Here is a 72,089-nt window from a genome sequence, read left to right on the forward strand (position 1 = left end):
CATGCATGGCTATTATTGGTGCATGTTGGATTGTTAAATATAATGCATGTGATGCACGAGAAACATGTGATTAGGACATGCTTTATATACTGAGTATGATATCGTTCAGAGCTTGAGCCTTTGTGTTCGTGCATGGTCCTAATTGTACTTGTACTAGTTGAGTAAGCATGTTGAATACCTTGTATATGAATATTGGACATGTGATATATGTTTGGTGGCATGGCTTACTTGTGTATGGCACTGGCTTATTAGTCAGAATCGGCAACGGTGTTAGATCCATCTGTGAAGCTGTGATTTATTAGTCAAGTTCACAATGAATTGAACACTGGTCGTGTTTTACTGACCTAAGAGTCAGAAATGGCATAGCGTTATGAACGCCAAGCCAAATGAAGATTAGATCTAATTGATATCATCGTTGAATGACCCATATGGAGTATTAATGCTGGACCGACCAGAAGGTTGATGAAAATTATAAGTGCTTGGCTAGTCTAAGACTAGTTAATCAGAGCCAGGGCATACGGCCCCGGTGACTGTTTGTCACATGGCTAGGGAACGCTGTTCCACAGTTATGACTCTAGAGTCAGAAGGAAGGTTATGTTGATGACTAATCACCATGCACCTATCCTATTAAAGCTAGTGAGATGCTCACTTATTTGTTAAGCCCTAGTGATCCTATTGTCACATGGCTAAAGGGTGTTGTTCCCATATTAGTGACTTTTGATATCTGTTAAGCCATGGTGATCCTATCATCACATGGCTAAAGGGTGTTGTCCCCATATTTGTGACTTTTGTGATAGTCGCCTATTTGTTTAGACTGTTGGTCCTGAATAATTAATACAATCACTGTTGATATTATATCATGTTATATTGTGTTTTCTTGCTGGGATTCAGCTCGCGGGTGCTATGTGGTGCAGGTAAAGGCAAAAGAAAGCTGAACCATCCTTGAGTTGGAGAGCTTAGGTGATGACGTGTATATATGCAGCTGCTCGTCCGCCACGGCCGAGGTTTAAAGGGGAACTAGGGTTAAACCCTGTTTTGCCGCATAGAACGACCTGTTGTAAATATTTTCTTGTAGTAGACTCTGAAATTATAATTTTTGGATCCCAACATATATGTTATACGTTCTAGTGAAACATTACATCTTAACCAAAAAATTTAATCCCTAAACTGCTAATCATACTTAGTTACACGATTTTGGCCAAATGACTCAATTAGCGAGTTTAGCACTGTTTACAAGGCACACCGTAACGGTCCCTGGAGTTAGGGCATTACAAAAAGATCCTCCTCGCAACCATCGAGCCCCTCAACCAGAAAGTATTATATTATATTATAATATAATGTTTTAGATTGAATAAATGTGACAAAGAGTGTCACATTTTGTAACATATAATAGAGAGTTACAATATTTAGATATATGAGGTATATCCAAATATGTAACATATTTGGTGTTACAAATTTGTAACTTCCAAATATCACCCATTATTGTGTAGATTTGTTGTTACACAATATTGAGATGAATTTCTTAAAGCCATATGAGAAATGGCTGATAGAGATGTGATTTTAACTCTCATATTGTGTATTGAAGTTACAAAATCAAGTGGGAATAAATTTGGAACGTTTTTGGAAAATTGGAAAAATTAGTTGCTGGAAAATGACTAAATAGGCGCCACGGCCCAAATAGCATATTTACATTGAGGGTCGCGGCGCCTGTTTGTCAGGTCGCGGCCCAAGGAGCTGGCAGCATTTTCCAACTTTGGTTTTTATCCAATTTTGAACGTTTCCAACAGCCAAGTAACTCCCAAATTTGTAACGCCCCAACCCCTGGGACCGTTACGGTGTGCCTTGTAAACAGTGCTAAACTCGCTAATCGAGTCATTTGGCCAAAATCATGTAACTAAGTATGATTAGCGGTTTAGGGATTAAAAACTTTGGTTAAGATGTAACGTTTCACTAGAACGTTTAATATATACATTGGGATCCCGAAAATATAATTTCAGAGTCTATTACGGAAAATATTTACAACAGGCCGTTCTAAGCGGCAAAACAGGGTTCAACCCTAATTCCACTTTAAACCTCGGCCGTGGCGGACGAGCAGCTGCATATGTACACGTCATCACCTAAGCTCTCCAACTCAAGGATGGTCCAGCTTCCTCTTGCCTTTACCTGCACCACGTAGCACCCGTGAGCCAAAACCCAGCAAGAAAACACAATAGAGCATGATATAATATCAACAACGATCATAATAACCATTCGGGACTATCAGTCCAAGCCAATAGGTGACAATAGCCAAAAGTCACAATAATGAGCATCGCTCCCTCTAGCCATGTGACGATAGGGTCACCAGGGCTTAACCGATAAGTGATTCTTTCTTAAGTTTAATTAGGACAGGTGCAAGGTGATTAGTCACCAACATAACCTTCCTCACGACTCTAGAGTCGAAACTATGGACAACGTCCCTTAGCCATGTGACAAACGGTCACCTGGGTCATATACCTTGGCTATAGTCATCTGGTCGTAGACCAGGCAAGCGCTTATAGTTCTCATTGACCTTCCGGTCGGTCCAGCATTAATACCCCATATGAGTCATTCAATGCCGACCTCGATTAGATCTAATCTTTATTTGGCCCGGCGTTCACAACGCACTGCCACCTCTGACCCTTGGGTCGGTAAAACACGACCAGTGCTTAGCCCGTGGTGAACTTAACTAATAAGTCACAGCTTCACAGACGGATCTGACACCATTGTCGATTCTGACTAATAAGTCAGCGCCATACACAGGTAAGCCATGCCACCAAACATATATCACATGTCCAATATCCATAAACAAGGTATTCAGCATGCTTACTTAACAGATATTAATACAATTAGGACTATGCATTAACACAGAGGCTCAAGCTCTGAACGATATCACACCCAGTATACAAAGCATGTCCTAATCACATGTTTCTTATGCATCATATGCAATATATTCAACAATCCAACATGCACCAATAACAGCCATGCATGTCACGTTTAATAGTCAACCAACATGCATCAAGAATAGCCGTGCATGTCATACATAATAATCAACCGACATGCATCAATAATAACCACGCATGTCATACTCATTAATCAACCAACATGCATCATAATATCCATGCATGTCACACATACACAGGGTGCAGTTTTCTTACCTCAATGTCGAGCTAGAACGATTAAAAGAACGACCCTTGAGAACGATCAACTTTTAGTCCTTTAGCGGTCACCTAGTCATAACCAAATATAAGGTATCATCAATAAAAATGATAACTGAGGGTTCCCAAACCAAATCCCAGCCCCCGAGACATCAAATACTACCCAGCCGGGTACTAGGTCCAACCCCGAGGCCTAAGGTTTGAATCCCCAAGCTAAAAACATGTTTTTGGTCAAAATGGCCTTAAGGGTCACGGCCCTCCCCTGCTGCGCTGCGGCGCACCCTCAAACAGAGAGGGTTCCCCCTCTGCCAGACGCCAAGGGCCGCGGCGCACCCCTGCTGCGCCGCGGCGCCCAGCCCAGACCAGCAACACGCCCTTAAACGAACCAGTTTTTCCCCTGTGCTCCTTCCTCTCAAACCAGCCCCTCAAACCATCTCTAATCCTCCTCCAAACATACAATTAAACACCCAAATAACACCCATAGCTCACCCTCATCTAATCCCAATCAAACCAACACAAAAACTCCCTTTGATTCTCACTTCCCACATCAAGATTCGTGAGCTAAAAACTTAAACGAAAACAGAGCAACACCTGAAATCAAAGACTAAAACTCACCTTGAAACCAGTTTTGGACCTCCCTTACAAGCTGAATCAAGCCACCAACCCAGCCTTTAAGTTTCCCTTGGTTGAATCCCCACTTAGAACTCAAAACCCCAATGAAAGAACAAGAGGAAGGTGATGCACGGGAAGGAAGGAAGAAAGAGAGGATAGGCTCTGTTTTGTTCTGTATTTTCTACAGCCTTCATGTCATATATATCCTTAGGGTCAAAAGACCATAATGCCCCTAAGCCAAATAAACCCCTTTTAAAGGCTTCCAAGGGTAAAATCGTCATTTCCCGCCTATCTCGTTAATCATAATTAACGCTCTCCAATTCCCGTTATTCTCAACATTCTCAAATGCCAATAAATCACATCCCATTACCCTTTAATTCCCGGTAATACTCTAATCATTAAATTCACCCCGGGACTCAACCCGAGCCCCGAACTTAAACCCGTTATGACTAGACCGAACACTTACATCTCATGATCGTCTCATGTCGATAGCTCGAACCAATCCACCTTATAATGTGGCTATATTAATTAATCACAATCATGCACCCAAAATATACAATTACGCCCACAGTGGCCAAATTACCAAAATACCCTCACAATAATAAATTCTCCCATATGCATGCATTCACCATCATATAATAATATAATTCACGTAAATATGCATATAATCATTAATTACTATAATAAATCAATTATGGCCCTCCTGGCCTCCTAACCAAGGTTCTAAACCTTATTAGGAAATTTGGGGCATTACAATCTCTATTTTAATTCCATAAAACATCCAAATAATCATTGGTAACAGCCATGGGGGTTGGTGGAATTTGAAATTCAAAGGGTGTCTCAAAACTCTATATATAGGAGCCTAATGCTCACTTGTAAGACACAACATTTCTATCCATTAAAGCACTTGGCTATAAACACCTTGAGGCTTGATAATTCCATAAAGCATTTCCTATAATCTGTGAGAGATCCCGTAGTGATTGAGTTAGGGGGAAATAAGCTTTTGGACAAAGGTTTCAAACCTTGTTCAAGTTGGTGATCCCCAACACTCTTCACTTTGGTAGTGTGAGTGAGAGTTGTTTCTATTTAGTTTGTTTGTTCTTTCTTTCTATTCTATTTCTCGTCATCTTCATATTCTTCTCTTTTGTTTATTTGTATTTCTTATTTTGAGTTGTAATCTTTTTTTCTTTATTTCAAACACTTTTACTTTACTTGTAATATTTTGCTTTGAGTTGTGTTTTTCACTATTCTATTCTTGTTCTTTAGTTTATTTGTATTTTCAGTTATAGAGTTGTAATCTTATTCAATCAATCTATATTTATTTGTAATATATTGTCTAGAGTTGTAATATTATTATCAATTTCCATTGAGGCAAAATAATTTTTCCTAACATTCAAAAGCTTACTCTTGTTTGTTTCAATGGAAGGTAAGACCATCAAGATTATGAATCAAGACCTAGTGAGATTGGATAGGTTTGATGGGTCCAATTTCACTAGATGGCAAGACAAGGTGAGGTTTCTTTTAACCACTCTCAAAATCGCCTACATTCTAGAATCCACTCTAGAACCTCTCCCAACACCATCCGACAAAGACACTCCTGAGGTGGTGGAGAAAAGAAGGAAGAGGGAGGAGGACAATCTCCTTTGTAGGGGTCATATCCTCAATGCCCATTCTGATAGGCTCTATGACCTCTACACCGAGACCAAATCGTCAAAGGAGATATGGGATGCACTTGAAACAAAATTCAAGGCGGAAGAGGAAGGTACCAAAATGTTTTTTGTATCGCAATATTTTGATTTCAAATTTTTTGGTAATAAACCCATGCTTCCTCAAATACATGAATTGCAAATTATTGTTAACAAATTGAAAGTGCTAAAGATTGAGCTTCCCAAGGCCTTTCAAGTTAGTGCTATAGTGGCTAAATTACCACCAACTTGGAAGAGCTATAGGAAAATAATCCTTCATAAAAATGAGGATTATTCTTTGGAGGAAATCCAAAAACATATTTGAATTGAAGACGAATCGATATGTAGAGATAAACTTGTGGAGGGGTCTAATGAAGAGACTTCCAAAGCAAATGTGGTGTCACAACCAAAACATCCCAAAAAACAAAGGGAAAAAGGGTAATGAGAAACCTTTGGGGTCCAAAAACCAACCCTAATAAGTTTAAGGGCGAGAAAGGTGCTTGCTTTGTGTGTGGGAAAAAGGGTCATTATACTAGAGAGTGTAGGCATAGAAAAGACCAACAAGGACCTAAGGTGAACGCAACTCAAGATGAAAACATAGTTGCTACCCTTAGTGAGGTGAATGCAGTCCAAGGCAAGGTGAAATGGTGGTGGTATGATACATATGACACCATCCATGTCACCTATGACAAATCATTGTTCAAGACCTTTGAAGAGTCAAAGGGCAACCATGAGATTCAAATGGGCAATGAGGGCAAATCCAAGGTACTTGGCAAAGGTACCATTGAAGTCTTTTTCACCTCCGGCAAGAAAGTTACATTAGTGAATGTACTTTATGTTCTCGAAATGAGTAGAAACTTGGTAAGTGGTGATTTGCTTGGCAAGCTCGGCATTAAAGTCGTTTTTTAATTCGGTAAACTTATACTTACCAAATCATATGTATTTTTGGGAAATGGGTACTATTGTGAGGGTATGGTTAAATTGTGCACCAATGATGTAACTTTTAATGTTATCAATAAAAATGATAATTCTGCCTATATAGTTGAGTATGATTCTTTGTTTTTGTGGCATCTTAAACTATCGCATATAGGTTTTTCAACCATGAAAATAGTAGTAAAATGTGGTATGATTGCATGCAACATTAAAAACTATGGTAAATGTGAAATATGTGTTAAGGCAAAAATGATTAAGAAACCATTTCCTAGTGTAGAAAGATCATCTAATTTACTAGATTTAATCCATAGTGATCTTTGTGAATTAAATGGTATTTTCACAAGAGGTGGGAAAATGTATTTTCTTACTTTTATAGATGATTTTAGTAGATATACATATGTGTTTCTTTTAAAGCGTAAAGATGAAACTTTTGATGCTTTTAAACTATATAAATTAGAAGTTGAAAATCAACTAAATAAAAATATTAAGGTGCTAAGAAGTGATAGAGGAGGAGAGTACTTCTCTACTGAATTCAATACATTTTGTGAAGAAAATGGTATAATTCATGAGTGCACCGCACCTTATACACCACAACACAATGGTGTTGCCGAAAGGAAAAATAGGACTTATCTAGAGATGATAAATTCTATGTTGGTGTTTTCTAAGTGGAATTTCAACTTATGGGGAGAAGCATTATTAACCGCTTGTCACATTCTAAATCGGATTCCAATGAAGAAAAATGAGATATCTCCATATGAGTTATGGAAAGGAAGAAAACCCAACAGAGGGTACTTCAAGGTGTGGGGGTGTCTTGCATATTGCAAGAAAAGCGAACCTAATAGAACAAAGCTAGGTTCAAGAGTTATAAAGTGTGCTTTTGTTGGTTATGCCAACAATAGTCAAGCTTATAGGCTATTAGACATAGAGTCTAATATTGTGATTGAATCTAGAGAAGTTTAATTCTTTGAGAACATGTTATGTGACAACAATTCTCAAGCTTCAACATCTCTAAAGGAGAATTTGTTATATGAGAACAATTCTCAAGCTTCTACATCCAAAATTGATTCTCAAGAGGAGAATTCTCAAAAGAATGTAAAGCAACCATTTGAACTTAGAAGAAGTCAAAGGCTAAAAAATAATGAGAAAAGTCTAGTAGTGGATGAGATAGATTCTCAACAAATTTCATTCTACATGGTAGAAGGAAATAGAGAGGAAGTCATTAGGAAAATTCCTATTGTACTTCTTATTGAGGATGATCCTAAGACTTATAGAGAAGCTATGCAATCGAGAGATAGTGCTATTTGGAAATAAGCCATCAATGATGAGACAGATTCAATTCCTTCCAACAACACTTGGGAATTGGTAGACCTCCCACCGGGGTCTAAGCCAATTGGGTGTAAGTGGGTATTTAGGAGAAAATACCACACTGATGGCACTATCCAAATCTTTAAAGCTAGATTAGTAGCTAAAGGGTTTAGGCAAAAAGAGGGTATCGATTATTTCGATACCTATGCGCCTGTTGCAAGAACAACTTCTATAATAATTTTATTCGCTTTAGCTTCTATACACAACTTGTATGTTCATCAAATGGATGTCAAAATGGCATTCCTTAATGGTGACCTCAATGAGGAGGTCTATATGGAACAACCTGAAGGGTTTGTCCTACTAAAATATGAACATAAAGTGTGTAGATTTGTAAAATCCTTATATGGATTGAAACAAACTCCTAAGCAATGGCATGAGAAATTTGATCAAACCATCATATCTAATGGGTTTAGACATAACAATGGAGACAAGTGTTTCTATTCCAAAACTTGTAAGGGATATGTGATCATTGTTTGCTTATATGTGGATGGCATGCTTATTCTAAGTGATAGCATGAAAGGGATAGATGAAACGGAAATGTTTCAATCATCAACCTTCAAGATGAAAGATCTTGGAGAAGTTGATGTTAGGAAAAAATAGATTTGCCTTAATGGAAATGGTAAGATAATACAACTCTATGCAATAATATTACAAATAAATATTGATTGATTAAATAAGGTTACAACTCTATAACTGAAAGTACAAATAAACAAAAAAGAAGAAGAAGAAGAGAAGAAGAATAGAATAGTGAAAAATACAACTCTACGCAAAAGATTACAAGTAAAGTAAATGTGTTTGAAACAAGAGAGAATATTACAACTCTAAGTGCTCTAATAGATAGAAATGTTGTGTCTTTCAAGTGAGCTATAGGCTCCTATTTATAGAGTTTAGAGACACCCTTTGAATTTCAAATTTCACCAACCTCCATGGCTGTTACAAATGTTTAATTGGATCAATATGGAATTAAAAATGAGATTTGGGAGTTATTTGGGTTTTTTGAGCCGTTCAACAAATATTGAAAAAACTGAAGAAAAAAATTGTCAGTTTTGGCCTGTGGCCGCAGCCAAAGACATTAGTGGCCGCGGCCACTACTCTCTGCCCCACAGGCCGCGGCCACTGACCATTTTAAGCACTTGAAAATGTGTTGTTTTTCCAAACGGTTCCAAACCCTCCCAAATGATTTTGTAACCCCCAAAACACATTATTGGGCTTAAAATCATATCTCTAACAGCCATTTCACATATGGCTTTATGAAATTCATCTCAATTTTGTGTAACACCAAATTTACACAATAAAGGGTAATATTTGGAAGTTACAAATTTGTAACACCAAATATGTTACATTATTTGGATATATCTCATATATCTAAATATTGTAACTCTCTATTATATGTCACAATATGTGACACTCTTTGTCACATTTATTTAATCTAAAGCATTATATTATAATATAATATAATATTACATTATATTATATTATATTATAATATAACATTCCCCAACTAGATTAAATAGTTATCTATTGTAATACTTATTTAATCAATCATTATATTTGAAATATAACATATCCCCCACTTGATTAAATAAGAACTCTCTCTTATAGGAGTCATTGCATTAGTGCATAAAGCAAAGTGTTTTTCAACTTGAACTTTACTATAGTGTAATTATCACAAAATTTGTCAAAAATTTGGTTGCACTAGGCATTGAACTATCTTTTTCATGATAACAAATCGGTGATAACACACACACCTTTTCGATGTTCACTTGAGACCTCTATGTCTCGCTTTGCACCGTTAATGACCATGTGCACTTTCCATTCATGGACGTTCTTGAGAATACTCTTAATTCTCATGAGAGAAGGCACCGCCCTTAGGTCCATATAGGTAGAATTCTTACAGTATTTTGTTACCAAAAATACTTGTCTTCACAAGACTGAATTCTATTAAAAAACCTTTCGGTTTTAACCCTCAACTTGGTAACACACAAGTACTCAATATCTCAGATGGGACTTGTTTTGAGTACAACTAATATTCACTTTATTGACTTGTTACGTACTGAACCTAACACTACTTGAATAACTAGTGTTAAGATAGGTTACCATCAATCGTGAATCTTTTTAGGGAGTTTAAGTCCCATCCCTCGAGATGATGAAGCCACTAAATCCCTCGTTAGTGGCTTAGTGAAAGGATCCGCTTGATTTTCACTTGTTCTCACATAGGATATTGAGATGACTCATCTTTGAATTAATTATCTTACATATCCATGTCTTAGACTAATATGTCTAGACTTCCCATTATACACTCCACTATATGCTCTAGCCAATGTCGCTTGGCTATCACAATGTATCGATATAGTAGATACATTCTCTTTGATTAGGGGAATCTCTATCAACAGATCCCTTAACCATTCGGCCTCTTTGCAAGTAGCAGCTAGAGCTATGAACTCTGCTTCCATAATGGAATGAGATATACAGGTTTGTTTCTTGGAACCCCAAGAAATTGCACCTCCACCAAGTGTAAATATCCAACCAGTTGTGGACAAGTTGTCCCCAAGATTGGATATCCAACTTGCATCTGTATATCCTTCTAAAATTGAAGGAAATTTGGAGTAGTGAAGGCTTAGTCCTTTGGTTTTCTTGAGATAACCTAGGACTCTTCCAATTGCCTTCCAGTGATCCACACTTGGATTACTTGTAAACCTACTAAGTTTACTTACCGCAAATGCTATATCAGGTCTAGTACACTGGGCAGCGTACATTAGACTCCCTATAGCACTAGCGTACTCAAATTGAGCCACTGCTCTTCCTTCATTCTTCTTTAGTTTTACACTATGATCGAATGGAGTATTGGCATCTTTAACCTTAAGATGGCTAAATTTGTTCAATACTTTCTCAACATAGTGGGCTTGCCCTAACGCAAAACCCCCACTATGTTTCATGCTGAATGATAGACATGCTTATGTTACTTACTTGTGTGGAGTTTTCGTGCTGGGCTTCGGCTCACGGGTGCTCTATGGTGCAGGTAAGGGCAAGGGGAAAGTCGACCAGCCATGAGTACGGAGAGCGTGAAGCGACGCGTACATGTTTGGCCTGCCTGGCTGCCACGGCCAGGGGTATTTTTGGGAGATGTTTGTACTAAACCTAATTTTGTCGTTTAGTCGATTTTTAATTATATTTTTGAGTTGTGAATATTTCTAAACAGTATTTTGGGATCCCAAATGTATATCACTTTATAATTTTTAATGAATGATGGTATTTTCACATTGTATGACTTTTAATACAAATTATCTACACTTTTAACCTAAAACCTCGATTAGCGAGTTAATTGCACATTTTAAATTCACTTAGTAATGGCTCTAAGGCAGTAGGGCATTACAAATTGGTATCATAGCGAGCCAGTGTTTATGGTTCCTGGAGATTGACCGAACATGTACGCCCGCTGTCAGTGACTTATATGCTTGAATATGTGTTTAGCTGCACTGTTTGCCTACTTATTCTATATAGAGCATGATGAATGAGTTAACATATGCATGATTCTAGGGCATGGATCGTTGAGTGTTATATGTTATTTGTATGTTATGTGGATTGTTGTTATGGTTGGTTGATGTGAATTGGAAGGTGGTTTTGGATGTTGTTATCATGCCTGATGAGCGGCGTCATTGATTGCAAGCATATTGTTGAGATGCCTCGACAATCATTAAGACTCCACGACAGTAGGGCTGAGGATGACAACCAGGGTCAGGACCCTCTACCTGCCCCGCAGAATTGGCAACAGATGTTTGCTGAAATGGAAGCAAGACTACAACGAACTAAGGAAGAACTTCGATAGTTGAGGTAGCAGGCCCCTCCTCAGGCCACTGGGTTGTCAGTTCAGTAGACTGTGGCGTCAGTGCCGGTTCAACCTGTTATGGAGAACAGGTGGGAACCTTTATATGAGAGGTTCAGGAAGCAGCATCCTCCCACCTTCGAGGGTGGACTAGATCCACTACGAGCATAATAATGGATGAATATGATTTCCTCCATCCTGTATTTTATGAGGGTGGTAGGGAACAAGAGGGTAGCTTGTGCCAGCTACATGTTTAGAGAAGATGCCCGCATCTGGTGGGATGTAGTGACTCAAAGGAGGAATGTGGCAGTTATGACTTGGGAAGAGTTCAGAAACATCTTCAATGAGAAATATTATAGTGTTGCAGTCCGAGTTGCGAAGGTTGACAAGTTCATCAACCTGACTCAGAACCGGTTGACAGTTACTGATTATGCTCTAAGATTTGATCGGTTGGCGAAGTTTGCGCCGGATTTGGTGCCGATTGATGCAGCAAGAAGGGATAGGTTTGTACGAGGGTTGAATGTTATGATCGCCCGTGATGTGAAGATTACTTTGGATCCAGAGACTACTACATATGCCCAGGTAGTGGACAAGGCCCTTACAGCTGAGGGGGCCGAGGATCAGATATGGAGAGAGAGCGTTGTTAGGCGTGATGCTAGGATTACGATGCCTCCTTTTATTGGATCCAATCGGGGTAGTGACCCCAATGAACAGAAGAGAAAGGCCCCAAATTCTTTTGTTCCTCCTAGCTCGAATAGGAGAGCACGGGGTGCTTTTGGCGGCTGTCAGGGCGGAGGTGACAACTGGAGGAGTTTTCCAGTGTGTCCTCGGTGCAGACGACGACATCAGGGAGAGTGCAGAATCAGGGCCTGCTTTGTTTGTGGGAGTGCCGATAATTTGAAGAAGGACTGCCCACAAGCCAAGAAAGAGGAGCCAAAGCAGGGCAACAGTCTTGCTCCTGCCAGAGTGTTCACCTTGACTCAGACTGAGGCGGAGGCTAGCCCCTCGGTTGTGACAGATCAGATTTCTAGCGCCGGTTCTTCTTATAGTGCATTGATTGGCTCGGGAGCTACCCATTCATTTGTGTCTGCTAGAGTGATAGATCAGCTATGTAGACCTAGTGTTTTGTATACTAAGGGTTTTCAGACTTTGTTGCCGACTTGGGAACTGGTAGTCTCTAGGAGATGGATTAGAGCATTGCCAGTAGAGATATATGGTAGGGAGTTGTCTGTAGATCTGATTGAGCTAGTGATGGATGACTTTGATATGATCCTAGGAATGGATTGGTTATTGAAGTATGGGGCAATGATTGACTGTAAGTGCAGAATGGTGACTTTTGAACTAGAAGGGGAGATACCCTTTGTATTTGTGGGGACAGTTAGTGGACCGTGGGTAGCTATGATTCAGCACTGAGGGCTAGAGACCGGATGCAGGAAGGTTGCATAGGATTCTTAGCGAATATTGTGGATACCTCTAGGGTTGTGTCGGTTGGACCAGGAGAGACTAGATTGGTATGTGAGTTTCCAGACTTATTTCCAGCAGGCCTGCCAAGGTTGCCGCTAGGGCTGAGCATTGGTCGGTTTTGGCGGTTTTTTTCTATTCTAAAATCCAGATTTCGGTTTTCGGTTCGGATTGGTGCGATCCAAAAACCGACCGACCTACTTACAACACCAAAAAAAACCGACCGATTTAGACCGCGGTTCGGTCGGTTAAAACCGCCCAAACCGAATTTGATTTTTTTTATTTATTTTTTAAATGATTTTTAAGAAAATTTAAGTTAAAAAAAATATAAATTATTGGAATCCATTTTTTTAGTTTTTTTAATATGAAATTAATTCATTTAATTTGTTAACTTAAAGATTTTAACTTTATGATTTGAAAACCTAAACACATGGTTACAATGTTATATCCACAAATTTAGAACCTAACCATATTCAGTTGGTTTCGGTTTGTACGGTCGGTTTACGACCAACTTATAAACCGACCGATTTAATGTCGATTTTCGCCAAGGCGGTTTCAGCGATTTTCGGTTCCGTCGATTTCAGCTTTTTCGGTGTTCGGGCAGTCGGTTTGAGCGGTTTATTCGGTTTTTTGGACTTTTTGCTCAGCCCTAGTTGCCGCCGCAGCGGGAGATTGAGTTTGTTATAGAGTTGGCGCCAGGGGTGGAGCCAGTATCTAGGACACCTTACAGAATGGCTCCGGCAGAGTTGAAGGAGTTGGAGATTCAGTTGCAGGAGTTACTAGATTTAAGGTTTGTCAGACAGAATTTCTTGCCATGAGGTGCTCCAGTGTTATTTGTCAAGAAGAAGGATGGATCTCTTAGGATGTGTATTGTCCAGGATAGCTACGCCGTTGACTGAATTGACAAGGAAGAAGACTAAGTATGTTTAGACAGACAGATGTGAGAACAGTTTCAAGGAATTAAAGTAGAGACTGATCACCACGCCAGTGTTGAGTCTGCCGACAAACAATGAGAAGTTTGTGGTTTAGTGTGATGCTTCCAGACAGGGTTTAGGGTGTATGCTGATGCAAGCCAGAAAGGTGATAGCCTATGCATTGAGACAGTTAAAGGAGTATGAGCAGAGATATCCCACGAATGATCTGGAATTGGCAGCGGTGGTATTTGCACTTAAGGTTTGGAGACATTATCTGTATGGTGAGAAGTGCGAGATATACACCGACCATAAGAGTTTGAAGTACTTCTTTGCTCAAAAGGATCTGAATATGCGCCAGAGACGGTGGCTGGAATTGGTAAAGGATTATGATTATGATATCCTGTACCATCCTGGGAAGGCTAATGTAGTGGCTGATGCATTGAGTCGGAAGGGCCCAGGACAAATGTTCAGTTCGAGACAGATATCTGATAAGCTAACTGAGGAGATGACTAGAGCGGGTATAGAGTTGGTGGTTGGTCGGTTAACCAACATCACTCTTCAGTCTACACTCCTTGAGAGGATCAAGGAGGCGCAGGGGAAGGATTCTCAGTTGAGAGGGCACAGAGAGAATGTCTTAGATGAAGCGGCTAAGGACTTTCTATCTCAGAGATGGGGTTACTGAAGTACAAGGGTCGGATCTGTGTTCTGATGGATTCTGATATCTAGCGAGAGATCTTGGATGAATCGCATACCACTCCCTACTCATTAGGTACGACGAAGATGTACCAAGTTGGCACTGTGCATAGATTTGGTATGTCGATGACATCTGTATTGAGAGCTAGAGTTTTATTGCAGTGTGGTGGATACCACTTAGATTGTGCCAGTAGGGTCAAGACAGACTGGACTAGTCTGTGAGTTTCTGGATGTGCTTCCAGAGGATCTGTCAGGGTTTCCTTTATGTATAGAGGATAGAATGGTGGTTGGATTGGTGCTAGGAATGGATTCAGGTCTAGGGCACTGTTTTGAATAGCTCAGCAGAGTTGTAAGAATTAAAGGTTCAACTAATGGGTAAGAGGGTATCCTTTAAGGTGGATCTTGGATCTGATTAGGACCAATTAGAGATCAGGGAGAAAGTTATATAGAAGACTGTGTTTATACTAGATAAGAGCATTGGGAGTGCTGAGTTATGATTTGAGAATTTGTTTAATGTTGAATGTTTATGTATAAGATGAATAGAGCATTCAAAGGATTGTTTGAATGGGATTTGTGATCGTCTTGGACGATGGTATCGTGATGTTTTCTCTGCAGAAATTTGCCAAGGTCAAGGAACGCCTCGGTAGGCAAGAGTTTCCTTGGATGGTAAGGATATTACAGGTGCCTTGGAAAAGGTTCTGAGTCTTCTTGCAGATCAGAATTAGTTAGTAGGTGGTTATGACACCTCAGTGATAGGAGAAGTGATTGCTATGCAACATGTTGGTTAAAGGATCTGACCAGAACTAGAGTAGAGTTTCTGGTGGGCCAGATGGCTAGTTGTATGCTTAAGATTACTATCATAGAGAAGAATCAAAAGGAAAACCATTAAGTGAACCACAAATAGGAAAGATTGAGGAGTAAGTTTTAGCTGGATTAGCTAAGGATTATACAGTGTCAGATATGAGTTTATTGTGGTATAAAGATCAGATTTGGAATCTGATGGACACTGGGATTAAATGGGAGATTCTGGATGAATCTCATGTTACTCTCCTATTCTCTTCATTCAGGCATCCTGTCAGTGTATCAGAGTTTGAAAGCTTTTATGGGGTGGCCTGAGATGGAGAGGGGCATAATGGGATGCGTGATAAAGTTCTTAACCTGTTAGCAAGTCAAGACAGAGCATCAGAAATCAATAAGGCCATTGTAGCCTTTGGGTATTTATAATGGAAATAAGAAAGCATCGCGATGGGTTTCGCGGTGGGATTGCTCAGGATAGTGGGTCAGTATGAATTGGCATTGGGTCATTATGGACCAGTTTTCCAAGTGAGTTCATTTCTATCAGTAAGAGTAAGTAACTCAGCTGATCAGTAATCAGATCTCTATGTGAAAGAGATAGTGTGCCTTCATGAAATTCAAGGTCTATCTTATCAGATGAAGGCTCTATTGTTACTTCCAGGTCTTGGAGAAGTTAAGGAAAGCAATGAATATATAGATGGTAAATCAGTGAGAGAAAGAGAGTTATCCAGTATTGGAAAGGTACCTTATGAAGTAAGGTATGACAGAGCATGTTTGTCACCCATTCATTGGAATGAGATAGGTGAGATGTTATACCTGGATCATGTAATGGTTCAGGGGACCATTGAGATTGTTAGAGGTTGGAGCTTGGAGGCTTATTTCTCAGAGTAAATGGAAAAGTGCTACTGAATTGAAAAATGTGAACATAGAGTTCTAAGTAGAAGATTGAATCTTCCTTAAAGTATCACCATGGAAAGGGGTGAGGAGTTAAGGGCAAGCTGAGCCCTAGATTATTTTAACAACTTGAATCCTGAATAGGACTGATCAGATTGACTTTGGATCGACCTTATCTTTGGCACTGTCAGTTGTATTCAGTGTGTTATGTATTTCCATGCAGTGGACATGGGTTAAAAGGAACTCATGAGTTGAGTCATAAGAATCTGAAGGTTGAGGTTAGGTATTCCGGTAAGGAATAGCCAGCTTAGATTGTAGCAGAAGAAATAAGGTTCTGAGGAACAAAGTGTACCTTGGGTTAAGGTATGTTGCAGAAACAGTGAGGTCAAGGGAGCGACCTGGGAAACTGGAATCGATTGTGCAGAATTCTTATTCCGGACTGTTTAGATAAATTTCGATGATGAAATTTCAGTAAGGAGGGGATAGTTGTAATGCCCCAAATTTCCTAATAAGGTTCAAGACCTTAATTAGGAGGCTGAGATGGCCATAATTGATTTATTACGATATTAAATGATTGCATGCATGTTTATGTGTAACGCCCCAAACTCCAGGGACTGTTACGGTGTGCCTTGTAAACAGTGCTAAACTCGCTAATCGAGTCATTTGGCCAAAATCGTGATCTAGGTATGATTAGCGAATTAGGGATTAAAACTTTGGTTAAGATGTAACGTTTCACTAGAACGTTTAATATATATACATTGGGATCCCGAAAATATAATTTCAGAGTTTATTGCAGAAAATGTTTACAACAGACCGTTCTAAGCGGCAAAACAGGGTTCAACCCTAGTTCCACTTTAAACCTCGGCCGTGGCGGACGAGCAGCTGCATATGTACACATCATCACCTAAGCTCTCCAACTCAAGGATGGTCCAGCCTCCTCTTGCCTTTACCTGCACCACGTAGCACCCGTGAGCCGAAGCCCAGCAAGAAAACACAATATAACATGATATAATATCAACTATAACCATAGTAACCATTTGGAACCAATGGTCCATCCAGATAGGTGACAATAGCCAAAAGCCACAATAATGAGCATCGCTCCCTCTAGCCATGTGACGATAGGGTCACCAAGGCTTAACTGATAAATGATTCTTCCTTAAGTTTGATTAGGACAGGTGCAAGGTGATTAGTCACCAACATAACCTTCCTCACGACTCTAGAGTCGAAACTATGGACAACGTCCCTTAGCCATGTGACAAACAGTCACCGGGGTCATATACCTTGGCTACAGTCATCTGGTCGTAGACCAGGCAAGCGCTTATAGTTCTCATTGACCTTCCGGTCGGTCCAGCATTAATACCCCATATGAGTCATTCAATGCCGACCTCGATTAGATCTAATCTTTAGTTGGCCCGGCGTTCACAACGCACTGCCACCCCTGACCCTTGGGTCAGTAAAACACGACCAGTGCTCAGGCCGTGGTGAACTTAACTAATAAGTCACAGCTTCACAGACGGATCTGACACCATTGTCGATTCTAACTAATAAGTCAGCGCCATACACAGGTAAGCCATGCCACCAAACATATATCACATGTCCAATATCCATAACCAAGGTATTCAACATGCTTACTTAACAGGTATTAGAACGAACTAGGACTATGCATAAACACAGAGGCTCAAGCTCTGAACAATATCATACCCAGTATACAAAGCATGTCCTAGCCACATGTTTCTCATGCATCATATGCAATATATCCAGCAATCCAACATGCACCGATAACAGCCATGCATGTCACGTTTAATAGTCAACCAACATGCATCAAGAATAGCCATGCATGTCATACAAATTGATCAACCAACATGCATCATTAATAACCACGCATGTCATACTCAGTAATCAACCAACATGCATCATAATAGCCATGCATGTCACATATACACAGGGTGCAGTTTTCTTACCTCCGGTTCGAGTGAGAATTAGAATTAGAACAAGAACGACCCTTGAGAACGATCGATCCTTAATCCTTTAACGGTCACCTAGTCATAACCAGATACAATCTCCAATTAATGAAAATCACCAAAGATAGGGTCTTAACCTAAACCCCACTCTCGGGACCTCGAAACATGCCCACACAGTGAGTAGATTCGATCCCGGGCCTTAAGGATTGAAACCCCAAGCCAAAAGCCCTTAAAAACACCCAAAACAGGGTTCTGAGGGAACAGGGTAGCGCTGCAGCGCTGCCCTTCTAGCGCCCCAGCGCTCAAGGCAGAACCACAAACCGCCCAGCCTCCCTGCAGGTAGCGCTGTAGCGCCCTACACTGGGCGCTGTAGCGCTACCTTCAGCCAGCCAATTCCCAGTTTTCCCTTCTTTCGATTCTACAATTTCTAACCCAATCCAAAAACTTCCAAACATCAAATTAACTCCCAAATGAACCCAAATACCATCTCCACATGTCCTAGGGACCACAACCCCAAGAACCCTAGCCAAAACTCCAAACAATTCCCAAGTTTCCAACCCAAAAACCAGCTGAAACTTAACTTAGAAAACAGAGCAAAAACAAGAGTTCTAATGGCTAGAAACTCACCTTAATTTCAGTAACACACCCTTTTCAATGGTGGAGCATAACTCTAGCTTGGCTAAGCTTGGTTCCTTGGCTTAATTCCTCAAACTGAGCTTGAAAATCCAAAGAGAAAAGAGGAGGAAAATCTATTGGGAGAAAAGGAAATGAAACTCTGTTTTTTGTTACTCTTCTACAGCCCCAATGGCTGATATATATCTCTTAAGGTAAAAAGACCTAAATACCCTTAGGTCTAAAATAAAACATTAATAGCCACCAAGGGCAAAACTGTCCTTTCGCACCTATTTCATTAATCACAATTAACACCCTCCAATTCCCGCTATTCTCAATAACCTCAAACACCGATAATCCATATCCCATTACCCTTTAATTCCCGGTAATGCTCTAGTCGTCATAATGACCCCGAGACTCACCCCGAGCCCCGAACTTAAACCCGTTATGACTAAACCGAACACTTACATCTCATGATCGTCTCATGTCGATTAGCTCGAACCAATCCACCTTATAATGTGGCTATATTAATTAATCACAATCATGCACCCAAAATATACAATTACACCCACAGTGGCCAAATTACCAAAATACCCTCATAATTAACATATGAGCCTGTATGCATGCATTCACCATCATATAATAATATAATTCACGTAAACATGCATATAATCACTAAATACTATAATAAATCAATTATGGCCCTCCCGGCCTCCTAATCAAGGTCCTAAACCTTATTAGGAAATTTGGGGCATTACATTGACGCACCCCCAAGGTGGCCCAGCCATAATGGCCTGCACTCCACGTGCGTAATGCCAATCTCAGCTCATAAGCCGAGTCCTACAAGTCCTCGACTTATGAGTCGAGCCTCCCATACCCCCGACTTGTAAGTTGAAGCTTAAAGACCCTCGACTTATAAGCCGAGCTTCGGAGATCCTTGACTTATAAGTCGAGCCTCCTCAAATCAGATATGCCCTCGAATAACAAATCAATCTTTAACTAGATACTACAACAAATCCCTGGTTTATAAACCAAGCCCCTTAGTCATAGCAGAAAATCACGTAATCTATTTATCATATATATATATACACAGATACAATGTATTGTAATACATTTAAACAACATACATATGCATAATCGTAATCATGCGCATTCACAGGCCTAACGCCCAAATCAAGACTATACTCAACATTCAGGCCAAGCCCCAATCATATATATCATATTCTGGGTACAGTTTTCTTACCTTCGATCCAAGTGCAAGCTACCAATGAACAACTCTTGAGCACGATCCTTGATCCGAGCCCATAGCATTGACCTAGTCACAACCATAATAAAGAATCACATCAACAATGAATGAATAAAGGCTTCCAGACCGGGTCCTAGCCTCTGGGACATCGAATTCCACTAAACACGGTAGTAGGATCGATCCCGAGCCCTTAAGGTTGAGTTTCCGCACTCAAAACCCTCTCGGGGTCCAAAAACCCCTTAAGCGCCACGACCCCAAGCCCTTGCGTCGTGGCCCGCCCCAATCAGAGGCTCAGCCTCCCCAATTCACTAGACACGCGCCGCGGCCCAGCCTAAGAGGCGCCGAGGCACGCCCTCGCGACAGAGCCCTTCTTGGCTCCTTTGGTTCAAGAGGGTCGCGGCACACCAAGAACAGGGTCGCGGCCCGACCCCTTCGAACCCATAATTTCTGGGTTTTTCCTTTAGCCGAACCCAACTAAATTCAACCCAATCACACTCAAAACTTCAATTCAATCCCCATAACCAATTTAACACTTTTCCAGTAACAAAACCTAGCTAACTACTTGATTAAAACTCATCAAAAATCCAAAAATTCACTCTCCAAACTCTCACACATGCAAATACTAAAGCTTCCAACAAAACCACATAATTATCATGAAGAAATTCGAATTCAAGCCCTTACCTCTGAGATGAAATGACCCTTGAGCTGATCCCCAAGTCTCACAAGATTAACCCTTCAATTTCCTAAGCTTGGTTCCTGTAATTCCTCAAAACTCTCAAGCTACCAAGAAGAGGGGGAGAGAGCTACAGGAGATAAAGTTATTATGTTTTATGATTACTTTGTTTAAGCTTTCCCTCAGCTGAAGGAACATATAGTTTAAGTCTCTAATTAGGCACAAATGACCTAAATGCCTCTATGCCAAATCAATATCCCCAAAGCCCTTCAAGGGAAATTTCGTCAATTGCCACTCCCCGAGTGTTCCTCTAAATCCCCAACTATCTCAAAATTACCCGATAAAACCTGGTGGTGTACTAAATCACCAAAATACCCCTGTGTTCACCCCGAGCGGGGTATTTTACCCCGTTGTGACTTTTCCGCTAACTTGCTCACCAGGATCGCCTCGCGTTGAGTCACCCAAATATATCCACATAATAATGTGGTCTCAATCACACAGATGCATATTTATAATTATACCCTCAGCGGGTCAAATTACTAAAATGCCTTTCTTGTAAGAAACGGGCCCATACGCATATTTAACATTTCTAACATGCAAGCATAATTATATTATAATATAATTCACATAAGGACATGCTCATACTATATTAGCACATAATTAAAACAATTATTGCCTCCCGGCCCCTAATCTAGGCACTAAGTCATATTAGGGAATTTGGGATGTTACAATTTTGGCAAATCACTTTGGTCAAAATTGAGATATCAGAATATTATGTGATTTATTCTGATTGATTTTGGCAAATCACTTTAGTCAAAATTGAGATATCAGAATATTGTGTTATTAATTCTGATTGGTTGTTAGAAAATCACTTTGGGTAACAACTGATATTACCAGAATAAGTGTGATTAATTCTGATTGATTTTCATAAATTAAGATCCCAAATTTGTTGGATATTTGGGCATTAATGCACTTGATTCTCACACATTTTCAACTATCCATGAAGCCTATAAAATGAGGCTTTTCCTCTCATTCTAGGACACACAGATATAGAGTATCACACACAATAGCCTTAGTCTCTTTCTCTCTTTTGTCTCTGTAGTATTTTCTAGTGATAGAGGGAATGTTTGTTTCGAGTTCGCCAAAGCAGACACAGTGGTGCTTTAATGAATATTAAAGATGATTCAGAATCTGAAATAATATATATATGTAACGCCCTACTACCTTAGAGTCGTTACTAAGTGAATTTAAAATCTACAATTAACTCGCTAATTGAGGTTTTAGGTTAAAAGTGTAGCTAATTCGTATTAAAAGTCATACAATTTGAAAATATCATCATTCATTAAAAATTATAAAGCAATATACATTTGGGATCCCAAAATACTATTTAGAAATATTTACAACTCAAAATAATAATTAAAAGTCAACTAAACAACAAAATTAGGTTTAGTACAAACATCTCCCAAAAAATACCCCTGGCCGTGGCAGCTAGGCAGGCAAAACATGTACGCGTCACTTCACGCTCTCCGTACTCATGGTTGGTCGACTTTCCCCTTGCCCTTACCTGCACCATAGAGCACACGTGAGCCGAAGCCCAGCAAGAAAACTCCTCACAAGCAAGTAACATAAGCATGTCTATCATTCAGCATATAGTAAAACCGCCAACAAGCTAAACACATACGACCATGTCGTCCCAGGCGCTTTACCAAGCCCTGGGTTTGCGGTCTACACCGTGAGGATATCCCAGGTATCCTATAGGGTCTCACCCTGGCAACTCGCACTCCGCATGCTTAACGCTGCTCCTGGCCCCTTGCCGTTCTCGGCCTTCACCATTCCCGGCCCTCGCCATTCTCGACCTTCGTCGTTCCCGGCTCTTGCCGTTCATTCGCATATATGCACACATAGCATAATTAAACAAATACTTAAACACGTATAAACATAATCAATGGGGGGCTACGCCCTGCAACAAAATCATATAGGGTTGTTGTAACGCCCTACTTCCTTAGAGTCGTTACTAAGTGAGTTTAAAAACGTGCTTTCAACTCGCTAATCGAGGTTTCAAGTCAAACAGTGTAATTAAGCCATAAACAAAGGAAAAACTTTAGAAATAATTCCATTTCGTTGAAAATCATAAAAGTTTAACACTTGGGATCCCAAAATACAGTTTAGAAATATTTACAACTTATAAACTGAACCAAGTCGACTAAACGACAAAATCTAGGTTTATTTACATCCATCTCCCAAAATCCTCTGGCTATGGCAGCCAGGCTGGCCTAACATGTACACACCGCCTCATGCCTTCTACACTCATGGTCAGTTGGCTTTCTCCTTACCCTTACCTGCACCACAGAGCACCTGTGAGCCGAAGCCCAGCAAGAAAACCCACAAATAGATAACATATGCAACACATATATCAATCATATAAATAGGCCACCAATGGGCTAAACACATACGGCCTAGCCATCCCAGGCGTTTACCAAGCCCTGGGTTCGCGGTCCACCCCGTGAGGATATCCCAGGTATTCTTTTAGGGACTCGCCCTGGCAACTTGCACCCCATGTGCTCAACTCTGCTCTCAGCCCTTTGCCGTTCTCGGCCTTGCACTCAACGTGCCTAATGCCGTTCCCGGCCCTCTGCCGACCTCGGCCTACACCGTTCCCGGCTCTTGCCGATCATTCACATAATAACATTCATAGCATAATAAGTAAGTACAGAATTCTAGCAAATTTAGTCAAAGGGCTACACCCTACAGATCAAACACATTGGGATCAGCCCTGCATACTAGTTCTATTCAAACACATTGGGCTCAGCCCTGCATACAAGCTCTATGGGAACAAGGGTTTTCTTACCTGAGTCCCGAGCTCTCCGAGCACCGATGTCCTGAGCACAGTCCTCTAACTTGAGCCTCGCTGAAACCCTAGTCACAACACATTAACAATATCCATCCATCAAGTTTTAATCCAATAAATAACTTTAAGCCATAACCCTAACCTCCGGGACCTTGAATTCTATCAATTCGGGTGATAAAATCCATCCCGAGCCTTAACCATTGAGTTCCCAAGCCTAAACACCCTTAAAAATACAAATTGGCACTAAGAGTCGCGGCCCTACCCTCAAGCGCCACGGCTAGCCTCAAAACAGAGGCTAGCATCCCACTGACACCCACACGGGCCGCAGCGCGCACACCAAGCGCCGCGGCGCGCATGAACTTCTCGGCCTCCCATGGCCGCGCACGCACACGGGTCGCGGCGCGCCCATCCTAGGGTCGCGGCCCTCACCTCCAACCCAGAATTCTTCATCAACTTTCTACATTTTCCTCAAGCCAATTCACCCTAAAACTTAGCTAACAATCCCAGATAATTAACATAAACATCCAGCTCAGTATCAACATCAAAACCCATCAGAATCTGCTCCAAAACTCAACTAAAATACCCAAAAACAGATCAAGTTCTACCCACATGCATAACCCAAAAACACAACTGAAATCCAAGCATAATTCCCATAATTAGAGCTTACCTTTGCTATGCTATGCTTCTGAACTGATCTCCCCAAGTGCCCAGCTTTAACTCATTAATTCTAATAGCTCAAAATCCTTAATCCTTGGCTATTTCCACCAGAATTTCCCTTTGATATGCCTTAGACAAAAAGAGAGAGTGATGAGAAGCTATCCTTAGCTGAAGAGAAAAGTATATGTCGGTTTCCCAAAGTTTCTAAATAATTCTTCCTTTTTGTTTTACTTAACTTAAGTCTATAGGGTTACCTCAAGGCTCGGGGTACCAAAACGTCCCCGAGGGCAAAATGGTAAATTTTCCCCAATATTCCCTCCTAGACATTCTATCCTCAAATATATCTCCAAATATTTATTTTCATAACCCGATAACCCCATAATATATCCAATACCCAAATTACCCCTCGACTCGCCCCGAGTCGGATTCTCAACCCCGTTGTGACTTTCTGGCTAACCGCTCCCCAGGACTGTCTCAGATCGTGCTGCACAGACATATCACATATATATAGCATTTATCAAATCTATCACATTTATGCCCCTAATATCTAGACGGGGCCCACATGCACATTTAACTCAACTAAACATGCATCATTATCATATATTCACATTAATTCATATATTAACATAATAATCCATTTATTGCCCTCCAAGCACACTATTCAAGGCCCTAAGCCCTATTAGAAAATTCGGGTCGTTACAGTCGTGCCCTGCAACACAAACTATAGGGCTTCACCTGCTCTACGGGTACAACAATTTTCTTACCTGTGTCCCGAGCTTTCTAAGCACTGATGTCCCGAGCACAGTCCCCTACTCCGAGCCTCGCTGAAAACCTAGTCACAACGTATCAATAACATCCATCCATCAAGTTCTAATCCATTAAATAACTTTGGGTTACAATTCTAGTTTATGGAACCTTGGATTCTATCAATCCGGGGGATAAAATCAATCCCGAGCCTTAACAATTGGGTTCCCAAGCTAAAAACCCACAAAATAGCCAACACCCTGAACCAAAGCCGCGACCCAACCCCTTAAGGGCCGCGACATGCCTCAAAATAGAGGCAAAACGCCTCCCTGCAAGGAGACACGGGCCGCGGCATGCCTAGCCCATCGCCCTGGAGCACCTCAAGAACAGAGGCCTCCCCAGGCCTCACGCACACACGGGCCGCGACATTCCCCTCCTAAGGCCGCGACTCGACCTGCAAACCCTGAAAACTAGCTTTTCTCTCAAGTTCTTCCCCGAGCATAATCCCATTTTTCACACCCCAAACTTCAGCCAACCCCAGAACTAAGCCCAGCATTCATATCCATATAGCCTAAACATCCTAACAAGTTCATAAACCAATTCCTACACCCATCAAACATTCAAACCAATCTTGGAAATCAATTCATGCATGCCTAGTTCTAGCAATCAAAACCAGCAGAATTTCAACTTGTTCATCAAGTTTATAAGCTTACCTTTGAGCTTGATTAAATTTCTGAGTTAATCCCCTATTTCCAAGCTTCTAGCCCCCAAAGTCCCAGCCTTAAATTCTTAGTCTCTGGTTAGATTTCACCAAAATCACCAAGCTTCTAAGAGAGAAGAGAGAACCAAGAGATGAAGAGAGAGAGAGTAAATCACTTTCTCTATAATTCCAGTGGTTTCCCAAGACTCTTCTAAGTGTATAACCTGTAACGCCCCAACTCCAGGGACCATTACGGTGCACATTTTAAACAGTGCTAAACTCACTAATCGAGTCATTTGGGCATAAACGTGTAACTAAGTATGATTAGCAGTTTAGGGATTAAAAATTTCGGTTAGGATATAACGTTTATTGTATACATTGGGATCCCAAAAATATAATTTAAAGGTCTATTACAAGAAAATATTTACAACCAGCCGATCTAAGCGGCAGAACAGGGTTTAACCCTAGTTCCACTTTCAACCCTCGGCCGTGGCGGTCGAGCAGCCGCATATGTACACATCGTCACCTAAGCTCTCCAACTCAAGGATGGTCCAGCTTTCTTTTGCCTTTACCTGCACCACATAGCACCTGTGAGCCGAAGCCCAGCAAGAAAACTCAATATGCTCATGAACAGTCACATCATGATATCAAATCATATCTGGCATGCCTAGCAAACATAGCTCTATTAAAGCATGCAAATAAATTCAGACAGTGCTGGGGAAACAAGGATAAGAAATCCTGCCTTCCTGATTGGATGACTATCAAGTCAATCCTAATCAGATGAGTGATTTAACACTTGAGGTTCTCGTAAACCATACTGAGTGACTGACAAGCAAGTCACCACGGGGCTCAATACTCAAAGCCATGCAAATGATGATCAGAATGATCATACAGAGCTTATAGCTCTAAACAGATGAGTGAATATCACTCTGAGGTTCTGTTAGACCATAATGAGTGACTGACAAACAAGTCACTACGAGGCTCGGTGCCCATAGCCGTGTGACGGAACCGTCACCTGGGTTTTCTTGCAATGTCTCTAATCAGATGAGTGACTGGTGGGTAAGTCATTAGCTTGAACAGATGAATGATTGATGGGTAAGTCACTAGCTTAAACAGATGGGTGACTGATGGGTAAGCCACTAGCTTAAACAGATGAGTGACTGATGGGTAAGTCACACAAGCGCTTTTAGTTTTCATCGAACTTGAGGTCGGTCCAGCATTAATGCTCATGTTGAGTCATCCAATGCAGATGTCGATTAGATCTAATCTTTTATCGGCTCTGTGTTCATGACACTTGTGCCGTTTGTGGCTGTCAGGTCGGTAACACACGACCAATGCCAAACCTGATCAGTCAGGGCCATGCACAAGTAAGCAATGCTACCAAACATACATCATATGTCAAATATCCAAATACAGGGCATTCAACATGCTTACTTAACAGTTGCTAGCATAATTGGAATCATGCACAAACACAGAGACTTAAGTTCTGATCAATCTCATACTCAATATTCATGGCATGCCCTAAACACATGTTTCTCATGCATCACATGCATCACAGTTAAACATCCAACCTGCATCAAGAATAACCATGCATGTCACATATGGGGTGCAGTTTTATTACCTCTGGTTCGAGTGAGAAACAACAATTGAACGACCCTTGAGAACGATCGATCCTTTAATCCCTTAGCGGTCACCTAGTCATAACCAAATACAATCTCCGATTAAGGAAAATCAACAAAAATAGGGTCTTGATCTAAACCCCACTCTCGCGACCTTGAAATGTACCCACACGGTGAGTAGACTCGATCCCGGGCCTTAAGGATTGAAACCCCAAGCCAAAAACCCTTAAAAACACTCAAAACAGGATTTTGAAGAAGCAGGGTAGCGCTATAGCGCTATCCCCCTAGCGTCCCAACACTCTTCTTAGAACCAAAACCACCCCAGAGCCACATCAGGTAGCGCTGTAGCGCCCCCTTGTGGGCGCTGTAGCGCTACCTCCAGCCTGAAGTTGCCCAGAAACTTCTCCCTTTGACTCCACCATTTCTAACCCAAACCAAAAGCTTCCCAACATCATTTAAACCCCCAATTGAACCCAAATATCATCTACATACAACCTAGGCATCATAACCCCAAGAACCCTAGCCAAAACTCTAATCAATTCCCAACATTCTAACTCAAAAACCAGCTGAAACTCAACTAGGAAAACAGAGCAAGAATAAGAGTTCTAATGGCTAAAAACTCACCTCAATTTCAGCAACGCACCCTCTTCAATGGTAGAGCATAACCCTAGCTTATCACAGCTTGGTTTCTTGGCTTGGTTCCTCAAAAAGAGCTTGAAAGTCCAAAGAGAAATGGGGGAGAAATGACCATCGGGAGAGAAGGGAAGGAGACTCTGTTTTCTACAGCTTTCTACAACCTCAATGGCTGATATAAATCCTTAAGGGTGAAAAGACCTAAATGCCCTCAAGTTTAAAATAAACCTTAACCGCCACTAAGGGCGAAATCGTCCTTTCGCACCTATTTCGTTAATCATAATTAACACCCACCAATTCCCGTTATTCTCAAATACCAATAATTCATATCTCATTACCTTTAATTCTCGGTAATGTTCTAATCATTAAAATCACCCCGAGACTCACCCCGAGCCCCGAACTTAATCCCCTTGTGACCAGACCGAACACTTGCATTCCATGATCGTCTCATGCCGAAAGGCTCGAACAAATCCACATATAATGTGGTACCATTCATAACTCACCCACATGCACGAAAATACACAATTACACCCTCAACGGGCCAAATTATCAAAATTCCCTTATAATTAAAAATAAACTCATATGCATGCATTTATCATGATATTATAATATAATTCACATAATGTGACGCCCCACGTCACTATGGCTGCTTTCTGGAATGACGAATGGCCCTACAAACCAAGACAAGTCTTTCCAGCGTGCTTTGTCCTCACTCGCACACTTCCTGGGAAAACTTCCCAGGGGGTCACCCATCCCTAGATTACTCCAGGCCAAGCACGCTTAACCATGGAGTTCTCAAGTGATGGGCTACCGAAAAGAAGATGCACCTTCCTGATATAGGTAGTACCCATTAATCCATTTAAGCCCTCTTCAACTGTGTAGTCCCATACCTACACAATCTTAGAATAATTACACTTGATCTTCCCCAGGCGGTGTGGGATTGTACAGCTTACCCGGTCTTTCCCCTTACGGATCACGGGATTCTGACTGTCACAGCCAAGCACCCGACTGGCTAGATGCCAAACAAATTGAAAGGAGTGCAACACGCACTTGTGCAACTCTATGGTTGCTGATCTATGTAATGTTTATGCTAGTTTCAGTTACTACTGCTAGTCTGATGTATTACTCCGTGAATTGTTGAATATGTTTTCTTGCTGAGTCTTTTGGCTCACGGATGCTTTTTGGTGCAGGTAAAGGAAATGAGAAGCTTGTCCAGCCATGAGTTGGAGAGCGATATCAGTGATGTGTACATATGCAGTCCGCTCGACCGCCATGGCTGAGAAACTCAAGGAAGCTAGGGTTGAACCCAGTTTTGCCGCCTAGGTCGGCTTATTTTGTAACCTTGGTGTTGTAACCGACTTTTAAACTTGTATTTTGGGGATCCCGTGAAAGAACAAAGTTTTTGGTTAAATGAAGATGTTTATGACTTGACCAAATTTTTAATACCTGAACCTTTAGTGGCTTAATCACATGTTTGGTCCAAATGACTTGTTTAGCAAGTCCAACACTAATTTTAAACACACTTGGTAACAGACCCTAATCAGCAGGGCATTACAAAAATCAATCAGAATAAATCACACAATATTCAGATAATCTCATATTTAATCAAAGTAATTTGTTGAATCATTACCATATATATAGTGGAGACCAAAAAGTGAATGAGATAAGCCAAGTGCAAGATCTTATATTGTGTTATCACTAAACAACACAATAATCCTGGTGTGATCACAATATAAGATCTTATCCAAAGTTGGCTTATCACATTTTTGAATCATATATATATATATATTATTTCAGATTCTGAATCATCTTTAATATTCATTAAAGCACTATTGCGTCTGCTTAGGCGAACTTGAAACAAACATTCCCTCTATCACCAGAAAATACTACAGAGACAAAAGAGAGAAATAGACTAAGGCTATTGTGTGTGAAACTATATCTGTGTGTCCAAGAATGAGAGGAAAAGCCTCATTTTATAGGCTTCATCAATAATTGAAAATGTATGAGAATCAAGTGCATTAATGCCCAAATATCCAACAAATATGGATGAAAATCAATTAGAATTAATCACACTTATTCTGGTAATATCAGTTGTTACCCAAAGTGATTTTCAGACAATCAATCAGAATTAATCACACAATATTCTGATATCTCAATTTTGACCAAAGTGATTTGCCAAAATCAATCAGAATAAATCACACAATATTCAGATAATCTCATCTTTAATTAAAGTGATTTGTTAAATCATTATCATTTTAGGCATCAATTTCTCATTCACTCAATTTTCCCAACAATCACCCACATGAATGAAATTGATCAACATTAAGAAACTATGTATAATGCCTTGGTTACTCCAAGGTCGTTACTGTGAACTTTAAATCGTGCTTAACTCGCTAAACAAGTCATTAGGTTATAAACGTGCATCTAGGTGTTATTAATAGGCTAAGGTGAAAAATCTCGATCAAAATGAGATGATATATTTTATTTAAAACATAAAACTGTACATGGGCCCATAAAAGCGTTTACAAGTTATTTACAATTCAAAATGGACCATTACAGTGAAAAAATTACAACCTGCCGACCTAAGCGGCAAAAATAGGGTTAACCCCTAGTTCCTCTGAGAAACACCTTGGCCGTGGTGGTTAAGCGGTCGCATATATGCACATCACCACCTAAGCTCTCAACTCAACGCTGTGTGAGCTTTTCTTTCCCTTTACATGCACCACATAGTACCCGTGAACCAAGACTCAGCAAGAAAACCCATTACTGCATGTATATAATATAAAATGATGATTATGATAATCATACTGGGCTTGTAGCCCTAATTGGATAATATTGAGATTCTAATAATCATGTTGGGGCGTGTAGCCCTAATCAGATGGTATCGAGATTCTAATAATCATGCTGGGGCGTGTAGCCCTAATCAGATGGTGATTGATGAGTAAGTCACGAACTTAAACCAGATGAGTGACTATGGAGTCACAACTTGAATAAGATAAGTGATTGATGAGTAAGTCACGAACTTGGGCTCCGCACCCATAGCCGTGTGACAATGCAGTCACATGGGCCTTTTGGCCCCGGCTCTAAGTAACTAGCCATTAGACTAGACAAGTGCTTTTGTTTTCATAGAACTTAAGGTCGGTCAAGCATTTCATGCTTATGATGATATTGCTTATGTCGATTAGATCTAATCTTTTTCGGCTTGCATTAAACACGCTAATACCGTTCTTGATTCATAAGTCAATACCATACGACCAGTGCTCAGTACTACTGCCGAACTTGACTAATGAATCACAACTTCACAATCAGTACTGATACCATTGCCGATTCCTGACTCATAGGTCAGTGCCATTCACAGATAAGCAATATTGCTAAGCACTTAATATGCAATCAATGTCCACATATATAACACTCAACATGCCTCATTAATAGCCATGCATGTCACATACTGGGTGCAGTTTTCTTACCTCTCGTTCGAGCGAGGAATAATAAAAGAACGACCATTGAGAATGATCGATCCTTTGATCCCTTAGCGGTCACCTATTCATAACCAAATATAACTTCCATCCATGAAAATCAATAATAAAAGGTTCTTGGTCTAAACCTCACCCCGAGACCTAAAATTGTACCCAAACGGCTAGTAGATTCGATCCCGAGCCTTAAGAAGTGAAACTCCGAGCCAAAAACACTAAAAAGTGCCCAAAATAGGACCCTGGAAAAATAGGGTAGCGCTGCCCCCCTAGCGCCTAGGCGCTACAAGTAGGGATGAATGGCCCTTGGACAGCGCTGTAGCGCCCTCCCTTGGGCGCTGTAGCGCTAGAACCAGGTTGATTCAACCCTGGTTTTTTCTCCTTCGGTTTCTCCACTTACAAGCTTCAAAACTTGATTCCAAATCTCATTCAAACTCACAAATGAACCCAAATACCCACTCTACAAGTCCTATGCATCAAAACCTAATCAACATTTGCCAAAAACTCCATTGAATTCTCACTATCCAAATCATAAATCCCAACTGAAAATCAAAAGGAAAACAGAGTATAAACCAGAGTTTCTATGGTTAGAATCTGACCTCAAGCTCAATATGGAACCCTCTTCAATGGTGGAACACAACCCTAGACCCTCAAGGCTCAATTCCCTAGCTTGATTCCTCAAATGGAGTTCAAAAATTCCAAAGGAAAAGAGGAAGAAAAATGATCGGGAAAAGAAGAGTAAGATGCTCTGTTTTCTTAAGCTTTCTATAGCTTCTATGGTTAATATATATCCTTAGGTCAAAAGACCAAAATACCCCCGAGCTTAAGTAAAACCCTAAATAGCCACCAAGGGCAAAATCATCATTTCTCCCTTATCTCGTTAATCATAATTAACGCCCCCCAATTCCCGTTATTCCAAATATTCTCAAATTCTAATAAATCATATCCCATTACCCTTTAATTTTCGGTAATGCACTAATCACCAAATTATCTTAAGACTCACCTCGAGCCCCGAAATTAACCCCGTTATGACCAAACTGATAACTAGTATTCAAAGATCGTCTCATGCCAAATAGCTCAAACAAATCCACATTATAATGTGGCCTCGTCAATAACTCACCAACATACATGAAAATATACAATTATGCCATCAACGGGCCAAATTACCAAAATGCCCTTATAATGAAATGTGGACCCACATGCATGCATTTATCATCATATAATAATATAATTCACACAACACATGCATATAATCATTTAATGACATAATAAATCAATTATGGTCCTCCCGGCCTACTAATCCAACCATAAACCTCATTAGGGATTTTGGGGCATTACACAATGACTCGACACAACTCGACGCAACAAAGTGATAGAGTTCTCTGATTGATACCTGCGTAGGATAGGTGAGTGCTAGCCTTTGAACCTTCCCTTGTGAGAATATATTTACTTTACTAACTAATTAGCAGACGCAATGTCTTTGAACTGTTCTGTCGTTTGTGTAAACGATGATATATCTCACACAGATATCTTTCCGGCATAGTTTTGGTTCTCATGGTTATGCTCATTTTAGTCGTGAATATCTGCCTGGTTCTGTGAGAGGTTTTAGAAAGTTGAGCCCCCGCAATTCTCCTTCAAAGCGGCCCCGCTTCTCTCTCACATATGTGACCTCTTATCTAAGAGCAATCTCACATTACTCTGCTCAGACTTCCAATGCGTAAGGGTCATTAAAAGCTTGAGCTTAACCTTATTTACAACAGGCATCACTGTTTCACCATTAGAACGGGTAGGGGTAATCCCCCACAGTGATCCTACTCGGTCTCAATAACTAGGTTGTCCCATTGAACCTAGATCTTGGGATCTCCAGTCAACTAGGTTGGGTTTCCTTTATATCGACCTTAATTTTCTTTAGGCTTAAGTCCCATTCCTTCTGATGTCTTTTCAACATGGTCTTTGTTACCCTTTGGTTAGCGGGCCTGCAATGTTATCTTTTGACTTCACATAATCAATCAAGATAAATCTAGTTGAGATTAGTTGTCTAACGATATTATGTCATCGACGTATGTGTCTAGACTTACTGTTATACAAAACATTTTGTGCCCGACCAGTTGTTACTTGGTTATTACAATATATGCATATTGCAGGCACAAGTTTAGGCCATTATGGAATATCCTCCAAGAAATTACGCAACCATTTTGCTTCTTCACTACATTTATCCAGAGCTACAAACTCGGATTCCATCATGGATCTAGTGATTACAGTTTGTTTCGAAGATTTACATGAAATAGCTGCGCCACCTAGAGTGAACACATATCCACTAGTACCTTTCAAGTCTTGGATGTCAGATATTTAGCTTGCGTCAGTGTATCCTTCAGGAACAGCTGGATCTCTGGTATAGTTCAACCCATAGTTACGAGTATACCGCAAGTACCTAAGTACTCTTGTAATCACCTTCCAGTGTTCAACACCTGGATTACTCGTGAACCGACTTAAAGTACTTACAGTGTAGGCAATATTTGGTCTTGTACAACTCATCAAGTACATTAGACTACCTATCACTCTAGCATACTTTGCTTGAGAGACACTGTCGCCTTTATTCTTGGAGAGATGATGACTTATGTCTATTGGTGTTCTGGACACACCATAATTATTTTTACCGAATTTGTCAAGAATCTTGTCCACATAGTGTGACTGACTCAAACTAAGTCCAACTGGCGTCCTTATAATCTTTATTCCTAGAATTACATTAGTAAGTCCCATGTCCTTCATGTCAAACCTTGAGTTCAACATATCTTTGGTATATTTTACCATTCGTTGGTTGCTTCCGACAATGAGTATATCATCTACATACAAATAAAGAATAATATATTCATCGTTTGTATTTTTTATATAAACATATTTGTCACACTCATTGATTTTGAAGCCACTTGTCATCACGACACTATCAAAACTTCCATTCGCATATATATATATTAACATATAAAACGTTCATGCTGCATGTCATATATAAAATTTCAAGTTAAGGTAACTTAAACTTAAATTATATCAAATATGCGCATATATGTATGTAAAATTCATATACAACTATATTCATATAAATATTTATATATATTAATATATGCATAAATCATTCATATATTTGGAAAAATAAGTCTACATAATATGTTCATAATTATATAGTATACTTCCACATATGTATATATATAAATAAATATTTGTAATGACAATACCAATTAAGGTAAGTGAATATGCATATACATTTCCCTATTTATTATAAAAATATGTGGAACATTTCATTAATATGCATATATGTATTTAAACTATACAATATGTCAAAACCAAAAATATATGATATATGTTCAAAATTCTAGAACACGTTAAGCATATATGACACACATATATATATATATGTGTGTGTTTCATGCATATAAAACAAATGATATTTTCCATATGGATACAACAGAATATAAAAGTACCGGAAAAATGCATATAACATATATACAAAGCTTTCATATCAATACATATATGAGATAAAAAAATCTTGGCAGACAGTGCAAATATTCAGTAATCAAGATATATATATATATATATATATATATACTAAACAAAATTGGGAGCATTGAAAGATAATAAAATATTATCAGCACTGATTAAATAGCAAAACAAACAAAGTTCATAAATGATTTCCACCCATCAATCTGTTCATCTTCTTTAAGAAGTCAAAATCTGCTTTAAGATTGTTAGAAATAATATAGTGGAGAATAACGATATATATATATTAATATATTTAATTGAATAATGGAAATACAAAAAATACAATACAAAGAATAAACCAAAGCTGAGGCACGCAAAACACCCTTTCCTTAAAGCAGATTTTCCCCCTCTACCTGAACGGTGCTAAATGATTCGTGAGCAACCACTTCCCAGGATACAACAACTATCAAGCAGGACGAAAGAACCACTGCGTCTGCTTAGGTGAACTCGAAACAAATCTTCCCTCTATCACCAGAAAATACTATAGAGACAAAAGAGAGAAAGACACTAAGACTATTGTGTGTGATACTCTGGATCTGTATGTCCTAGAATGAGAGGAGAAGCATTCTTTTATATGTTTCATAGAGAGTTGAAAATGTGTGAGAATCAAGTGCATTAATGCCAAAATATCCAACAAATCTAAAATCGTAATTTCTGAAAATTAATCAGAATTAATCACATTCATTCTAGTAATATCAGTTGTTATCTAAAGTGATTTTCTGACAATCAATCAGAATTAATCACACAATATTATGATATCTCAATTTTGACCAAAGTAATTTGCCAAAATCAATCAGAATAAATCACACAATATTCAAATAATCTCATTTTAATCAAAGTAATTTGTTGAATCATCACCATTTCAGACATCAATTTCTCATTTACTCAATTTTTCCAACAAAACATAACCTTTAAAAAAAGAAAAAAAAAACGACATCAAAGGGCCATAATTTTTAATTGAGTATTGCTAAGAACCACCATGATAACCAACACCATTTATCATGCATATACCACTAAATTCCGCGGTGTTGGACATCATAAATGCGTAAAAACAATGCACTTTTTTTTTTAATCAAACTAAACAATACTTCTTTCTAAATAATAATAATTCCTCCCTTCAATAACTATAATAATAATTCCTTAAAAAATAATAATAAATAAAACCTAAACTAAACGATACGCAGCGTTTTGCGAATCGAAACGGCGATCCGACAAGAAACGCCTGACCAGATTTCATTCTGTTGGTGTGTGTGACCGTGTGAATGAAACACTTGACAAAACCCTCCTCCCTCTTCTTAGGGTTTTGGGACATTTGAAAAAACACAGGACAGCAATGGCAGTGGAGGAAGCACAAATTGAAACAGTGAAAGCTTCCGAAGCCTTAGTGCAATTTCCTCCTCACCGTCGAAGACACCTCAAGAGCGAAACTTACCTTACTCTGGTTCGAATTTTCTCTCACTGCTACGACGAGTCACAGCCTTCTCCTTCCACTCATAATCTTGATAACGATCTTAAAAATGGTACAAATATACAAATCTTAACTCAGTTATGGATTTTTTTGGTGACTGAATAGCGAATTCAATCTACCAGCTGAATTTGTACAATTTTTATGTTTCAAATTTAATCAATTGATTAATTACTTCTTTCATGGTATTTATAAAGTTATGTTATAATTTTCATTCATGATCAGGATGGAATTTTATTTTCTGTTGTTGCTTATATTAGGTTTAGTTGGGTTCTTCTTTTTTTTTTTTTTTTTTTTTCTGTTTTTGATTATTGATTTTATTCTAATGTGTACAGAGAAGGGCAGCAATGAATTGGGGCAAAGAACTGATACTCAGGCGTCTCAATTTGTTGAATTGGTTGGTAGTGATAACACAGAGCCTGAGGGTTTGGCATCTGAGAAAATCATTGAAGTGAATTTAAATGTTGATGATAAATGCTCTCTGGATAGTAGGCATAGCCAACAAATGTCAATTGATGAGATTGATCAGCTGATGAGAATAGATGAAAATGAAGATTTACCAAATCAAAAGGATGCGAGTGTTTTCCAAGAGCCGGATTTTGGTCCGGAAATAATGCTAATAGATGAGTTAGAGTTCATTGTAAAAGGAAACGAAGACAGTGTCCATGAAAATAATTCAAAGCCCCCAGTAGTTTCTTTGGTTCAAAACCAAAGCGGCATTGATGAAGTGGTGGTATTGAATAACCAAAAAGAACTCGTGGACATTAAACAAATCGATAGCAAAATGTCTGTAAATGTGAGTCAAAAGGTTTCGTCTTTGAATAATGGTGATATTGGCGAAAGTGTTGTTCCAAGAGAGAATGATGAGGATAGGCCATCATTGTTAAATACAGCAGTCTTGGATGCTGGTACTATAAGACAACATAATGATAGGGAGATGAACTCTGTTTCCGCCATTGAATTGAATGACTCTTCTGTTCCCATTATTGAAGTAGGGAAGATTGAGAGGTCAGAGATCCGCGGTGAGAAGATTTCTGAAGACCTTACATTTGCCAACACTATAGACATTAACAATGGAAACAATGACCAGAGAACAGGGGAAACTGATTCATTAAAAGTAGTGCATGAAATGTCACTTAAGGATGTGAAATTAGACAAATCAGTTTCTTATGGTAATATGGAAGATTCTGCCAATCATATGATGGGAGATGTAGATATGGAAGAGGGAGAAATTTCTGATGGTTACTGTGGGGATGACATTTTAATGGATATGTTGCTGCAGGATGCAGTGATAGTGGAGGGTGACAAAGGAAACGTGGAGCCTATAACTGATAAAGAAGAGTTCTCCTGTAATGTAGCCACCGAAAGAGATTTTGGGTCCACTTTCTTTCTTCTTGACAATAATGGTGGAATGGGGTTCAGGGAAAGTGATAAAACCAAAACTATTAATAAACCCGATGTTTTAATTAATGAAATACTGCTGAGAGCTAGTAAGGTGGATGCAAATGATGCTTTACTGGAGACTAAAAATATTGAAAAAACCAATAATGGTGGAAGTAATAAGCTAGCATTGCATGGACTAATAGAAGAAGACGCAACAAAACATCACAAGGTATCTACATCAAAGTTGTTTTGCTGTCTTTTGATTTATTGTTTATAGACTGTTTTGTTCCTTGTGCAACTGTTTCAATACACTGATTTTATCAATATATCAGGAAGACACCATCAACATAGCTGTAGTCTTTTTATTTATTTATTTCTGAGTGTTCTTTCAATAGACTTTGTCTTGTGTCTAGGGGTTGATAGATTTTTCATTAATAATGTATCAGGAAGATACCATCATAATAGCTGTAGTCTTTTTGTCATTTCAGAGTGTTCTTTCAATAGACGTTGTCTTCTTTGTTAGTGTTTACATATGGTGTTTGAGGAAACTTTGCTTCAAGTTTTATGTGGTTCTTGTTTTTGATATTCACTTTTATGCACCATAATGTTGACTTATGAAGGTAAGCATTGTTGTTTTGGACCTCAACCGATGTAGATTGTGTGAAGCAGTAATGTCGAGGGTCTAATATTTTAATAACTTTTAAAAAATGTAAAGAAAGAAAGTTTTATTTCTGTTTCCCTATATATTTATGCATATATGGACTTCAGTGCATATGCATTCTATGTATATAGTTGCACTCCCACTGAATTGCAACCTTAGCCGCATTAAGTTCTTGTTCAACATGTATAGCTTCATTCAATTGTTGTAACTAGATTCTAAAAATCATGTTTTTTGTTGTGCTGGCGAGGAATTATTTTATACCTATATTTGGTCCGTTTGATAACCCTGTTTTTTACTGTTGATCTTTTGCAGCCTGATAATAAGAAAAAGCGGAGTCATCCAACAATGGAAAGGAGAGCTAAGAAAAAAGTATCGTTTATCCCTCTTCTGTTTTCCGTGGTTGCATTATATATGTGCATAAATGTTTTTTTTCACATAGCTTTTTAATTTGGTAAAATAGGTAATCTTCCAAGTCTTACTGGAATATATGTGGTTATCCTATGCACTTATCTGAAAATAGTTTGTGTTTTCTTAAAAATTCTAATTGGTAAAAGGTCTACGTTTTTTTTTTGGGGTACTTTTTCTTAAGTTGTATAATTGATCAATCATATTACTCTCCAGTTAAAGAAGCAAAAGCAACGAGCAGAAAAGAACAGACAGCTTGGTGTTAAAAGGCTGAAACTCCCTGTTATATCAAAACCAAAGACTATTTCTTATTGCCGTCATTTTTTAGTGGGAAGATGCCAAGAGGTATGGTCTTCCACACTTTTATAAACATTGAACATTATTCGAACTATGATGTTTTGAATAATTCAGAGCTTCACTTTGTGCTTACCTTAGGACAGAGGAGTATTGATGTGCATGTTGGGAAACTTGCTATAAAATTGCCTGTTGTCAATTGCATGCGTGAGCCTTATTCATTATTTTGAAAGAAATTTTTTGGTCACGAACCCCTTAGTTAGATTTTAGTTACTCTAGGTGTATTTTTATTTGCCACATTTCTTTCTGTAAATTGCTTTACATAATTAACCTTCATTTCTCCTGTATTCATTTGCACTTTTCCTGTATGGAGCCTTCCAGAATGTATTACCTGGAGTTCCAGATGGGACTTAGTCTCAACTCTCTCTTCTAACTTTTTTTTTGGTTGACAAAACTCTCTCTTCTAACTTTTAATATATTTTTTTAAATTTTATTTTGTGTGGTGGCAGGAAGTGGGTTGGAAATTTTGTGATTTTCTTTGTCAAAATATTAAATATAGATTTGGTCTTCTGCCCTTTTTCTTTTTGGGTCTCTGGAAATCTAAATTCCTTTTGCTTTTAGCATTCTCTGTATAGTAACCTCATTTTCTTTCTGTTTCACAGGGTGACAAGTGCAAATTTTCGCATGACACAGTACCTTTGACAAAATCCAAGGTATTTCCATTAAGACTTCTTGTTTTTGTGCTTTCTTGACACTAATTTAGGATTAATGCATCTTATAATATAATCAAAGTCTGATTTGATAATAAATTGTTTCCATGGCTAATTATTATTTTTATTTAGTTTCACATAATTTGTAAAACTATCAGCATTAGATTTGACATCTCGTGAAATTTCTCCCATACTTCCTAGGTCACTGCAAATTTCACAGTTCTTTTAACATTAGTTTTGCTGTTGCAGCCTTGCTGCCATTTTGCACGTCACTCTTGCATGAAAGGGGATGACTGTCCGTTTGATCATCAACTCTCTATGTATCCTTGTACCAACTTTGCGTCTAGAGGCTCTTGCAGCAGAGGTGACAATTGCATGTTCTCACACAAGGTAGATTCTCTTGCCTGTGTAAAATGATTGATGTAGCTCTTTTTATATCGATTGCTAAACATACTGCCTATAATTTTATATCCAGATAGTACCTAAGGAAGATGCCACAACTGCTTCGAATGCTTTAGAACCTGAAAAGAAAGTTGCATCCTTAATGAGTAATTCAAAATTTAAGGAGCAACTGAAAGATAACAGTGCCTCCCAGCAGCCTTTCAATGTATTATCCTGCTCCACTGGTATTAGCTCTCACAAGAGTACTGAAAAGAACAAAGACGAGACATTCTTGAAACAAGCTAAACTGGTACCTAAAGGAATTAATTTTCTCTCTGTTGGGAGTACGCCATTGGTTGATTCTGTTAAGCTCAAACAACAGATCTTATCTTTAAATAGAATTTCTGATGCCAAGGTTGAGAATCATCTTGATCAACATGGCTCAGACATAGTTCTGAATTCCAAAGAGATTTTAAAAAAAAATTCACCCATAGTAGCACCAAAGGGAATAAATTTTCTTTCATTTGGAAGAGTTCAACAGAATGATTTCAGCTGTAGAAGATTAGTAAGCACGCCATCAAGTGGCAATGACAGTGTGAAACTATCTTCTGACAATTCTGTTATGCTTAATCAAACTAGCTCAGCTCCAGAATCAAATTTGATGCTGAAAGGAATTCAACCTACAGTGTCTCCTAAGGGAATAAACTTCCTCTCTTTTGGAAAATCCTCAATTGATGATTCTTGCAATCAAGGTAAGTTAAAGTTGCCATTCAGCTGCGATAATGGCTCTGATGGTAGTGGTAAAGAGAGACAATATCCATTGGATGAACAGAAGCATTCATGCACAACCTCGTCAACTTTGCCATCGTCTTCAGTTTCTCTAGCTCAATCGCCAGACCCTTCGTCATCCAGGATCCATAAAGAGACTGCACATTCAGCGCAGAAGGCACTCTTATCTACCCTTGCATTTGCCGCCAAACATGAATCTCGAGTGAAACAGAATCAGTCAATTTGTGATTCATCAGATGGTACTGAGATTGATAAGGGAGTCAGGGTAAATAGTTTGATTGGAGGCTCACAAAATGGTTTGGCAAAAGTCTCGAGAATTTTTGAGTTATTGTCTAGCTTCAGTAGTAAAAGCAAGCAATAGTATATGTTGGTTTTTCTTTAACAAAGAACTGGGCTCTTGACAGTTAAAAAATGGGGTAATGAGGCAATTCAATCAACTCAGTTTCAGAATACAGAGGTGGAAATGTGATGGAATCTGGTGTTCTTGGCCCATTAGCTCATAAGGTGGTTTGTTCTACTATTTTTAACATCTGATACTCAGGTAACCTTTGCTTTTCAAAGATTGAGGTGTTGGGCCAGTCTTTTTTTCTTTCCTTTTGCACCTTGGTAGTTTATGTGCTATACCATTGACAAACCTAACATTGATTTGCAATTATGGGAAATAAGATGTTATATCATTATCAATATTTTGTATATGAACCCCAACTACCACTGGTCAATTTTGAAAGACGTAACACAATTGCTATACCTACCAACATGTCATTTATTTAATTCCAGAGGCATTGTAATATGACTAGTACTATGCAAGTGTTGTTGCTGGTTAATTTGGAATTTACATATTTGGATATTTTTATTATTCTGACTCGGTATGGGAAATTCACCTAAAATTGTTTCTCTGGCAGATCGGAGTAAACAGTCTCGGTCCAATCTTTCTAAGCTGAAAGGTAAATCTTCAAATTGATGTGCATTATTGCACGATGGCAGGCCCTCGCAGTTGAGGAGTGATTTATGCTGTATTCTGGAAAAAAAAAAATCCTCCTTTTTAACCGCATAATTTTTTTTAAAAAATAATTATAATTAAATAAAAAAAGACCACTAAAGAGAAACTAAGTGGTTGAGGGAGTGTATATGAGACTAACTTAATGGGTTCGAACCGAGTAGATGGGACCAACTAAATGGTCAAAATTTTCTTATATATATAAATTTTTTTTTTCTTTTTTTAATGAGAATAAACCATGTTAGGGTCTACTTATTTCCACAATTGTCCTCTTTTTGCTGAAAACTCATATGATATGTTCCTGGATCATGCAGTTGCCTTCTTACTACAGCTGTTTACCCTCAAAGCCAATTACAATACAAGTGCTTTTACAATACAACAAAACAAACAAATTTCAGTTATATGCTTCTGACAACTAGTGTCCTTGCATTAATTTTTTTAGGGTGTCTTTAAATCAAAGTGATGTACCTCATGCAAAGTAAATAGCATTGAATCTGATGAAAAATAGAGAAAAAAGATCTTATATATCTTAATAAATTATTGTACAAGTATGGTCTTTAAGACTCGATTAAGTTATATTTGCATCAATCCAAGACAAGGACATGTCCATACTAATTAATGTGAAACTAAATATTTATAGTTTCAACTAAAGAGAGAAAGCATTAATTCTCTTTTGTCGTCTGGTTATCGTGGGACAATGCGATCATTTCTACCAGGCAATCAAGGACGGCTGGGCGGGCTCGCCCTCCAGTCTGTTGTGGGGATGACTAGTTAAGTTAAGTGTCTCTTAACCCTTTTTTACATTAAATAGTATTGATCATGTGCCTCTTTCAAATGTGTGTATTTTAGTATTTTGGCGTCTAGTTTGGGTTCTCTCTCTTTAGAGTAGGAACCATAAATATCAATTCTTCATTTTCTTTTGAACATATTTAAAATTTGTTTTGTTTTGTTTTTGTCGAAGATAATTATGTCAAGGCGTCTTCTTTTTCAAATTTTATTTGCTTTTTCTTACCATTTTTTTGGGCACAATTAAAACTTAAATGGGAGGGCATCCATTTGAATTTGAATTATTATTATTATTTTTGCTTTTGCTTTTGCTTTATTGACTCTTAAGTAAATAAAACTGTCAAAAAGGAATTTTTGAAAATATATACTCAATAATACAATATCTATAAAGAAGTTGGTGGCGACGGGTGAGTTTTGTGAATTAACACTGTGTTTAATGGTTATGTGTGAGGTTGGTGGTGGTGACTTGTGAGTTTGTGAATAAACACATGAGTAATGTCAGTATTTACTAGTTACTGCTATTTGTTTGTGTGAGACCACCAGAAACCTAACACCCTTAATTCACGCACTAATCGTTGTAACCCAATCTCTTTACAGCCGTACAGGTGGACTTTGCCCAACTGGGTTTGGACCCACAATATAAACTTACTCGGAATGATTAATTCATCTGAGGAAAAAGTTTGAAAAAAAATTCGATTATATGATGTAAGAGCAACTGGTGGGTCGTCCTATCATACTTGCGTTAAAATAATTTTTATCGATAAAATAATACAAAATTTCACAGCAAAATGGGAAATAAATGTATGGATAAATATATATTTTTATTTTAATGGAGTGGAAAAGCACAATGTGACATTGGGACCTCAGAACTCATGTGCATATAATCATAAGGCCTTTTCAACCTAAGCCATGATTGCGTGACAACATGATGCTACAACCCTACTAGATGACTAACCATGTTGCTTTGTAACCTCTTTATAGTAATTTAAGGTTTAAATTCTAAAGCTATATTCTCATTAGACCAGAAAATTTGGGTAAATTATTATAGCAAAAATATCTAATGTTTATCATCTATGGCAGATCATATCTCAATGTGAATAAAATTGGTATTTAAATCACCAACTTTCTATCCTCAAATAAATTCATTGCATTTCTAGATAAAGTGCAAAATAGTGATTTTCACGTCTTTCATTTTTTAGTAAGAGCATTGATATAAACATGTGTGCCCAAAACATTGTTCTATTACTTCATAGTTTGAACAATGTTTCTATTGTCTTTGTTAAACGGTTTGTGAAGAAGATTGCTTATCATGTTGGAAGAGAATCTTGTTCCTCAGATTGTATTTTTAGGGGGATAATGTTCTTTCTATTTTGTTATCCTTAAATTTAGAGGATAGATGCTATTAATGAAAGCATCTCATTTTATTTTTTAAAAAAAATATCAAATTTCACTTAAAATATTTTAAATTAAAATATAAGTGGGATCTGATAATAATAGTATTTCATGCCAGGTGGTATTAGACACCACTAGTATCTCTTAGCAATACTATATTAAGCATTAGTCATTTTATTCAACATAATAAGTAATTAAATACATAATGTACAACTTAATATTAGTTTATATCTCTTCTATATAAAAAGTGGATAGATAAAGAAAATTCTTAGTTTTAACGGTTTTTTTTGTTGTTAACTTTAACATAATATTCTTATATTTAACATAATATTTTTATATTTAACGATAGATTGTAAACATAACTTAAACTTTAATAATTAAACAAATTAAAATAAGATATTTTTGAGATATTTTACAATGATAATTATTTAAAAATAATAAAACCATATATTTTATAACTTAAATAAAATTTAATTACACTTAATATTATATTAAATATATATAATATATAATCTTTTGTTGTCACTGCCAAATTCAAAAACTAAAACTAACATAAACTTAAAAATTTTTTTTTTTATTAAAATATGATATTTTAAATATATTTTACGATAATTTAAATAATTAAATCATATTTATTTAAAAATAATAAAGGCATACATATCATTTTTTTATCTTATAAATTTATATGATAGTTTATTTTTTATCAAGTGATTGAAGTTTTTTTTCTTATAAATTTATATAAAATATGATATTTTAAATATATTTTACGATAATTTAAATAATTAAATCATATTTATTTAAAAATAATAAAGGCATACATATCATTTTTTTATCTTATAAATTTATATGATAGTTTATTTTTTATCAAGTGATTGAAGTTTTTTTTCTTCATCAAATTCACCAAAGGACATTGTCAGATACATTAGAAACTAAAAATAATTGATGCATATATGCTACTGTATACACTATGACTTTTTCTATTCTTATTTTATTTCTATTATTAATTTTTTTAAAATATTATTGTATTTTATATATAAGTCATGTAGCCATGTAAATATATATTTATGCCAACATTGTGTTTAGATGTCATATATATATAGAGATTATTGATATAAATATTTATATATATTATAGAACTGTAATTCATTATATTATATATATATTTAAAAAAACACTAAACCAATTTTTACTAAAATTATAGATAATGTTTACAATTTTAAAATTAAGCAAACGTGCATTGCATGTTGCTTCTACCTATTATTTATAAAAATAAGAGCTTATCTGATTTACTGCATACATTATGGTTGATATCACACTTTTTTCTATTATCTTCATTATGAGAGGCATTTGGTTGCAAAACAAAAATGAAATGATAATGATAATGGAAATAGAAATAGAAATAAATGAAATTTTAATTATTTTGTGTGGTTGAGACTTTGAAATATGTAACGAAATAAGAATTATTATATTTAGTATCATTAAAAAAATATATAAAAAATATATATTTTTTAAAAATATAATAATATAAATGACGAAATTTATAATAATAATTCCATTAAAATGTGTAAAATTCTTTCTTATTTGAATTTACCAAATAAATAATAGAATGGAATAAAAATACATTTCATTCCATCCTATTTACTCAAACCAAACACTGCCAATTTATAAAATAATGTATTGTTTTTTTGACAGATAAAATAATATATTGTTTAGTATTTAAATGATGGAATAAAAATGTATGCAGCACATGACATGAGTATAAATTTTGAATTCTAAAAATTATATAAATTCCCTATTACATGAGCCCAAATGAATATTGATTTGTGTACAAGTGTGAAGTGTGACTACGTGGCGATCTAACATTGGGTTGAAGCGAGGATACAGTGAGGTCCTACACTCCGTCATAGTCGGAGAGTAACACTAATACTTAACAGCGACCCTCCTCAAAACAAAGCTCTCTCTCTCTCCTTCTTCAATGACGACTTCTGTGAAGAACAATTTCTTGCCACCCAGCTTGATCTCGAGTCTTCAACAAGTTCTAGCCACCAGAAACGACGGACCATCCCACCGATCCCACAACGCCCCCGCCGATTCCACTAAACCTCCCTCTTCTTCTTCGGTTTCCGCCGACGGTGATATTGTTAAGCCGGTGGTTTTGGTTACCAATGCCGAGGGAATAGATTCTTCCGGTCTTCAATTTCTCGTCGAAGCTCTGGTTCTCGATTCTCGCTTACAAGTTTGCGTTTGTGCTCCTCGATTGTTAGTTCTTTTAACTTATTTATTTATTTCCTTTTGTTTGTTTCCCGAGAAAATTGTTTGCATTTTGAGAGGTTTTTGTGGGGTGCAGAGATGGATCGGCTTCCGGTCACTCTGTGACAGTTCGTGAAACGGTTTCGGTTTCTTCAGCTGAAATAAGTGGCGCCGTTGCTTTTGAAGTTTCCGGTAACAATGCTTCTTCTCAGTTGTTTCTCTACTTCTATTCTACAGTCTGTGTTAATTTCTGATATTAAAAATTATCCGGAATATAATATATATATATATATGTATACGTCATTTATAGGGACACCTGTTGATTGCGTCTCTTTAGCATTGTCGGGAGCATTGTTCTCTTGGTCTAAGCCTGCTCTGGTTTGTAATATATTGCTGCTGAGCTATTATTTGGTGTTTCCGTTTTCGGAAGATTCACATTCTAAGCTAATTAAACGTCTTCTTCTTCTTACTATAATTTTTCAGGTCATTAGTGGCATAAACAGGGGATCCAGTTCCGGTCAAAACATGTGAGTGATGGACTGATGGGCTCTGCCCTTAACTAACTCAAATCTCCTAAAAACAATAAACAAATATATGAAGTTGTTCCTTTATTCTGGATGGATTCATTCACCTTACATAAAAAAGTGGGTCACCGCGTAACCGGATCTATTTCTCATATCTTACCAGTGAATTATTTTCCTGTTTTTTTCTCTGATCCGGAATAGGTTGATTTTTGTCTTTTAGCCCATACAATGTTTTAGTATTTTGGGAAAAAGAAAGTGTTATTTCACTGTTATGTTCTTTCTTTTGGATTGGCTGAATTATCAACGTCGTTTACTAAAGTGGGTGATTTTTTTTCGGGAAAATGTTTTAATAGTTGTTAGCTGTAAATTAGATAAGGCGACAGATAACAACACTGAAGTAGGTGATTGAATATGGCTCTATTATAAGATTTTATCATTGTCTGTGGTTCTCTGAGTGCCTCTCTGCTTTATCATTATAAGATTACTGTTCCTTGTTGTCGTTTTCTTTACTTATTTAATGATTCAACTTTTTCCTGTCCTTATGTTCTAAGAATTTGGACGTATTTGTTGCTTCGTTGTCGTTTTCCCTTAATTGTCATCTCATGAAAAAAAAAAAAAAATTACGATAGGAAGGTGGACTTAGGTAAGCCATCAATCAACGTATCCCCCAACTAATTATTTTGATTTGTACCTCTACCCACCTATAAATTGTAAACGGGAAGCGAAAAGTAGTAGTTAAAAGAAAAACACAAACATAAAACCGCACAAGTTCTCTCTGCAACATTTTGCTATTGTCATTTTTATATCATTTCGTCTCTTCTTTTTCGATATTATTATTTCACCGCTAATTCTTGCTCCAACCAACCATAATTTGCTATAGGTTATACTCAGGCGCAGCGGCTGCAGCTAGAGAAGCTCTGATTTGTGGAGTACCATCGATGTGCATAGCACTAAATTGGTGAATGAATCTTTCATTCTAATTAGCCAACATTTTGATTCGTGTTTGTTTTCCCTCCAAAGCATATAATGCTAGTTTATTTGTTTTTCCCTTTAGGAAGAAGGATGTAAGCTGTGAGAGTAATATAAAAGAAGCAGTTGGTGTTTGTTTACCATTGATACATGCAGCTGTAAAAGGTGTTCAGAACGGGGTTTTCCCCCAAAGCTGCCTACTAAATGTCGAGATTCCTAGTTGCCCATTAGCAAACAAGGTCTGGATGTTATGTATGAATTATATAAAATGGCAGCAAGAAACACTTTCTGAAGAAAAATAATTGTACGAAACTATGCTCAATCCAGAGCAGGATATCCCGTTGTCTTTCACAAGACACTTTCTATAATCTATTCTGTTAAAATAAGCATCCCTTGTTGTTGGTGTATATTGACATAACTTGTACAGTGTAAATCCCACTTTTATGCTATCTATATTGTGAAAGTGAACACAGAAACAGAATCATTCTTTACCAAAAGTGCCCCAGTTCTTCAACAGCTTCCAATAGGAACACAGAGTGCAGCTTATTTAGGGGTCACAATGTTGGCTCTGTTGATGAAAATGAAGTTTTATTTTTTTGCTTATCCAGTTGTCAAGGGTATCTCACAAATTTATCGACTGTGCCTTCAACAGGGTTTCAAATTAACGAGGCAGAGTCTGTGGAAGTCCTCTCTGAGTTGGCAAGCTGTCTCAGCAATCAAACATCCTTCTACTAGCCATTTTATGTCTAATCAGCAAAGCCTTGGTATTCAGTTAGCACAGTTGAGCCGTGATGCTTCTGCAGCTGTAAGTAGAAACTATTTCATGTTGAAACAGTATTGGTGCTTATCCTAATTTGATTTGCTCCTCGAATTCTCAGGGCGCAGCTAGACGCTTGAACTTGCATCGAAAGAATGTAGAGGTTGAATCCGTTGGGGTTGCTGGAAAGCCAAGCTCCCAACAAAATGTCAAAAAATATTTTCGTTTAGAGGTATAGATAGATACATGCAAAACATGAATCAGAGAACAACAGAACTTTGAACCTGAATTTTTCTGTTCATTTTTCTCCCCCTTAATATTAACAACTAATAAGAAAAATTGGCATGCATCTGATATTGAACAATTCCTTTTTCATATGCAGTTTGTGGATAAGCATCCAGACAATGTTGATGACGAGGATCTGGATATTAAAGCACTTGAGAATGGATTTGTGAGTTGGAACATGTTTTGTTTATAATTGTTACACCGCTAACCTATACATTGGCCTACACATGCTAAAATGGTGTGCCTTTTTGGCGTTAAACAGGTTTCAATTACTCCTATATCAATATCTCCAACTCTTCAATCCAAAAATCAAGCATCAGTATCAAACTGGTTTGAGGGTGCACTTACTAGAGATCATTAAGCTTATGTCACTCGTTAAACAAACGCTAACCAGTGTACACTACACTATGCCTTTTCATTTGGTTCTACTGGTTCTGGTTCCGGTTTCTTTTGTTTGTAACTTGAACATGAGCGTTTTTGTACGCTGTCGTGGCTTGTAAAATGTCTGACAACCCCACCCTCCTCTTGTTATTAATGTGGAGAAATTGTGTTCTTACAACATTGTTGAAATTGCTATCTCTGTCTGTCTTTTCTTTTATTTTAAAGTTTAGTTTGGTTTAGAGTGCTGTTATTTGACATCTTAACATCTTTAAGGTGTCCAACACTTGAAGTGACACTTATGTTTGGTTAGCAAATAACAGTAAGTCACCTCCTACATGTTCTTGGTAGCGGTGTTGATCACTAGTGTTCCCTTAACAATTCTCTTTAGTTTAATAGTTGATGATAACGATGGATGCGAGTTTTTAACTGTCGATTTTTAAAATCGTCCTATAGTATATATCATCAACTTGGACAATAAAAAAAATTATTAAAATTTAAGGTAAAGTAACAGAAAACTTAAATGAAGAGAAAGAAGGATACTCATACAAGAGCTAAAAGCTAAATGTGTGAATAGTATACGAATAAATGTAAATATACACTGAGGTGGTCGTATGTCTTTTAAGTTTCGCTTCATGCTTTAAGCCTAAGGCAGTGGAGCGGTACGGCCAAGCTTTTGTTTCCCCTCCTCACTGGAAGATGAACAGCAGCGGCCCAAGGCCCACCATAACTTATACCAGAATCAATATAATAAAAGCTTAGTCCACACTTGAACTAGTGAGTGGTAAAGACTCATTATGAGACTCAGTGGATAAGGTAAAGGTTGACTCTTTTATGATTCTATTGTGATGAAAAAAAATAAGTTCTACTTAGATTTCATCTTATTATTATATTATTATATTATTTAGAGTAAATTACAGCTAACATATTTAGGTGTTGTTTTGGAACACTTACAAAAATAATTTTTTATTTAATTAATTAAAAATTTGACAATTACACATAAAATAGTTTTTGGTAACTTTATTTTAATTTATTATTTTTTAAAATTTTAATTAAAATTCATTAAATTTTGAAAATAAAATTCTTCAGTTTCAAAATTTTTTTAAATCATTTTTTTCTTTTCTTTTTCAAATCATCATCTCATTTTATATTGTTAAACAAAAAATACAAATAAAAGTTACCAAAAGCATTCATTATCTTTTATTTTTAAAAACAAAAATCTTACCAAATATATTTTTATTTTTTAAAAATAAAAAACAAAACTAAAATAATATTTCCATTTTTATGTTTTTATTTTTTGGTTTTTATTTTTGTTTGAGGTCTCTTTGAAGATTTTGGGTTAACGCATTTTGTTTGTATGATTAATTTGGGATGAGCTTATGAATACTATTTCTGTTGATTGTTTGGAGATGATGATGAGCATTTTGATAAGTGTGTACTGTCTTTATTAGTTAGTAATCATTTTATATCTATGCACATATTTCTGGTTCAAATGAGTGCTCAAAGTGGTGGTAGAAACTCATCTTGCATAATCCCAAATATAAACCAGCCATCATATCATGTTTCTCCCTGAAGGATCATATGTATATATTTGATAAATAACATATTGAGAAGCCATTTGTTGTTTGAAGCAATGTCAGAGGAGCTCACTGGGAGAATTAAGCGTCGAGAAGAAGAAAAGAGAAGAAAGAAAAAAGAAATCGAAAAAACTATGTTTTTTAATTTTTTATTAATTAAAGTTATAATTTTTATTATTAAAAATATAATTTTAATTAATTTGAAATTTATTTAAATGATATTTTAAAATAAATAATTAGTTGGACCAATAGAATAATGACACGTGGCAACTGTTTAACCAATTGGCAGGGTTGTTAGGTAGTTAACGGAACTGTCAAATTCAGTATTCACCAAATCGTCCAAAATCATAATTTGACTATTTTTGCTGATAATTTTGAAATTTTGGTATATATACGTAGCAATCTCAATAATTTGAGCATTTATACTGTAAATATTTTAAATAATAATAAAAAAATAAGTGTAAAAGTGTAACATTTTAAAAATATTTGAAAATTTGAGTATAAAAATATAATATTTTGAAGACAATAAATATATTTATCTAAAAAATATTTGAATATAAAGGTATAACTTTTTAAAAACATTAAATATTTAAGCTACAATTTACTCTATTATTTAATTTATTTAATATAGGTAATATACAAAATCATCATAATGAATCTAAAATACTTGCCAATAATTTTCTACTAATAAAACTTTCTGTAAATAATAATACAAAATTAATTCAAACAAATCATATTAAATGTAAAAAATTTAATGTAAAGCATATTATATATACTAATATAATCTTAAAATATATTATTACCAAATTTTTGCAAAATATTACACTTTTATACCCAATCTTTTTTTTGTAATAAATATACTCAATGTCTTCAAAATGTTACACTTTTATACCAAAACTTCTTTTTTTTTGCTGTAAATATACTTATGTCATGCATGAGTTGTAGCATAGGCGGACGGGAGACAAATAGGATGTTGTGCTTGTTTCCAAAAAAAAAATGGTGCTAAACAATGTTAGGTATGTAGGCTTCCTCCCAAGTTTAGGGGTTTGAGATGAGCTACAACACACATCATCACTTGCGTCGCCAGTTCGAGGATTGACCTCCTTAAAGCAACTCTAATGGTGGCTACCCTATTAGTTGCTTAAAATATCAAAATCATCCTAAAATATAATTTTTTATTTTCTCTCTCATCCACATCACTTTTTGCAATTTTTTCCATAAAAATGCTCCCATGCTAAGTCACCCCAAAAGTTGTCAACTATGGTCCTACACATTATTATTATTTAATATATTATTTTGTAATTATAAATATTGTCACACTAAATTTTTTAAATCCATATATTAATATAAATAAATATTACATGAAATTTAAATTAGACGAAATTTAAAGGAGCTTATAAAATGACATAATCATAATTAATCAATCTAACATAATTAAAAAAAATACTAATTAAAATAATTTCCAAAATTTGACCATATGTGCTCTACCAAGTCCGCTTGAAGATTGCGATGAATGTTTCTGTCACGAATTTCAACATTTCTTTGAAGCATTGTCGGGAAGTCAGAAATAGGTCCATGCAATACTTCAACCATTGGGGTGTCGGCAGGGCCGTCATCATAATTAAAATCAAACAAACTCTCATATGCATCTTTTTCATCATCGACAATAATGTTGTGCAATATGATGCATGCATACATAATATCTTTGAGAACATCTCTTTGCCAAAACGTGCTGGTCCTCGTACAATAGCAAAACAAGATTGAAGTATTCTGAATGCTCGCTCAACATCTTTGCATACCGCTTCTTGGCATCAGGCAAATAATTTTCTTTTATCTCCTTGAGACAGTGGGATAGTTTTAACAAATGTACCCACTCTAGATAAATACCATATGCTAGATAGTAACCCTTGTTGTATTGTGTGCCATTTATCATAAACTCAATTCTCGGAGTTTGCCCTTGTAAGATATTAGTGAATAATGGGGATTGATTTAACACGTTGAGATCATTATTGGATCCTGGAACACCAAAAAATGCATGCCATATCAAAAGATCTTGTGACGCAACTGCTTCGAGCATGATTATTGGTTTGTCGTGATCACCTTGCGTGAATTGGCCTTTCCATGCAACTGGGAAATTTTTCCATTCCCAATGCATACAATCAATGCTTCCCAACATGCCTGGAAAACCACGAACCTCCCCCATTTGAAGTAAGCGACGAATGTCCCCAGCATTGGGCCGTCTCAAATATTCGGTCCCAAAAATTATTAGGAGTATGTCCTAAAAGCATGTAAAAGACATTTATTATTTTGATGAATAAATAAATACAATGGTCTATTATTGTTATATTTAGATTATTAAATTATTGTTTGAATAATTTTGTAAATATCAGAAAAATTCCATATTCATTATTGAGGATGTGATCTTGTATTAGTACGAGAGAATTAAGATCACATGAATGAATAAAAATAGTCAACAACAACAAATTGAAATTATGGAATTCTTTAATTGGGGTTGTAAGTACGGTTTGCTGATTATCATGTTGATACAAATAATCTAGATTCATATTATTGATGTGGTAAGACATCTCTGTAAATGTGCTTTATATAATATGATTATATATGATATGGACCGATATGAATAAAAGTCTTTATCCAAAAACCATTTAATGATAAAGACTTGTAATTCATATCATAACTGATGATCATTTATAGATCAACCTAAATCTTGAGTGTTCATGAACTCCTGTTCATGTTTATTAAATATTTTGATTCATTCGTTAAGGTCTCTTCAAAGAATGAGGCTAATGACTTTTGTTTTGGAGATTTAATATCATGGATGGCTGGGAACATGTATCAACAATACAGAATCTAATATTTCCTAACGGATCGTATATTAGTTCCCTTAAGGGTTAATTATGGAACTGAATGATTTTGAGCTCAAATCTATAATTAGATTATAGATTAATTATTCACTAGTGAATTAATGGTACTTAAGGAATAAGAAGTAAATTAAAAATGTAAAATGGTAATTCTTCAATTCTAATTTATGAACTAATTAATTAGAGGGTTGAACTATTGTAAGATGGTTATATCAATGAACTTAGAATATATGATATTTGGGAATGAAAGATGAATGAGAGAGTAAAATGAAGGATTGAATGGAGAGTTGAGTAAAAGGAAGATTGAAATTTGGTATTTATAGACATGGTGACATATATAGCCGTTAAAATATTGCTGTTAAAATGTAGCTGTTAAAATACAGCCTAAATAATAAAGGATAATTTATTTAAATAAAATAAAATACATAATAATGCGGTTGATAAAAATACATAGCAATTATAACTTCATGATATTATTCTTAATATAAGTACACAAGTTTTCATGATCTTTCTTTTGTTCAGGAGTCATATGCAACATGTCCACGATGAGATAATTCATATATTTTGTCATCCTATTATCTTCTGCCTCTTTCTCCTTTATCGCCACTAATTTCTCCAATGCAGATGATTTCTGTACACTTATCTCTATAAATCTAGTATGTGTGTCTTTTTTTTCCTTCTCTTTTCTCTTTGCTGCCTTTTCGGCCAGTAGGGCGCACTTCATGTACTTCATCATCATTGATATCTACACTGGAAGAAAAAGTAAATGCCCATGATTCTGACACCCTTGTTCTCTTACCACCTTTTGGTTGGTACATTGTATTCCATTTCGGCTCATCCTTTAACAATCTCCAACAATCCACAAGCAAAAAATTTGAGTTGTTATTTTCAGATTTGTACAACTGATGTGCATTCTCAAGAATTTACTCACCAGACCAACCACTGTGATGTGCTGGTTGTACTCGTTTATAACACCCACGGAAACACTCCATCTTTTGATTCATCTTGTTTCAATGATCTTCGCATTGCCTTTCAGTTCTTGCTTGCTCACATTTTTTGTTGGTGTTGTAGTATTCTGTGATCTGAGCCCAGAAATGTGTAGAAGTTTGTTCATTCCCCACAATAGCATCCTTAGATGTATTAAGCCATCCACTTATCGGAAGTATAGTCACTTCCTTGCTCTATTTGAGTTTACCTTTATGCCTTAACTCATCTTCATTGTGTAGAATTACCTTTTCCAACCATTCAACACCATGTTCAGGTTGAGTTTTAGAGACAAATGTCGATGATGTTTCACGATTCAAATCAATACTAAACTTTTCCATACTTGACCTATAATTTCTTGAAACCATTTCGGGTTGATGTAGGAAAGGCATATGGTAGTGAATTTGTTGGTGTGAAGAATGAAGCTTGTTGGGGCGTCTCAAAAGAGCCAAACTTTTAGAAAGGGTAAGAGGACATGGGATAATTTTGAGAATTTGGAAAACTTTGGTTAAATTGAGAATATTGAAAATTTGAATTTTGGGAATTAGTAGAGGGAGTATTTTGAAAATTTAGATTGAAATGAGAATAATGAAAATTTGGATTTTGGGGATTGGTATGTGGAGAATATGATGAATTTTGAAAAACTTGAGAATATTGAAAATTTAGATTTTGGGTGTTGATATTTGGAGAATTTTGGGAATCCATTGCTAAGAAAAGAAATTTTGTGATATTGATAATTTGGAAGAAGAATGTATGAAATTGTGTGAAAATTGAATGAAATAAATGAATATTTATAGAAAAAAAAAAAGTTAACAAATTGTGTGCCAACAATAATAATTTAGACTGATTTTTTACAATTGTGTGCCAAATATTTTTTATGCAACGATAATAATTGTGTGCTAGCCGTTTTTTACCTACATATATCTATAATTAAAAAAAAATAGATAGCAACCATTATCTGACAGAGACAACGACTGCTTCAAATTTAAAAAGAACTATATCTCTCTAATACTAGAACAATATTTTATATCATTAAGCGATTACTTTGTCCACATACAGGACTTGCTCTTATAAATGAAACGATGTATTCCTCGTTCATATATTGAGCTTATCATAAATGTAATTAGTTGGAAAATTTGTTATGTTGTTTTATGTAATATTTTAATTCATATTTTATGTAAACGTATTATTATTTTCTTAATAAATAATAATAAAATTTGATTAATAATTTTTTAAAGTTACTTAAAATTCAATTTTAATACAAATTTGTTACATATTTATTAAATAATAAACTAAACCTACAATACTTATGTATTAGATCATAATAATATATAAATATAATATATAGTCAACTTTTATTCTAATATTGATGCTGATATATACATTAGAAATAATCTAATAATTATGCAGTTTCTTTATACGAAAAATACAAATGTTTCAGTTGGTAAGTTTTAGAAAAAATATTTTAGCAAAAAAGAAAAAGAAAAGGCTATTGTGAGATAAAATACACAAGTAATGGAACTTAAGTAATACACAGTTCCAGTTATATGTAATTTTCTAGTGTTTATAGAACATTTCATTTTCAAAAAAAAAAAAGAACTTAAGTAATGTGCTAATGGTTTTAAGTAGATATTTATTAACCAAAATATCTCTCCAAGTTACATGTACACCTCCTCCTGTGCGAGAAAAATGGGCAAAATGCCGTATAGATAGATGACGATGAACATTTAAAGGGCAGGTGGCGCGCATGCAGTTGACAAACCGACAAAGGAAATTCCACGTGGCATGGTTTTGATTTCGAGCGTTCAACTTGGACACATCAACGGTAAATATTGTGTGTTCACCAATGCCAACGTCAGCTCCCTCCTTTTTCTTTCATTGGGCTTCTCCCAACCAATTTTATTTGACTGCTGCAGCTCAACTCATCTCAACTCAAGTGATTTTAGTCACCAATTAAGAACTCACACTTCGTTCCCTAAGCCTATATTTGGTAGGTTGGAAAGAAAATAGGAATGATTAGAAAAAGTGAGGTGGATAGAAAAAGGAAAGAAAGGAAAGGAAAGAAAGTTATTTTCTCACCCACTCACTGGTTTGGTATAAAGGGCAAAAAGAAAATTACTTTATTTTCTTTAAAATTGAGGGGAAAGAAATATAATTTAATATTTTTACCCTTATTTATATGTTGTTTATATTTATACGGGTTTATACATTTTTAGACTTTGTGTTTTGACTTATTACTTGTTTAGACCCTATATTTTAACAAATTATTTTTTGGACCTTGTATTTTGTAAAATGGTTCAAATAAACCCCTAAACATGATTTTGATGAACAAAAAATTAAATATAACAACACAGTTCTTAGGCAGAATGACTGTATTTTTGTTCTGAGTTGTTAGTTTGATTAATTATTTGTGATTTTAGTTCAAAAGCTTTTATCAAAATTAGGTTTAGGGGTCTATTTTAACTATTTTAGAAAACACAAGGTCCAAAAAATAATTTGTCAAAATACAGGGTCCAAATAGGTAATGAGCCAAAACACATGGTCTAAAAAAGCATATACCCTACTTATATTAATTTTTATATGTATTACTCATTATTTTGATCTCAAAATTTTATAAATTATCATGCCTATTATTAAAAATTATATTTTTAAATAAAATAACTATGCCTACCCTTTTCTATATTGTTTTCTTTCATATTCTTAAAATAAAACACATAAATAATATACTAGGTAGAAACAACGTGCAATGCACGTTTGCTTAGTTTTAAAGTTTTAAACATTGTCTATAATTTTAATAAAAATTGGTTCTCTAATTTTTTTTAAATATATATATATGTATAATAAAATGAATTATAATCCTATAGTATATATAAATATTTATATCAATAATCTATACATATATGAAATTTAAATATAACATTCACATAGATATATATTTATATGACTACATGACATATATATATAAGTTACAATAATATTTTAAAATAAATTAATAATAAAAATAAAATAAGAATATAAAAAGTCATAGTTTAGACAATAATATACATGCATCAACTATTTTTAGTTTCTAATGTATCTCGCAATGTCATTTGGTGAATTTGATGAAGAAAAACAACTCTAATCACTTGATAAAAAATAAACTATCACACAAACTTATAAGATAAAAAAAATTATATGTATTCCTTTATTATTTTTAAATAAATATGATCTAATTATTTAAATTATCATAAAATATCTTTAAAATATCATATTTTAATTAATTAATTAATTTTTGTTTAAGTTTATGTTTATTCTAGTTTTTGAATTTGGCAGTGACAACAAGACATATATATTATATGTTTAATATAATATTAATATTATATGTGGATTTTAAATTTAAATTTAAATTTGTCGCTAGTTGATAGTAGATTATATTATATTATGTATTTAATATGATATTATTCATACGTAAAGTTTAAGTTTAATTAAATTTTATTTAAGTTAGAAAACATATAGTTTTATTATTTTTAAATAATTATTATTGTAAAATATCTTATTTTAATTTGTTTAATTAATTATTTATTTAATTTTATATTTTTAAATAATTATCATTGTAAAATATCACAAAAATATCATATTTTAATTTTTTTTTAATTATTTGTTTATTTTACTTAAGTTTAAGTGTTGTTTACAATCTACTGTTAAATATAAGAATATTCTGTTAAAGTTAACATTAAAAAAATAAAAAATCTTTAAAATTAAGAATCTCAGTTATCTATACACTTTTTATATAGAAGACATATTATAAAATTTAGACTAAAAATAAATAAATGAGCAAATATAAAAAGCTAAAATTAATATATATATATATATATTATTGAGTGGTATATAAAAATATGAAGATAAAACATAAATGAATGAACTTGACATAGAAAGTTAAAAAAAAAAAGTATTGTGAACAAATTAATAAATATAAATATGATGTTTATATTGATAGTAGTAATGTTATTCATGTATAAATAAAATAAAATAAAAAATTATTTTAAAAGAATTAATTTATTAAAAGGCGTTACACACAAAATTCGAGATTAACTAGACAACCTTGAAATGTAGGCTCGAAAAGATTAAGCTCGGGATTTACAAGTGTTAGCAGTACACTATATGAATTGTCAAATGGTTCTAGGCCTGTTATTAGCAATCGAGCATGAGTCACAGTGTTCGAGCCTGAGCTATAGGCTTGAAGACATTAACCTTCTCCGAGGAATGAGTTCGACCGAATTAGTGAATGAGGAGGAGGCTAAACCTGCAACGATGAGTTCGAAGCTTGGCTAGTCTTGAAAGCGTGTCAGCACAACAATCGAGCTCAATCACGCGTTTGTCACACGGAAAGACTGTTAGGAAATTCCTATTTCGTAGGGATTCGTTATTACCGTGTATTAAATCCCTTTTATCATGGGATATTACTTAACTAGTGCATTTGATTAATATTATTAATGTGGATATTTGAATTTGAAAGCTTGATTGTAACTTTCCAGAATTGGGGGAAGATATTCTCACGGCTATGTCTATAAATAGCCTGGTCTGATTCATTTGTATTCACGCACAAATTATACTGGAGAAAACTCTGCCAAATTGCTTTCATCCAAAGCTTTGAGAGAGTAGTGATTGTTATCCTTGTTTTCCACTCGTGACACGTGGCATGACCCAATGGGTCTGTGGGCCCTCTTAATTAAGAGGTCTGGGCCCGTCCTGAACCTGGTGAATGGGGAAGGATGAAACCCCAGATAGCCCAAGCACCACGAGCCCAACAATGTTCAATGGGCGCGAGCATAACAAAGGAACTAGGAATAAGATGCAGGCCCGACTCATCTTCCTGGTCCCGACCAACCTACATCCTCCGGAATGCCAATTGAGGTGGCAGACTACCTAGACGGTGGAGATAGACCTTATCAAGAATTCAGGGGAGATACTTAGTGTCACGATGTCCATCTTGGCAAATGAACCCGAGTTCTCGTGAACGAACCAAAACTCCAGTAAGTGAACCGGTACATTAGTAAACGAACCCAGACGAGACTTCCGGATAAGGCAAGCCTAGCTAGCCCCAGTGCTGACTACATCTTATTATGCAACATTCTTTGTATTATGGCTCCATTAGCCAGCAAACTGTAATTACATCCCTATTGGGTCTGGATTAATCCAGCCCAAGCCCACTGTGCTTGACTGCCTATAAATATGGCCAATTGTGCACTGTAGCAAGGATCCCAGATTTTCTCTTGTTAGCAAATACTCTGCTAAAACTCGAAGAAAACTCCATTGTCAAAAACTCTGTAAAACCTAATACTATTGACTCATGGACTAATGCTCATTAACGCCCTAACTACGTAAAAACGGTGACTGCTCATCTCTAATTCTTTCTTTTTAGCTCTTACTTATTAATATATTTCTAGTTTCCGAAAAACTCGGTAAATAATGATAATAACACTGAATCGTGGACTAGGCAGATTTTAACTGATGAGCCACGTAAAAAACCTCCGAATTCTTCTATTTTGTCTACATTCTTGTTTAGTGCTCTTCATAATTATGTTGACGAAAACGACGTCAATAGTTTGGTGCTTTCATTGAGAGCATTAAGCAAATCGTTGTATTATTTAATCAAATATTCATGCACATCATCAAATGCCGCTATGAATATCCCAAAAAATGGCGGGCAACCATTATCCTAAATCCCCAAGGATCGTACTCTTCAGACTGAGAACCACCCAAAGAGGCCTGAGAATTAACCCATGGTAAATCAGAGCCCCGATGAGGGGAATGCATCATCGAACTCTAGGGGGCAGCCTGCCCAGACTCCCAGGCTCGATGAGAATTTGTATTATAATCCTGAAAGGTATATACCAATCATGGAATTGGAGAATCGCAAATTGCATGAACAGCTTGTGATGCCTCGGATTCCCTAATATGGTTTAATGGCTGGATTAGTAGGCCGGGAGGGCCATAACTGTTTAATTATGCCATTAAATGTATTTATGCATGTTTATGAGAATTATATTATAATATGACGTTAAATGCATGCATGTGGGTCCACATTTTGTTTACAGGGGTGTTTTGATAATTTGGCCCGTTGAGGGCATAATTGTATATTTGCTCGCATGTCAATGATATATTGTGAGGTCACATTATAATGTGGATTGGTTCGAGTATCTCGGCATGAGACGATCTTTAATTATGATTTATCGGTTTGGTCATAACAGGTTTAAGCTCGGGGCTCGGGGTGAGTCTCGGGGTGTTTTTAATGATTAGAGCGTTACCGGGAATTATAGGGTAACGGGATATGAATTATTGACGTTTGAGAATATTGAGATTAGCGAGAATTAGGAAGCGTTAATTATGATTAACAGGATAAGTGGAAAGTACCAATTTTACCCTTGAAATGGTTTTAGAAGCCTTAAGTGACTTAAGGGCATTTTAGTCATTTGGATGGATTTACATAACCCTTTAGTTGGCTGTAGAAGCATATCGAATAAACAGAGCCAAAACAGGGTCTTTCTTCTCCAACCCGTACACCATCCTTCACCATTTCTCCTTTGGAGTTTTTGAGCTCAAAGTGGGGTTTCAAGCTAGGAAATTAAGGGGATGGGTTTGTGGACTTGGTTCAACCATTGAAGGAGGTTCAACCACGAATTTGAGGTGAGTTTAGCCATAGGTTTCTGGTTTGCACTCTGTTTTCCTTTAGTTTTTCAGCTTATGAATTCTTGTTGATAGTTTGGATTTGAGGAGGTTTTGATTGAAGTTTAGCTTGGGTTTTGATGAGGGAGAGTTATGGCTGATGTTTAAAGGTTAAATTGAGTGTTTGGAGCTGGTTTGAAGGCTTGGTTCCAAGGGAAAACGCAGGGGAGAGTTTGCTGGTGCGTGCTGTCATTTTGGCAAAACTGGGTATTGAGCCGCGGCATGGCTGTGGTGCGCCGCGGCTCATGGTATCTGGCAGAGAGGGTTGTCTCTGTCTGAGGGGAGTGCCGCGGCGCAGCTAGGGCGCGCCGCGACCCTTAGGGCAATTTTGGCCAGAATGGAGTTTTTAGCTTAGGGATTTAAGCCTTAGGCCTCGGGGTTGAACCTAGTACCCGGTTGAGTAGTGTTTGATGTCTCGGAGGCTAGGTTTTGGTTTGGGAACCCTCTGTTATCATTTTTATTGATGAATCCTATATTTTTGGTTATGACCAGGTGACTGTCAAGGAATTTAAAGGTTGATCGTTCTCAGGGGTCGTTCTTATAATAACTTTCACTCAAACCAGAGGTAAGAAAACAGTGTATGAATACAGTTGCACCCTGTATAGGTATATGACATGCGTGGTTCATTATTGAAGCATGTTGGTTGATATATGTGGACATGGATTGCATATTGAAGGCTAATGAATGTTGATTACTTGTTTGTGGCACTAACTAGTCAGGGACCGACCCTAAAGTCGAGGAACATGCATTGAATGGCTCTATGGCATTAATGCTGGACCGACCCTAAGGTCGAAGAACTTATAAGCGCTTGCCTGGTCTAAGACTAGATGTTCATAGCCAGGGCATATGGCCCCGGTGACTGTTTGTCACATGGCTAGGGGACGTTGTCCATAGTTACGACTCTAGAGTCGGGAGGAAGGTTATGTTGGTGACCATTCACCATACACCTATCCTAATCAAACTTATGAAAGAACCACTTATCAGTTAAGCCCTGGTGACCCTATCGTCGCATGGCTAAAGGGAGTTGTACCCACTTTTGTGACTTTTGGCTATTGTCACCTATCTGTTTTGGACTGTTGGTCCTGATTGATTATTATGAACATTGTTGATATTATATCATGCTTTATTGTGTTTTCTTGCTGGGCCTTGGCTCATGGGTGCTACGTGGTGCAGGTAAAGGGAAAGAGAAGCTCACCCAACCTTGAGTGGAGAGCTTAGGTGGTGTTGTGTACATATGCGGCCGCTTGACCACCACGGCCAAGGAGTTCTCAGAGGAACTAGGGGTTTACCCTATTTTTGCCGCTTAGGTCGGCGGGGATTGTAAATTTGAAACAGTAGCGACCTTTTTGTATTGCAAACATCTTGTAAATGTTTTTAATGGCTCATGAGCAGTTTATATACCTAATGCAAAATATCCTTTCCTTTTTATTGGTTTTCACCTTAACCTGATAACTACACTTAGATCACATTTTAACCAAAGGACTCGGGTAGCGAGTCAAATTTCCGGTTCACTGTTCACCGTAACTGTTCTGGGGTAGCTAGGGCGTTACACAGTTGGCCGAGGCTACATGGAGAAATGAGGAATTGGCTAGGCAAGTCACTGAAGTACAAGCACTGCCCCAAAGGACCAGAGCACGACCCCTAGGGAGTGCGACTGTCAAAATGGTCGAGCAAAGGGCCAGCTAGGCTCAACCGAGGCCCAGAACAAATACCGACAACGGTCGTCCTAGGGGAAACACTCAAAACGCTTCTAGCGACAATACTATAGGAAATGTACTTGTTGGAACTGGGAATAACCGAGCTCATCCGGTAGCTCGGAATGACAACCCCGACCCTATCAGGAAAAACCCGGAACCTGTGTGAGCCAAATTTGGACCTTCCAGACCCAATAACGGAAGGCCACCGCCTTCACCAATAAGGCATCCGCCCTTTCCGATAAGACATCCCTCTCCAGCTCAAGAGGCACCCCAACCAGTCCCCAATGGGAGCCCGGCAGGGGATCGGGCACCCCAGAGACCTTCTCAAAGTGCTCAAAATGGGAGCCAAGACAGAAACCATAGAGCTCAACTTGAGCAAGAGGGTGAACGTGATGCCCTGCGAGAGGCTCATCAAGGATATAGGGCACCTCAGCCAACGGGAAGTCATATGTCGAGATTACAAACAACTGGGGCGAGGGGGCAAGCAGAAAACCCACCTCGTAACAATCAAGCCACGCAACAACAACAACCAGAAAGGAATGTCAGCTTCCTTAGTGGAAGTCTGGACCTCAGCTGGTTGGTGAATGTGTACAACACCAAACCCATGAATAATGGGAATTATGAGAATGACTATTCTTATCTTCGAGATCATCTGAATCATATCCGGGGACAGACTAACTCGTCAAACCCGAATTTATGAACACACTTGAATAGCCGAAAAGAGCCTTCGTAGCCAGTGCACGAGAATCACTATAACCCTGTACTAGGACAAGGAGATGGAGTTTTTTCAAACAATAACCAGCTACCACAAATGCTAGCTCAACCTCCGGTGGATTTTGTCCAAGGAAGGATCAACCAGCTTGAAGGAGCATTTAGACTCCTTAAAGAAGAAAAAAACAAGGACAATGCTAATGACTCTAACGAGGAGCTCAAGCCTTTTTCTCCCTACATCTCAAATACTCCAGCATTCAGGCTCCTTCAAGAATAAAAAAATAAGAACGGTTGAGCATTTTGACTAAACAAACATTTGTCACTCTGTAATTGGTCCATTTCATTTTTTTTATATTTTAAATTAGAAAATGGATTGAAAAGAAATTTTAAATTAATAAAAATTTAAAAAATACATATTTTGAGGACAAAAATACCTAAATTACCAAATGATACATGTCTGGTGAGTCAACACTTAACAACTCCAACATAAGAGGTATTGAAAAAAGTAATGTTTTGGCAACTTTATGTATTTTTGTCGCAAAGAAAAAAAATTAGGTAAATATCTTTAACATATATTGAACATTGAGTATTTTTGCCGTAAAAATAAAAGATTATGTATTTAACTATAACAAGTGTAAATCATTGGGTATTTATGTCGCAAATATCCCTATATAGTTTTTAGTATTATTTTTTTATATATATATAAATTACTTGTGTTATTCATATTTTCCGAGTAGATAAACATGTGTGACTGCTCATGAAACACGCGACCTTCTTGAAACGTGTCAAACCACGACTTTGAGTGAGGAGACAGAGCTAATTAATGTGAATTGTCAAAGGCCCCAAAGGCCATGAAACACATGACCTTCGAGGATCACCAAGTAACGAGTGTACAATCTTTAGGGAAGTCCTTAGGATGGTCCGAGCAATAGGTTTCTCTCAGGAACCATTTGCATCTTGCGAAAAGCACTTATTCACATGACCGCTCATGAGAGGCGAAGACCACTCTGACACGCATGCCCACCTGCCTCTAGCATTAGTGATAGTTGCCTGAGAATGTGGGTGCCCCCTTGTATAGTAGACAAAGAGGATGTCAAAATATCATAATGACCCTCATGGAAACAAATGGTGTGCCGCTTGACACTGACTCCACTACCCCGATCGTGGTTGTAACGTCCCAAAATTCCTAATGAGGCGTAGTGCCTTGGTTAGGGAGCCCGAGAGGGCATTCTTGGAATATTATGTGAATTAATTAAATATTTATGTGATTATGTGAATTGCACGGGTTGTATTGTTATATGATTGATTATGCATGTTTAAGTGTATTAAATGTGCAAAACAGACCCACTTTTATTTAAAGGGGCATATTTCTAATTTTGACCCGTTGAGGGTATAATTGTGATTATATTATTGAGACCACATTATTATGTGGATATATTTGAGATATTCGGCAAGAGTCGCTCTTTTCGAGCAAGATAGCGGTTTAGTCACAACGTGGATTTATACTTGGCTCGGAGTGAGCTAAGAGGTATTTCGATATTTTGGTGAGTTACTGGGTCTCACTAGACCATGAGTCGTATTTTGGGAAAAATAGTGATATTCCGGATTTAGCGAAATTAACTGAGAATTTTAAGTGTAATGTGAGACAAGAGTGTAAATGACAATTTTTCCCTTGAGGGGCGTTGAGAGGGAAGAGTTGCCTTGGGGTCATTTTGATCTTTTTGACCCTTAAACTATTTTCATCTGAGCTTATCAACTCATTAAAAGGGAAGAAACATGGAAAAAAACATAACAAACATTCTCTCTCTCTCTCTTTCTCTCTCTCTCTCTCTCTCTCACTCTTGCTCTTTCTAAGTTATTGTTTTTCTAGAGCTCTTGAATTTTAAGAAGATTAAGAGCAAGTTGGAAGCTGTTAAAGCTTAAGGAGTATATCTGGATTCAAATCCTATAAGAGGTAACTCAATTATTTGAGTTTTGGTTTTGGTTGTTATAGTTTTTGAAAGTTGTATTGAATTCAAAAGTTTAAAAGAGTTTGGATTGAGTTTAAGGTTTGTTTTGATGTTTCTGAGCTACTGGGACAATTATTATGGTCGAAACCGGTTAAAATCATGTTTTGGAATAATTTTTGGGAGGTTGGCGATTATGAAAATCGCTAGTTTTCTGGGTTTGCAATGTCGTGCTGCGGCACTGTTCTTGGAGTGTCGCGACCCTCAAGAGAGGTGCCTTGAACTGCCTTGGTGCTGCGGCACTAGGCGGGTTGCAGCACGGTGCGTGCCCTGTGGTTTTGGGCTTGGGGCTCTCTGACTTTTTTCACCATAGCCCTTAGTGGGGGGGGCGTCGCGACTCTAATTAGGGAAATGAAAAAAAGTAGGTTTTGGGTGCTGGGAACCTAAACCTAAGGACTCGGGAATGGTTCTACTACCCTGCTTAGTAGAATGCAAGGTCCCGAAGGCTAGGACTTGGTCCGGAAGCCTTTATTAGTTCGATCCTGATAATTATTCCTCGTTATGGTTGTGACTAGGGTGAACCGTTAGACTCATGAGGAAAAATCAAACTCGGGGTCGTCACACGCTATTCACTCAAGACCTGAGGTAAAAAAACTGCACCCAGTATGTGTTTAGGGCTTGACTCGGTCATAGAACATGGTTATCACTATGCTGAGAATGTTTTATTAAACATGTTTGTTTACCCAAAAAAGGACTACCTGATGACATGTCAAAATTAAAATACAAGTGGGATACACGTGACCGTTTAAGTGAGTATGATCTGTTCGACCATCGACCAGAAGAGAATTCACTCAACAGACAGTATATTTCATGAGCGACCAGTTTGGTCGCAATATTTTAGATGTCTTCTGCAGATATGTAATTTCATATTTATGTAATAATTGTGATTTCCGTTATTATTTAGATACGCCTGTATTAAATGTAATTAAGGCCCATCGGCCCAGGTAGAACTCCCTGAGCCTATAAATAAGAATCAAAGAGCTCAAGAGATGAGAATTTTTTTCTTTTGGACTTTTTAAACTTTGGAATTCTGAGAGAGAATTATAGTGTTTTTATCCGCCATAATTGTATTCATCTTGAGGTTTATGAAACTCATGAACCCTAGTTCATTGATGACAGTTCTTGAGATTCTACATCAATAAGAACATTAAGTGGATGTAGGTTATTACCATTTGCTGGGACTGAACCACTATAAATATTTTGTGTCGTTTATCTTTTTGTCTTGATTTCATCTCATTTCTATCATTTTACTTGACTCCGTGTCATTGACCAAATCGAGGGTCAACATTTTGGTGATTTCATTGAGAGAAAAAATCAAACCTCCAAGAAGATCAAATGGCAAAAACAGCTAGAAAGATTGGACAAACCTCTGGTGCCGCACGAACCCAGCCTCCTTCGCAAAATGTGGCTGATATGTGCCACAAGTGGATTTGGAGGAGGAGGAAATAGATTCTGAGACCTTAAGGATGACACTGATAGTGTTGCAAGAGGAGTTAGCCAATCTGAGGGCTAATCAAGAAAATGTGGCTGAAACAATGACGTTGCAGCAGAGATAAATTGATATGCAACACCAATTATTGAATGAGCGGCAGGCCGACATGGACCGCCGGCAGAGGGACGCCACTACCGCTCTGGAGGCAACCATTTAGTTGGCCCAAGGACAGTCTGCACCAGCCTCCCAACCAAATCAGCCACCCAGTGTGCCACCACAACAAGGTCCACATTCAGATCATCCACACCATCACCACACTCCGCCTCAACCGACAAACCCTCAGAGGCCGGAGAAACCCCCTGCTGCTCAACAGGATATTCCATTTCAAGATCTCGAGCAACAACCACCTTCTCGCACTGGTCGAGATCATCCCCAGAAACAAAGGCAAAATAGGGCTAGGCAGCCTCCCCGAGCTCTAGATGTCAGACTGCTGAGGAGCCAAACCCATCGAGTAGGGGGCAACGTCCTTTTGCAGGCAGAAGGCAGGTTGAATCAGGCTGTACGGTCAGAGGCCCCCCACGACATAATAATGCCCGGGGACCTACCGACCAATGCAGACCTCCACCTGACAGTCGAGGCATGCCAGCGAAGGGAGGGGGAAACAGTGCGATTAGCAGGTCGCACCATAGTTAGTCACACTTTAGGGATGGCCATGACCATAATGAGGCGGATTCTGACAGAGTAAATGTTGGTCGAAGGCAAGGAGAGAGGGGTGGAGAACGGAACCCTCCACCAAGAGAGAACCGGCCAACGAGTCAGAATCGGTCGAACTGCCAAGCATATTCTGCCACTGATAAACTCCTTTGCTTTAGGCCAGCGAACTCCTCGACTCTTGAAGTAATGACAGCCGAATTATAATACTTTTTGTGGAACAACTCCACAAATCGGGTCCAAGTCATGGTGGCAACATCATGAGTTTGCTGGACTAAGTCCCACCATATCTTGGCATCTTTCTTGAGTAGAGACGAAACGCAGGATATGCGGTTCGCGTTGCCGAGGTTCATGTGCGTCAGGATTGGCTCCACATTCCTGAGCCATTCTTCCACCTTGAAGGGGTCTGTAGTCCCTTCAAAGTGATAGGAAAGAGTTTCCTAATACGCAACGGAATGGTGGTGGGGTTGGCCCAGTGTACAACAAAATTTTTGTAACATATTTAAACTACCTTTAAATATGCGGATCCATTAATATACATACATTAATCATAAGCAAGTTTAGGATAGAATTCATACCTCCTAAAGCCTATCAAGTGTCCTTGCTATCTTTTCGTATTTAGAACAATCTTCCTATCCAAGCTACTCCCACGTACTCACACCAAGATCTTCCAAAGCGTTCTCTACACCTCAAGAAGTGTGTGGGCACTTAAAGAATGAATGATAGTTTATTTGTGATTCTACTTGATGTACTCAACTCATGAGATCAAGAGAATAAGCCTGAGAATTGGTTCTTTATTTTTTAGGGAGAGAAAACTATCGTTCTTAATATTTTATGAGTTGTCTCAGATCTCTGAATATTTTATGAGTTGTCTCAGATCTCTGAATATTTTCTAATTAGTCATACTTAAAAGAAAATATTCAAATTAAAAAAAAAATTGTAACCAACTTAAAATTTACTTTTTAATTAATTAATTATTCTATTAATGAAAAAAATCCAAAAATGAATTTTTGAATTATCCATTAATTAATTAATTAAATAGATAGATAAAAATGAAAATCATATCCCTGAAAAATAGCTCTACACGCCACACACTGTGTGTGCACGTGTAGCATCCCTATTTTTAGGGATGTTGGTTTTTCAATTTTTATTTAATTATTTATTCAAACTACTTTGTCAGATAAGATCTAACAACCTGGTATCTGATTAAAATTGAATTCAAATTTAAATTAATTATCTTTTTTTTTAATTAACTATCAAATATAATTAATTATTTGAATAAATATTAATCTTTTAAATTCAAATCCAATTTGAACTTATCAGATTATTATCTCCCACTCAAATAAATATATTTAATTAATTCTACCAATGAATTAAATCCAATATTTTCGAAAATAAATATTTAATTTATTATAATTTCGAAAATTGTAATTAATTAATTATTTAATTAAATTTCAAAATTAATTTAATTATTTAATATAATTTAAAAAATTATACAATAATTAAATATTAATTAATTTTGTTAACTACAACTAATTTGTAATTAATTAATTAATCACTATTATCATATAATAATAGTGTCCACAAAATATATGCATGACAAATTCAATTTATTTATTTATTTCATAAAACAATGTCTACTACATATGCTTTCGGGGCACATTTCCAACACAAAGTTCGGAGCGTGTTGCTTACGAAACTGCTCATAAATTGGCTCCGTGTGCTGAACTGGATATGGCGCATAGTTCGCCATTGGCCATCCCCCATATGGACCAACTTGTTGGGGTGCTGAGGCCATTTGCTGCAGCTGTGGTTGCGTCGGAGGCTGAGTCTGAGACTGAGCCTGTTGTCACTGTTGCTGTAATAACTCCTCAACTTGTTGTCGCAGTCTGACAATTTCCGCAGTGTTGTCAACTGGCGGTGTCGGCGGCGCATTGCGGTTGGCAGTAGCACATACTCCCCTCCTGCGAACTGGAGGGGCTTCATTGCTCACCGGAGCAGCGTTGGAGGCATTTCCATTGGTGCGAGCAGACCTTTGAAGTGACATCGCAGCAAAGTTCTAACAATTGAGAGAAACATGTCAGAACTTTACCCTATTAGGCTCTAAGGCAAAAACTTATTCTAAACAAACATAACTCGGACCTATTAATTATGACTTCTTATGAAAATTATACAAGTCTTCTTTATTATTAGAGTGGGTTTCTATACTTGGAAAAATAAGCCACCTTTATTATTTTCTAAGTCTGTTTCTAATCACCCTATATGACTTTATTCTCAGGCTCGAAACTCATCTTTGTTCCAAAGTTATCCATATTGAGGGAGGGTTGGGATCAGTAAAATCGTTCCCACTACTATGGCCCCCTAACTCTCAATATAGAAACTCAGTTCATTGATTTGTATCCACCCTCACCGAACTTAGTCATTATTTATTATATTTATTATTTATTATGATTGCAAAAGAAAAATAAAACTCATATATGTGAAAAAAATAACATTGATATTAATTTAGAAAAGAAAGTTTTCACTATTTACAATCATAAAAGAAAACAAATAATAAATACAAATAACCAATGAAACTAGTATATTCTAAAAATCGGGATCTTCTACACCTGATCATTCATTTAGCATATCGTCATCTATCTCTTCATAGTCATCATTGTCTTGTGCCTCAAAATGCCATTGAGGAAGATTCGTAAAAATTCTATGTTTTTGTTCATCTGTAAACGAAAATTCTATTTTTGAAGTGAACCTAAGTATGAGAAAATAATATCTCATAGCTACCGGCAATTCATCTTCATCATCTATCATCTCCCAAATTTCTTCTAAGGCTGCAATCACAATAGGATAATCTCTAAAAGTCTAATTACTAAAACGTATTGCTCCGTTGATTTCATCATGATCTGCTTAGATTCTTGGAGGTGACCTATCTCCCTGTGGAACAAAAGTAGCCCCCGAGTGATTCTTTCTAGCACTCCTACGGTGTTTCGGGGTTCTCTAATTCTTTTTAAAGCATTAATGGCTCGGATATCCTCATAAGTTAATGCTCTGTTCATTCTTAACTGAAACATAAGGCTAAAATCGTTAGCTATACTTATAAACATAATAACTATAATCATGAACACTTACTTGGCGGTCAGATTCAGAGCTTTGAGTATGTGTATCAAGGAGAACTTCATGCGAATGAACCTGGCTCTGATACCAACTGTAATGTCCCAACTTATTCTAGACTTTGGACCATTAAAGATACTTATACATATACACTATTCTTAAGAAAACATACATACGAAATAGTCATAACTTTATTAAAAACTGTAAAGAAAATGTTAAAATATAAAAATTCAGGGTAGGATATGGGATCCCATTGTTTGAAATAAAACATAACTTAAATCTTTAACAAATTCGTTACAAAATCAGGTGCGAAAAATGTTAGAGAATATATTTATTGCTCAATGGAAAAGTAGAAAAACCAAAAATACAAATCTATGCAAAGAATACAATGGACAAGATGATAGATAAATAGGTTTACAACTCAATGACCAACAATACAAGTAAATGTAGAAAAGAGAGAAAGAAGATAATTATTAGAACTAAAACTCTAAAACAAAAGATACCAATAAATATGTAAATAGAAATAGAAGAAGAGGATTACAAACTCAAAACAATAATAATACAAGAAGAACAACTGAATGAAAAGATCAATGAAAAACACAAACTCACACTCAACCAAAGTGTAGAGTAATGGGGATCACCAACTTGAACAAGGTTCAAAACCTTTGTCCAAAAGCTTATTTCCCCCTATTCTCTAAGCACTAAGGGATCTCTCAAGGAAATAGCTCTCTGGAATAATCAAGCCTCAAGGTGTATTTTTCAGTCAAGTGCTTTGTGGATGAAAAATGGTGTGTCTTACAAGTGAGCA

At 36.9% G+C, this 72,089-nt stretch overlaps 2 protein-coding genes across 2 annotated transcripts; both read left to right on the top strand.

Moving 5' to 3' along the window:
• Window positions 1-36,276: 36,276 nt before the first annotated feature.
• On the top strand, window positions 36,277-42,394 carry LOC133797231 (uncharacterized). The gene is made up of 8 exons (XM_062235071.1): window positions 36,277-36,565; window positions 36,846-38,122; window positions 38,867-38,923; window positions 39,176-39,304; window positions 39,916-39,966; window positions 40,213-40,353; window positions 40,439-41,674; window positions 42,036-42,394. The coding sequence occupies exons 1-7, from the start codon at window positions 36,379-36,381 to the stop codon at window positions 41,492-41,494; spliced, it is 2,898 nt and encodes a 965-aa protein (XP_062091055.1). The 5' UTR covers window positions 36,277-36,378; the 3' UTR covers window positions 41,495-41,674; window positions 42,036-42,394.
• A 3,782-nt stretch (window positions 42,395-46,176) lies between these two features.
• Window positions 46,177-49,691, top strand: LOC133797232 (uncharacterized). Its single transcript, XM_062235072.1, has 10 exons — window positions 46,177-46,567; window positions 46,656-46,750; window positions 46,869-46,936; window positions 47,042-47,085; window positions 47,963-48,040; window positions 48,137-48,290; window positions 48,704-48,856; window positions 48,930-49,040; window positions 49,191-49,259; window positions 49,356-49,691. Exons 1-10 carry the CDS (start codon window positions 46,284-46,286, stop codon window positions 49,452-49,454), a joined length of 1,155 nt encoding a protein of 384 aa, XP_062091056.1. The 5' UTR covers window positions 46,177-46,283; the 3' UTR covers window positions 49,455-49,691.
• The last annotated feature ends 22,398 nt before the right edge of the window (window positions 49,692-72,089 follow it).

Source organism: Humulus lupulus, chromosome 8, assembly GCF_963169125.1.
Source record: "Humulus lupulus chromosome 8, drHumLupu1.1, whole genome shotgun sequence".
Lineage (NCBI taxonomy): Eukaryota > Viridiplantae > Streptophyta > Magnoliopsida > Rosales > Cannabaceae > Humulus > Humulus lupulus.

What these genes read in the sequence shown, in the direction of transcription:
- LOC133797232 (XM_062235072.1), top strand. Translation starts at nt 46,284, where the DNA reads ATGACGACTTCTGTGAAGAACAATTTCTTGCCACCCAGCTTGATCTCG. An exon ending in CGTTGCTTTTGAAGTTTCCG is followed by an intron (nt 46,751 to 46,868) that starts GTAACAATGCTT and finishes CGTCATTTATAG; the next exon opens with GGACACCTGTTGATTGCGTC. An exon ending in GTTGCCCATTAGCAAACAAG is followed by an intron (nt 48,291 to 48,703) that starts GTCTGGATGTTA and finishes TGCCTTCAACAG; the next exon opens with GGTTTCAAATTAACGAGGCA.
- LOC133797231 (XM_062235071.1), top strand. Translation starts at nt 36,379, where the DNA reads ATGGCAGTGGAGGAAGCACAAATTGAAACAGTGAAAGCTTCCGAAGCC. An exon ending in ACGCAACAAAACATCACAAG is followed by an intron (nt 38,123 to 38,866) that starts GTATCTACATCA and finishes GATCTTTTGCAG; the next exon opens with CCTGATAATAAGAAAAAGCG. An exon ending in TACCTTTGACAAAATCCAAG is followed by an intron (nt 39,967 to 40,212) that starts GTATTTCCATTA and finishes TTGCTGTTGCAG; the next exon opens with CCTTGCTGCCATTTTGCACG.